Here is a 72,089-nt window from a genome sequence, read left to right as displayed (position 1 = left end):
CACACAGCAGAAGATTCTGTCAAAATATATTGAATACCACAGAGGTTGTGCAATGTGGGGGCCTTTTCCTCTGATGCTTCTTATTACTGTAATAAAGAAAAAAGAAACTTGATGCATGTGCTGTCGGACTGTCCAACGGTAAGGCAGCTGTGGAAAGAGGTGGACATGAGTGAAAATAGACCTTGGCTTCTGCAACTAAATCTCTGCTGAAAATTATATTCTAGGTTATATAGCTACTATGCTGAGTTTAACCCCACTACAAAGACTTTGGTGCTTGAAGGCTGCAATGATTATGAAGCACACAATGTTACAAAAATGGAGGAGTAGGCTTATGGCCAGAATAGAGCAGTGGCATTTGGAACTGTCCGAGTTATCGGCAAAAGAAAGAATAGCTTATTGATATAGAAAACAATTATATGAATTTGAAGAAATTTGGACCCTGTTTCTTGATATATTTGGATAAAGAATGCTGAGATAGCTCAAATAAGCCAGATTTCCATTCCTCCTGACCACTCTGCTTTCCTCCCCCAAACCGGTCCCCTCATTCCCCCCATCCTTTTTTGCCTATTTGCCTATTTTTTATTCTTATTCTTATTATTAACCCCCTCCCCCACTCTAACATGTTATATCTGTGTAATGTTGTCTGATCTTGTATTGCCTGATCTTGCAGCTTTGAAAGATTGTCAAGATGTGTAAATGCATAATTTCATTGGCTATCCTGTGAAATGTGTGGCATCGGGTAACATATACAAGAAGTAAGATATTTACCTTGTGGATTTTATATTATTTGTTTATTTATGAAAATTAATCACAACCCCTCCCGCAAAATACCTTCCTATATTTATGTCAATGCTATTAGCAGACCTAGTTTTTATGTCAGCTTCCTGCCCATTTCATGTTCTGTCCCCTTTTGTATTTTCTGTTAAAGTTCTTGCTAAGACATTGTCTCCTCTATTGCCAACTCTTTACAATAGCTGCCAGCGTCCTATGCTGAATTGTGGCTGATATGGCCCGATCCACAAGCTATATCCTATCTCACTTCATTTGCTCTCAGTTTTCTGTTAAACAGCAAGTCAGCATCCACTGTTCCTGGAAGTATTTCCTTTTTTAAGAAAGCTAAAAAATACTTTGGGCCAGGAGCTTCGTTCCACAGGAGAGGGAAGTTAAAGACAGTGGAAAAGGGGTGGGGCCAGCAACTCTGTGGAACACTTTCCTCTCACTCTCAAGGCCTGCAGAGTGGTGTTGTGGGTAGGTGCTCTGAGGCTCAGGAATGGGACAGGTTGTCTGCATGGTGGGGTGGAGTCAGTTATTCACAGTGAGTCCCCTGTTATGCTGGCAGGTATCCAAACAGCAATCCACTTGGGAGTTAATGCTACTCCAGTCAGCCTTACCTTCCCCTTCTGAGGGGAAGAACAGTGCAGGTGTTGGGGAGAAGCCTGATTTCTTCACGGGGAGAGGGGGATCCAGGAAGCCTTAAGCAGGAACTGGAACTGACTGTTGCAAAGCCAGGGTTCACAAGGCTTCAGCCTGGTTTCCCAGTAGAGGCTCCTGCAGACTTTTTTCCTCCCTTGGCTTTTTCCTGCAGAAAAGGATCATCAGTTCCTTTATTCCCTAAGGTTTTAATGTCTATAAATATAACTGCAGGCTTCGTTTTCAGGTGCAACTCCCAATTTTGTGCATTAAGATGGAGAAAATTTGGTATAACACAATTTCCCTAATCTGCTTGCTAGTCTTATACAATTTACCTACATTCATCCTTCATTTCAAAATATTATCTGCATAGACTGCATTCCCCCATTACACTTTGAGTGGTTGCTTTTTTGAAGATGCATAAGCATACAATTTTATTCAAATCCTTCCATGATTATTCATCTATAGTGCTTTTAAGGAGGTTACTACTGCCTTTATAATGTATCATAAAATGACATTTACATTAAAATAGAATTTTAAATTTTGTTTTAAACACTTTAAATGTGGCAAGTTCTGAAAGGAAAACTTACCCTTTGAATGCAGCACACCATGAAGTTCATCTATGCAAGTCTGCTGGGGCATATAGGGATGGAGGCAAATGCTTTTACACTGGGGAGCAGCAACTTACTCAATGGGACTACTTGTGTGAATAACTGATGTCCAGTTAACTCCTGAAAAAGGAGGGCCACAGGACACAGTCAAAGCATCAAGGGCTTGTTGTATCCCTTCCAGCTCAGAGCTGGTGGATTCACCTCTTAGGGAGTGAGATGGCAAACAGGATATCAATTTTTGTCAAAGCTTTAGGCACCAGGTGAGCATTGCCAAATTCGTTGCTTGACACCAATCTGCTTTCCCCGTGTGTTAGTGTGGCTAAGATCGGTATTGAACTTATAACAATGTGTTTACAGTTCAGACTTTATGAAATGCTTGTAAGTTTCTGCATGCATTAATATCACTTACAATATTTTTATCACATGCTAGAAGGCAATATTTAAGTTTTTGTTTTAGACTGTAAAAAATGTTTGCTCTGAACCTATGAGCACAGTCAGGAGGGGTTGTCTCCTAACCTTCATCAACGCAATCAAAATGAAATGTGCCATTGTGGGACATCACAATACAAAGAATGTGTTAATTGCCCTTTCACATACATGTAGAAGCTATGTGCACAAGGGCATGTCCTATCAGCTTGAATTCTGGAAGAAGGAAATAAAGATAGGGGACAAGAATATTTTTCATCTCTTTTGCTGTTTGCCTCTCACAGGTCTGGAGCTATGAAACATAAGCAGAGATCCCCAGGGTCAACCTAGGTTAGATCTAAAAGACATTCAGTGCTGCAACACTTCTGTCACCTTTTGGAACCACAGACTGTAACTCATTTGTGTATATATGTTTGCCGGCTTTAACCTGTAAATAACTCTCTCATTTATTTTTCCTAGTTAATAAATCTTGAGTTAGTTTGCTTTTGGATTGGCTACAAGCATTGTCTTTGGTGGGAGGGATATCTCAGTGGTTTGATTATTGGCCTGCTAAACCCAGGGTTGTGAGTTCAATCCTTGAGGGGGCCATTTAGGGATCTGGAGCAAAAATTGGGGGATTGGTCCTGCTTTGAGCAGGGGGTTGGACTAGATGACCTCTTGAGGTCCCTTCCAACCCTGATATTCTATGATTAAGATATGAGGTACAAATTTCCCTAGGGTATGTAACTGAGCTCTTAGGACTGGAAGCAGCCTAAATCTTTTGTGGTCTCTGGTGAATAGCAACCATCACTTTGTCCATCTTGCCTGGCTGGCAAGATAGATTGGAATGCTCAAGGCGACTATCTGTGACTCCATGGTAAGACTGTTGCAGTGATCCAGGAGTTCACATTCATTACTGGGTTGGTGAAATCTAATTATAGAACATACAACAGTTTGGGGTGTCTGCCCTCCTTTTTGACAGTCTGCCCTGAGGTTGGCACTCATGGTCATGAACTACTCCAGATAGTGTGACAGGGAGATCAGGCAGTATTTACATTGCTTCCCACCCTCAAGAGTGGTATCAGAGAGGGCAAATTTAAATTGCAATGGGGCTCAATAGGAGCCATGATGGCAGAGTGCTGGGAGTTTGGGGTGGAGGTGGTATATGTATCTAATTAACACATCCTTTGTCTGTTCTGGGGACTTGGTGGGTCAGTTGGAAGCCTCCCTCAGCATTCGGGCTTGACTTCACTACCGGGGTAAGTTGACCTAAGTTACACTACTTCAGCTACATGGGCACTATTTCCCATGATTATCATTGCTGTTCTTCTTTTCTTCAATGCAAGTGGTCTATTTTCCTTCTTGCATCCATGTAAGTCTCATTGACATTGATGGGTTGTAACATATGAGGACAATGAATAAGCCTGCTATTGTTAGCTTAGATATTAAGTGTAAAAAGCTAGACAGACAGCAGTGAGATCGGGAGGTTCATGCATCATACTGTCTACGTAGTCAGTAGGAGGGTCATTTTTTAACTGATACCCAATATAAATGTCTAACTCTGTACATGAATATAAATATCTATGTGGATAGGAATATCTCTTTGGCCAGCTGCAGCCTCACTATTTCTTAGGCTCTCTCTATACTTCAAACGCTTGTTGCAACTGTACCTCTTTAGCACTTCAGTGTAGACACTCACTACAGTGACGGAAGGGGTTCTCCTATTGCTGCAGTTAATCCACTTTCCCGGGAGGCAGTAGCTACGTTGACAGAAGAATTTTTCCATTGATGTAGTGTGGTCTATACTGGGGGTTAGGTCGGCTTAATTACATTGGTCAGGGATGTGCATTTTTTACACCCCGGAGCGACGTAGCTGGGTCAACCTATCTTTTTAATGTCGACCTGACCTTAGAAAATTGCCTTGAGTTGTCATCTCTCTCTTCCCCACATGTAACTGAGGCAGAAGTGCAATTCTACTGATGTGAATGAGATGAACAAAATAAATTTCAAGTAAAGAAAGAAAAATAAGTGAATGAGTCTGTTTATGAGGGTTGAGAAAATCCCCTGCAATTTTGCTACAACATTTTTTCCCTATTGACGTGCATTTTAAATCATCACTGGAAGTAATTCTTTCTTGGGTTGCACATAAATGATGATTTATAACTCACTGCTTCAAGTCAATTCATGTGATGTATAGATTTATATGTATCAATATTTGTGCAGCTACATCCACTATAGATGACATATGGGTTATTTATTAAAAGCAGACCCTCATTTTAACCATCTTTTAAAACCTGCCATGCTGCTTCATTCATCTCCTGTTGCTCCGTCCAGTTTTTTCCATTTAACAAGTTATTTTATTAAAAGGAGAACATGTTTTGCAAACATTCCATAGATTTTTGTTAAATGATTAATAGACAGTCATAGATTAATGTATTTTTATATCACATCAATGTCAATATCAGGAATGCAATTCAGTAAGTTATGCATATTATAAAGTGAGAAACAAATTTGTCAGGGGTTTTTAACTTGGAAATGACTTACACAAATAAATCAGCCCCGTGAGAAATAGTTATATTGTCTTCTGGAATATACCATATATCCTGTATTTAGGGTTATACAAAATTTGCACACCAACCTCCCTTGCAATGCCTCATGGCAAATTCTGGAAGATACGAGTGAGTAGATTCACCCTCTAAACCAGTGGCTCTCAACCTTTTCTGTACCTGAGTCTGATTTGTCTTGTGTAGCCCCGAGTTTAACCTCACTTAAAAACTACTGCTTACAAAATCAGACATAAAAATACCAAAGTGTCACTGTACACTATCACTAAAAAATTGCTTACTTTCTCATGTTTACCATATCATTATAAAAGAAATCAATTGGAATATAAACATTGTACTTATATTTCAGTGTATAGTATATAGAGCAGTATAAACAAATCATTGTCTGGATGAAATTTTAGTTTGCACTGACTTCACTAGTGCTTTTTATGTAGCCTGTTGTAAAACTAGGCAAATATCTAGGTGAGTTGATGTACCCCCTGGAAGACCTCTGCATACCCCCGAGGGTACACGTACCACTGGTTGAGAACTACTGCTCTAGACCACCATAGAGAAGACAGGTACTCGAAGGGTACCTGTCAGCTGGTTCGATTATCTCTATTGTGGCAGGTAGAGCCTGTGGTCAGAAAAACTTGGCCTGAACCATTTTCCATTGGAAAATAAAATTCTGTCAAAATCAGAATGCTTTGGGAAATCATGTTGATATCACAAAAAAATTGTTTCGGAGAAAAGCCAAAAAAACAGTTGTGGCAATGTTGAAACATTATCTTTAGACATTTTTGGAAAGAAACATTTTGATTTTATATCTTCAAATGATTTTTCATTTGTAATGTTTGAAATTTTGTATGATATATAAAGAATAATATAAAACAATCAAAATAGCATATTTTGATTTTCTTGCAATGAAATGTTTCCCAAATTATTTTTTGTCCCCAGAATTTTCCTCCACAGAGAATTTCAGTATCTTCATGTTTTGCTCCAATTCAAAATGAAGCCAGATTTTAAAATCCCCCAATCCTTAGTGAAACATCTGCTGCACAGCAGTTCATGAATTTGTGTGTTATCCTTGTGCAGGCTAGGTTCCTAGGTTAGTGTTTTGTTGTGTGGTGTGTGGTTGCTGGTGAGTATTTGCTTCAGGCTGGGGGGCTGTCTGTAAGCAAGGACTGGCCTGTCTCCCAAGATCTGTGAGAGTGATGGGTCGTCACCAGCAACCATACACCACAGAACAAAAACACTAACCCAGGAACCTATCCTTGCAACAAAGCCCGTTGCCAACTGTGTCCACATATCAATTCAGAGGACACCATCATAGGGCCTAATCACATCAGCTATACTATCAGAGCCTTGTTCACCTGCACATCTACCAATGTGATATATGCCATCATGTGCCAGCAATGCCCCTCTGCCATGTACATTGGCCAAACCAGACAGTCTCTACTTAAAAGAATAAATGGACACAAATCAGATGTCAAGAATTATAACATTCAAAAACCACTCGGAGAACAATTCAATCTCTTTGGTCGCTCGATTACAGACCTAAAAGTGGCAATTCTTCAACAAAAAAACTTCAAAAACAGACTCCAAGGAGAGACTGCTGAATTGGAATTAATTTGCAAACTGAACACAATTAATTTAGGCTTGAATAAAGACTGGGACTGGATGTGTCATTACACAAAGTAAAACTATTTCCCCATGTTTATTCCCCCCTGCCCCCGCCCCGTTCCTCACACATTTTTGTCAACTGCTGGAAATGGTCCACCTTGATTATCACTACAAAAGGTTTTTTAATTTTTTCTCCCCCCTCCACCATCTCCTGCTGGTAATAGCTCACCTTACCTGATCACTCTCCTTACAGTGTGTATGGTAACACCCATTGTTTCATGTTCTCTGTGTATATAAAATCTCCCCACTGTATTTTCCATTGCATGCATCCGATGAAGTGAGCTGTAGCTCACGAAAGCTTATGCTCAAATAAATTTGTTAGTCTCTAAGGAGCCACAAATCCTCCTTTTCTTTTTGCGGATACAGACTAACAAGGCTGCTACTCTGAAACAGATTTAGTAGTTTCTTTCTATTGTAAGTATAGGGAATGCTGTAAATGCTGCAGTTCTGTAAATGTCCTTGTTTTAATGGCTCTCTTCATACTGGGGCCATACTGGGCAATCTGCTGAGTCGTCAGTTAAGGCTATTTGAGATGGTTTAAGAGATGGCTGAAACTTTTACTGCCTAAATTAACCAAGTGCTTTATTTTACAGCCTCACAGTGCAGTGTTTATGCCATTAGCCATATATAAGGATAAGATTTGGTCACGGATTCCCTGACTTTAATGAACCTCCATGACTTCTTTGGCTTCAACTGCTGTGGCTGCAGTGGAAGCAGAAGCTGTCAGCACCCGTGGCGGGGGTGGGGCACAGAGCTGTCTACTGTCACAGATGTGGCAGGGGCTGAAGCTCCTCCTGGCAGCGAGGCTTGGACTGTCAGTCCCATCCCCCCTGAGCCTCCACCAGTGCCTCAACAAACACCCACACAGCAATTTTTAGCACACTAGCATCAGCCACGCTAACAGGTTTGCACCCAGCTGCAGTATAGCCATACCCTAAATTGCTTATGCATGTCCATCTCACTGTGGGAACTCTAGTTTGCAGAGTAACCCCTTGTTGATCACATGGGAAGTAATCAAAGAATGAAGGCTTTGCACAAGAGTTTTATAAAGACAATAACTTTTGCCTTCAAAGCTCACAAGAGTTATAGCCCTTTAGGAAAAACAACAAAAGCCGAGACATGAGAGAGAGCGTATATGCTCATCTCTCTTCTTGTGATTCCTAAGCTAGTCGGGGTGTCAGGTAGGTAGGCGTCTCCTGTCCTCTGCCTCCCGCAATCCGATGATTGTCTCTCAATGGTCAGCCAGTGAGAAAAATGGAGCTTAGAACAGATCCGACCCTTAAATAAGATTTCTACACCTTCTGTTGGGTGACCAACTGATCAGCTGCAAAACACAAGTCAGCTGGTTACCTGGGAAGTTCCAGCTTCATGGAGTACAAACTGGGAACACTAGTTTCCTACAGCTTGGCTTTTCTTTGTAGCATGCCCATTGTGCTAGGGGGTCGGTCCCAGTGATTGGAAAACAATCAAAACTGATGACTCTTCTGTTGGCCCTTTAGGAAGGTGTCAGGCACTACAATAAACTGACCTGGGTCTGTCCTTGACAGCTTAATCCATCACAGAGATTAATTGTTCTTGTTACAGATAGTTGTGTTTGTAATTGATAATGATTGTTTGGAGAATATACAGTGGAAACATTTGTTAATGGGTTAGGAAAGCTTTCAAGTCTAAATGACCAGTTTTAATTAAGTCAAGGTAATTAGTGGTTGAATATTGTTACCATATAATGGCAGTTTATCAGCCTGTAGGAAATGAGTTTATTGGCCCCAGCATCACACAACCCCTTGCGACAAATGCAAAAAGCAGTCTCAGCCAACAGACTAAGAATTCAGTTTGTGTGGGGAATAAACAACTCTCTCAACTCTACCTATAGCCCCTCCAGGTTTATGGTTTATTGGTAGGGCAGCTTGCACAGCCACTATCCATAGTGTCTATATTCTGTGGAGAAAGTTTAACAAAACTTACTTGAACCTAAAAGAGGATTTGGTGCAGGTTCAGTATGAGGTTTAGGGGAGGGAACACATAGAGCTTGTTCTTGTTTTCTTTTATCCCTCATATATTGTGGGGAATGTGAATTGAAGTAGTTATTAAATGCATTTGAATAATGAACAGTTCATTTCTGTGCTATTGTAATCCGTAGTAGCAACATGTGGGACTTTGTCCCCGTCTAGTGGCTGGACCACAAAAGAGAATAAGAAGCTACTAGAGCTATCAGTTTAAGAGTTCCTTCTTTAATACCAGGTTTCAGAGTAGGAACCGTGTTAGTCTGTATCCGCAAAAAGAAAAGGAGTACTTGTGGCACCTTAGAGACTAACAAATCAAATTTATACAGAGAATATGAAACAATGGGTGTTACCATACACACTGTAACGAGAGTGATCAGGTAAGGTGAGCTATTACCAGCAGGAGAGTGGAGCGGGGGGAACCTTTTGTAGTGATAATCCAAGTGAGCCATTTCCAGCAGTTGACAAGAACATGTGAGGAAGTCTCCCCACTGTATTTTCCACTGAATGCATCTGATGAAGTGAGCTGTAGCTCACAAAAGCTTATGCTCAAATAAATTTGTTAGTCTCTAAGGTGCCACAAGTACTCCTTTTCTTTAAGAATGTTTATATCATACCATAGAAGAGAGGAGATGGTGGCTTCCATAGGGAATTATTTGCAGACACTCTAAGGCCCCAGTTATTTATTTAAATAAGACAACCCTCTTTGATCTTACTAACAAACTTGACTAAATGAATCAGGTGGTCACCAGGTTGACTCATCCACAATAAACTTTAAACCACCTTTCACTGGCTTTTACTACAAAACAAAATCACAGAACACTATAGCGAGCAGATGCTTTATTGCTCTGACTTGTATGATTGCCATTACTGTCTGCTGTTTTTCCTTCCCAACAACTACTTGTTAGTTTCACCAGCTGCTCAATAAGCCCCCTGAGTCTGTCTTTGCTCCCTACAGCTCTGCACTTGCACATTTGGAAGAATCTTCCCTGTAAACAGAGCCTATTTTATCTTTGGTGTAAGTATGCACAACTCCATAACTTCATTGCTGTCAATGGCATTGCACCTGCTTACAGATGGGGTGAATTTGGCTGTTGGAATTGTAGGAGTCAGCTACATAGACATTGGTTACTGTTAAAAATGTGATATTTGAGATTATCATAATACTCCCTGTCATAAATATAAAGGGAAGGGTAACCACCTTTCTGTATACAGTGCTATAAAATCCCTCTTGGCCAGAGGCAAAACCCTTTCACCTGTAAAGGTTAAGAAGCTAAGGTAACCTCGCTTGCACCTGACCCAAAATGACCAATGAGGGGACAAGATACTTTCAAATCTGGAGCGGGGTGGGGTGGGAGAAAGGGTTTTGTCTGTCTGTGTGATGCTTTTGCCAGGAACAGATCAGAAATGCAACCATTCCAACTCCTAATAAATTAGTAAATAACCTAGCTACAAAATGCGTTAGATTTTCTTTTGTTTAATGGTGAAATAAGCTATGCTGGAGGGAATGTATATTCCTGGTTTTGTGCCTTTTTGTAACTTAAGGTTTTGCCTAGAGGGATTCTTTATGTTTTGAATCTGATTACCCTGTAAGGTATTTACCATCCTGATTTTACAGAGGAGATTCTTTTACCTTTTCTTTAATTAAAATTCTTCTTTTAAGAACCTGAATGATTTTTCATTGTTCTTAAGATCCAAGGGTTTGGGTCTGTGTTCACCTGTACCAATTGGTGAGGATTATTATCAAGCCTTCCCCAGGAAAGGGGGTGTAGGGGTTGGGGGCATATTTTGGGGGAAGACGTCTCCAAGTGGGCTCTTTCCCTGTTCTTTGTTAACACGCTTGGTGGTGGCAGCATACTGTTCAAGGACAAGGCAAAGTTTGTACCTTGGGGAAGTTTTTAATCTAAACTAGTAAAAATAAGTTTAGGGGGTTCATTCAGGTCCCCACATCTGTACCCTAAAGTTCAAAGTGGAGAAGAAACCTTGATACTCCTCTACACGTAGGCTTGGAGATGCCTGTAGGTAACTATGTGATAGCAGGTGGCCTGATTACTACTCTAGGTCATTCATAAAGGGCCTGCATGCAAAAACCTGAAGTATGTAGAGATGGCCTGCAGCTGGAATATAGACCTGCTCATTGCCAATAAAGACAAATATGTTGTAGTTTTCTGTTATCATATCACAAGAGCTCCTGTAGCAAATAACATGGGTAGTCTTAGAAACCAAACAAATGGCTAGAAATCATGCAATAACAGGAACAAAACAGTTGGGCACTTCTCCTCCACATGCCCACCCACAACTGTAAAGTAAACAGCAACAACAACATGCTGGGAGCCACTCACCAGCCCCTCCTAGGACAAAACTTCACTTTTCATAGATTCATAGTTCAGTCCAGAAGGGACAGCTAGGTTATCTAGTTTGACCCCCTATATATCACAGGCCATTATATTTCACACATTTTCCCCTGTGTTGAACCCAATAACTTGTGTTTGAATGCCTTTCTGGGAGACCTGCTTTAGCCAGTCTTGATCTGAAGACGTCAAAAGGTCCAAATCCACCACGACCCTTGGGAGTTTCCTCCAGAGGTTTGTCTCCCTCACTGTTAAAATTTTGCTTAAACTTCCAGTTCCAGACATTAATTCTTACTATGTCTTTCTTCACCAGATGAAAGATCCCTTTAGTACCCATTAATTTCTGCCTGTGTAGGTACTTATACACTTATCAAGCCACATCTCAGGTTACATCTACACTGCGAGCTAGGCATATGATTCCCAGCTTGCATACAGATCCTCACATTAGCTTCATCAAGCTAGCCCAAGTATGTGTACTCAAACTGGGAATTACCCCCTGAGCTTGTAGATGTACTGTAGATGTAGCCTCACTCATCAGTATTCAGAGTAGCAGCCGTGTGTGTAAGGGTAGTAGAATCAGTTACTGAATATGAAAGAAACATAGGTGCCCTCACCTATCTTTTACTTTTGCTTCTATGTTGCTTTGTCAGATTTGGAATTACATTCCTTTATCTCTATCCACTGTCTTTGTTTATTCTTTATTTGCATGCTTAAAAGTCCTAGCTAAAATTCCTTCAGTCCCCAAATTTTGGTCAACTAGGGTTAACATTTTAGTGTTATTTCTAGAGCTGGTTGAAATTTTCTACTGAAATTTTTTTTTCATTTCATTTCATTCAAAAAAAAAAATTGAATAGTTCCCTCTCTCTCCCCCCCCCCCACATTGCACTGGCATGCTTAACTGAAATTTTTATCAACATTTTTATTAAAAAATTTGAAATGGTTACAGGAAATTTTCACCTACTAAAAACCAAATTTTCAACAAACACCACATTTTCATTTATTGAAAACTGGGGTTTTGGTAAATTAAAATTCTCAATAACCATTCTGATAATTTTTTTTTGAAAAAATTAGACACACTTTAAAAATATTTCATAAAAATGAAAAAAATGAGTCTTTTTTTAAAGTCTCACCATTTTCAATAATTTTGATTATCCTATAATGTGTGCCAGGTTAGTTTACTGTGTGATCAAGTGATTTCTGTCACAAACTCTGAGCATTGAAAACTGTTGATCAGCTTTATTTTCACTCAAGACATCCCTAAGATGTATGTAAACATAATTAATTCTTTAAAACTCTTTCATATGTTAACATGTTCCTTGCATGAATAATGGAATAACAGGCCTTTATGTATTATTAATTATTGTTATTCATCACACTTTTTATGTTAGTGGTTAAGGGCCAACCAAGAATAGGGCCTGTTGTGCCAGGCACTGAACAAGCCCGGAATAGCAGCCATTCCCTGCCCTGAAGAGCCTACCATTTAAATAGACAAATCAGACACAGGGTAGGGGAAGGGGTGTAACACAGAAGCAGAGTGATCAATGTGACAGCAGCAAATATCACATTAGTTTCACAGTTTTATTTTTTAGGTAGGTGTACTTAGGAGGTGTACTTATATAAGCTCAATGAAAGTGAAGGGGCTGAGAGGAGCAATGCAGTGGAGAAGAGGGTAAGAGAGGCGGATGTGAAGTGAACTTGAGGTGACAGAGTGGAAGGTGTAGGGTTGGAGCAAACAGCCAGTCAACAAAGGGTAGAAAGTCCAGTCAAACTTTAGAAGGTTCTCTGAATATCCAGAGGTACCTGCTTTGGCTGCTTCTGCTCCTACCAGTTGGACTCCATGTCTGGTTCCTCTCTCTGAAGTTTTCCCCCCCAAGGCCACTTGGCAAGAGGGTGGAGGGAGTAAAGGGGGATGAGGCACCACCTGGCTCCTCAGAATGAGAGAGGAGTCTCCCCTGCACAGTTCTGTGGGGTACTGAGGGGAGCAGTGGCCTCAGCTGGGCCACATTTTACCCCCTCTCCCTCCAGTGTAACAGTTCCTACTTTGGCTGCTTCTGCTGCTCTCAGACGGAGTATCTGGCTAAGATCCAAGAATACAATTGATTAGGCTATGGCTAGACGGGGACAATAAAGTAAGGAACAAAATCACACTTGGAAGAACGGATTTCAGTTTATGACTGAAGAGGTTCCTAAAAGGCAAGGGCTGAGAATTATTCCCCTCCCACAGGTTCCAAATGGCTTTATCATCATCATTTTAAAAAGCTCAGATGTTGTGTCATCTACTTGCATGATATTGTAGCTATTCCTTACTTCAGGGAAACCTACTGACTAGCTTTTAGCAGCTGTGTTTTCAGGCTCTTACATGTTATCTGTTTTTTTTTTCTTGAGAATGAAATGGATAGTTTAACCTTTAGAACACTGGCATTTTATAGACTGACAGCCAAAGGAGTTTCTAAAAGCAGAGGTTTCAAACCACTACTACACAGTGTGCTGTTATTTGGGTTTCTCCTTACCTTAACCTCACCTCGCTAAGGATGTGTCTATTCATCCTTAGTGTTCTGCTCTGAAGTCCTGAAAATAATACTACTGAGAAACCAAAAACAGTCTCTTGATATTGCACTGAGGTACTGAACACTTCAGCACTTACTCTCCTCGTTGTTCTTGCCAGCTGGAATCCCATTCCCTGTCAATTCCTGCTCCTTCCATACAGCAACCAAGACCTTTCCACGTGCATATCTCTTCCATACTATCCCATCCTGCATTACAAAAATTTGTAATTGTTCCTGTCCAATGGGTCTCCAGATTTAAGCTTCCTGATTTTCTGTCCCAGACATCAATGCCTCCTCTCCATTCTCCATCATTGCTGGCTGGCTCCATTTCAGTTCCTCCATTTAGGTCCCCAATCAAGGCAACCTGCCTCCCTATTGCAGGTTTCCCTCCAAGGAGAGAGCACCAATGGGCACCAAGAATGGGTGCTTCATGTTGGGACTGCAGGCTGAGGAAGAGGAGAAAGTTCCTGGCAGAAAGGAGGCAGTGAAGGGTGGGACTTGCTTTTCTGAAGACTGGTGACCTTCCCTTTCTCTCTGTCACCAGAAAACCTCCTTTCTTCCTGGCACTCTACTTGTCCTGCCCTTCCTAAATAGCAACCACAAACCCCTGGAAATCATAGAACATCTATCTAATTTGGAGAGGATGAATGAGGAGTATCAAGCTGTGCCATCATGATCCTCTTCTCATTTATTTGTGCGTGGTCAAGCCTGCAATGGAACCTGAGCTCCCCAAAGTCAACCCAGGCTCCATTGCAGATTAGAACAAAGAGCTGCATGGGAGGTGCAAGTGCTGACTAGTACAAATAATTATTTTGATTCACCAGCTCAGGGCAAAGGTGGTGGTGAAATTTGTCCCACTCTGCACCTAGATCATCTGCACAATGGCAACGGGCAGGCACTAGTACAATACTGCCTTAATTTTCCAGGGTATTCTCATAATGGGGCTCTTGCAGGCCTACCTCTATTCTGAGCTCAATTGCTGGAAAGTGGGTGAAAGTTCATAAAATGTTACAATAACCCGTAACAGTGAATGTTGATAGAAAAGACACAAAATAGACCCAGACTATGTTGGTACAAACAAAAATGGCTGCTGATATAACCAAATGACCGAGTTGAGGCTGTAACTTTTAAACAACAGGAAAATAGAACCGGGAAATAATGGGGCAGAAATGGGGCAAATTGGGCCTAATTTGACAGAATAATGAGGGATGGCCTATACTGTAAATCATCTGATTCTGTAGTCCTTAACGCACATTTTATTCAAAGAATAAAATGGTGTAACAGACTCCTGGGGGATTCCCTCAGGAAAGGCTGACAGACTTCTGCTTCACTCCTGAAACTTGTTGTTCCACTGGTGAGCCTTGAAGATCACTGTGACACTCAGCCCACAGGCCACCAGTGAGCATGTGGACCATCATGCCGGGGCCCAGACAGAATCCTGGGTTAATGCATGTGAGATTCTGCTTTTTCTTCCCTTCTTTTGTGTTTCCCCTTTCTGTTTCCCACTATCTTCCTTCTAATCTCTCTCTTTCTCTTAGCTTTCAACCTGATCCTGAGACCAACTGCATTGCATGGCACCAGCACAGTGAGATGAGATGGCCCATTGGTTCTGCCCAGCCTAAGGAGGACCAGTGAAAAACAAATATCTGCCCAGACAGGGAAGTGAGTCAGGATCTAGAACAACTGTGGTCATAGCCAGGCTGACATCTTAGAACATTGATCTGTGACTAACCAGCTGCCTTGATATCTGAGAATTTCAGCAAAAAAACATATTTTCCCCACCTTTACTCTTCTTTCTCCTCTCCCTCATTTTGTCTGTCTTGTCAAAGGCAGGAAAAGTGACCAGAAAACTTGCAGATGGATTAAAATTCAACAACAGAACTAGCTTTTTTTCCCCACTAAGCAGGATTGCTTGACAGAATCAGAGATTCTAACTAAAATCCTCTTTCTGAAAAAGGGATGTTGATAAGCTTAGGCTCTGGTCCCACTAGCAGAGTAAGGGTTGTAGGCAGCTTGCGCATCCCCATTAAGGCCATGGTTGCTGGTGAAGGCAGCCAGCAGCCTGGGCTCCTCAGTCAGAACCCAGAGAATGTATCAAGCCAAAAGTCTGAGCCAGGCTAATCAGTGATCCACTGCTTAAGGGGATGAGAGGATTCTGTCTTCAAAGGGTTAAGAGCCTCTGATTTGATGGCCTGATTTCCAGTTGTCTGTACCTCTGAAAAGCGGGCTATGATCCTTTATCTTTTTCCTTTTTTCTTTTTTTTTAATGCGTATCAGAACAGGAGCTAAGATACAGCGGAGCAGATATAAAGAATGATTCTCTAACTGCTGATAAGATTTGTATTGTCATTATGCACGGAACAGAATGCACTGTACTAGAATTCATTTTTCTTACAAAATGAGCCTTCGGTGATGAACAAACACAGGTCTTAAAAAAATTACATCTGCCTCAGTAGAGCTAGATGTAACAGTACTACAAATATCATACACTGCAGGCTGTTGAAGAGATTTTTCATTGAAACTGGCAGTCATATTGGGAACCAGCTGTTGACTGTAGGTAGATCATTTTAAAGTAGTTCAAAAAAATCTAAAGGATAATTCTAAGTTTCTATAACACAGCCAGGAAAATTCCCTGAGTATTTTAACCAAGAAAATTGCACAATTTCTTGATATAGTATTACCAGATGTGATGCAGTTTTTCTGTGATCCATTTTTTTATAGAATGAAAGGAAATGCTATGAATTTTGAGCTTGGTTACTGCAATCTATTCAGTCTGTGGAAGATGGGAAGGGAAAATACTGTTTTAGGATATTCCATGCTTGGTTATAAAAGTCTCTGGAAGTAGAAGAATCTCTCTATTTTATGGCTGTCTAAGAAGGTATCTGATTCCAGCTGCCATACCTATGCTAAAGTATGTTCTGTTTGACCTTGGGCAAGTCCTCTCAGTGGCTTGAACAAACCTCTTTGTGCCTCTGTTTTATCTAAAATGGATGCAATTGTATTTATCTACTGAATAGGGCTGTTGTGAGGGTCATAAAGTGCTTTGAGCTTACCACATGAAAGGCATTATTGATTAAGTCCAAAATATTGCTATGTAGTAGTAGGCTGTGATGGGGAAGACTTCACTTTTCATGTTCTTGAGTAGTATTAGGTAAATGACCGAGGTGAGTGACACACTCTGTGGGGTGATGTACGTGTCCCTGTTAAGCAATATAGTATATGAACTAAAGACTTTAAGGCTTGATCCAGCAAGACGCTGACTTAAATGGGAGCTGAGGCTGCTCATCACCTTTGAGGACAAGGCCAATGGGCAGAGTACAGAGTACTTCATGGAAAAAGTTACTGCTTACTTTATATCCCCAACCTGATAGAAATATGGCATCAGTAGAGCTGTACCCGATGTCTATTCCGCTGAATGGTTGAAACTAAATTAGATGCTGAATACTGGGGTAGAGAAATAAACAGAGCAGCTACATATATTATATTTGGTCATTTATTAAAATCGGATAGCAGCAGCGTGGCTAAACTAGTATTATTTGGTTTTTAATTAGGATTTTATTATAGTATAATTATATATTATTATTTAATCACACTAAGCACCTACGTTGTATAGGGGTGAGATGCTTTAGAACTAAAAATATTGTTAATATTATTAATAAAACTTATTAACAATCATTAGCCAGCCTCAGTCCCTCATAAAAGAAAACATACCTTTCAGATGTTTTTCTTATTATGTGTCACAGTCTGATACCTTACTCATACGGAGTAACATGTCCTTCCTACTTGTGTGCTATGATCAGCAGTGGAATAGTTAACAAGGTTGCCATTTATATTGTCATAATGAAGCTTCAGAGTAAACACCAAATTGATCTGAATACAGATGGTTTACACCTCTCTCTATTTTCAGGCAGTCTGCAGACTCTGGTAGATGGCACTTTATCAGTTTATATTCAGTTCACATTTTGAAGATTTACCTTTGCTATTATTTTGTTAAACAAAAGCTTAAATTCTGGAGCACAAGAAAAATACCCACTTCAGTCCTGTTTTCTGTGACTTGCCATCACTACTACATTCATAAGGCACTCTGGGAAGCAGTATCTTATGGAAGGTAAACAAGGTACAAAGCCACAATTACACACAGATACAGGGTAAATATAAAATGGTGAAGTTGCAGCAGTCTGCTCTCTACTCTAATAGGCCATCACTTGGCTGACTTCCACCAGTCTAGGATTCTCAGGCTACCACAGTCTGGGAGCCTTAAAGGACAGATAATTACACTGTTGCTGATGGAGCCCAACGTGAGGGCTTTTTAGCGGTTCCTTGGCTCTGGAATTTCCTCCTACCAGAATCAGAACGACCCTAGAGCTCTCATAACCTTGCGAGGAAAATATCAGAGCCATCTTCTCAAAAAAGCCTTCGGACATTGGCTATACCTAAAGAATACCCTAGCCACACTTTAATAAAGATAAACGCCAGAAACAATCCTATATCCCCTCCACTCCACACATGCACACACTGAATTATAAAGCAGGGGAGGAGAATGCAGTTCTTCAGACTGAAAGGAACTTTACCTGATTTTGTTGACACTCGAATACCGCAGTGTTAGAAATACCATGATGGGTCTTTTTACATGACTCTTAAATTTGCCCCTCCAAGTCTATAAAGCAAAACACTGACCTTTTTCTCATGTGTCTTCCAGAATCAATTCCAATGCACTGTCCTTGATGCTCAGAAAGATAGGCATCCTTTTACAGTACTTAAATGGCTTTCAAGGAATGAGGAAAAATGAGCTATACAATTTTTTATTAAAGTTCCAGGAGTCAAAGAGCTTTTTTATTTCAGAAGGAGATAGCCTTAAATAACCATTAAAAAATGCCAGTATCACTGTGGGGGCTGACTTTACCGCCTGTTCTGAGTTACTGGATGACCGATAAGTCAAGGCATGTCATAGAGATTTTAAGGTTGGGACTTTTTTTATGTGGATCATTTCCGTGACCGCTGGGCTTGTTTCCTCCCTGGTGCTAACACACCTCTGCACTTGCTGTCATCGTTCTGGGCAGCTGCAGCTTTATTTCTCCTCGGTGGTTTAGCCAGGGCACCAGTCTTAAGCATCCAGCTTCCCAGCTGTTGCCTTTCTTGGGTGCAGATGTGCCTCTTAGTCCCATCCCATGGGAGTATTCTCAGACTGCACAGTTCTCTGCCTCCACCATGTTATTCCCAGCAGAGACAGGCTGCCCAAACACACCTGCTTATTTCTGTTTAGAGTCTGACAACAGCGTGATTGTCAACAGGTAGAAGTTACCACGCAGTTCTCTTTATACAAGCCTATTTCTTTTTTGGGTAAATCTCTTCCAGAGATTGCATTAGTCAGTATCCTAGTGAAGGTACATATATGCAATTCCACAAGAAAACACAAACAATTGGATTTTTGATATAATGGACCCCAAAGGTTTTGAAACTAATTCAGTAAGGTTTAACTTTAAGCAATAACATTCATTCAGGATATTGTCAGGCTGACATACTTGCAAATAATGCCCATGGTACAATTCAGTTTCTTAACTTAAGCTTTATTAGTTGATTTTATTTTTCTCGGCAAGTAATTGATTGGGTTCATTCCTCAGTACCACTAAGCTGATATTTTGGGAACTAACAGCTACCTTTGGTTACTTATTGGCAGGAGCAGCTGTTTCAGAAAGTACTAATTTACTCTTATTCAGCAGCCAGTGAACTCTCAGCATTGGGCTAGGAAGAAGACAATTGCTTTTTGCCTCTCTAGTGGTACTGAGGCCTCAATAAGGGCTGTTGAATTCCATTCACAGGGTCCTACACAAATTCACATGGACAAGCAACATTAGCTCCTTCGCTATCCTCACTACAAGACTCTGTGCTTGAAATCTCCTAGTTCTGTTAAAACTAGCATGCCAGAAATTACTACAACTGAAATTAACAGCCACAAATGTGTATCTTGCAGCATAGGAAATGGAAGTATGAGAGGCTGGCTGGTTGCAAGTTGTCAAAATAGGCCAACTGAATTGTATGTAGAATAGTCACAACTTAATCATCATTCCCTTTAATTTTTCTTATCAGACAAAAGAAAATAGGTAATATCCCGTATTTAGATCAGGGTTAGACCCACAAAATTGTCAATTGAAAATTAATTTGTCCAGGTTCTCAGTCTCTGATGTGACCTATCTCTGAAACAGAGCAGGCTACCCAAACTTGAGACCAACTATGTTTTACTCTTTATCTGTGACTAGGTCATTTCATTACATTGTTGACCCAAGAAGATTCTTTCATTGCTGGACTACCACAGAGCTCCACCTCCTACCTGACCTGGAGGAGTATTCCTCCATTCCTGGCCGCTGGGACAATAATTTGGGGAAAAGAAATTTCCCTTACTCTAGGAAAAACAACCATAATAGAAGAAACTCCCTTGTTCCTTCTATATTTTAAGTTAAGAAGGCTATGTATCTAAGGGCTTTGTAGAATTCATACCAATCACAGAATGAGTGATGCTCTGGTCTATTTGATATGCCATCTCAGGAATTGTACTGTAAGTAAACGATATTTCAGTTGGTCCACCTCTTATTCTCATGTTGCACACACCTGCAAGGTGTGTTGGAGATTGATACAAAGGAAGACAGACTGTTGGGTAGTCTTTGAGGATGGCGAGAGTTGGCATACAGGGAGATAAGTGACCATGGCAGCATTTTTGTTTTTCAATTGTCTTTTTTGTGATTGTTGTTGTTGTTCTGCATTTTATGTTCTGACATAAATTGGCCTAAAAGTATGTTGTCTAAACTTTTTTAATTCCATTGATAGTCTTGTTGTAGGTCTGAGATCAAGAGTTTTCTATATTGTGCTACATTTTTAAAAATTGGTAGTCAAAAGTGATGTGTTTCATGTACAAGAGAAAATTGAGAAATAAGTATCTTCTATCTATGTTTACTGTGAGGTGTTCGTAGCTTTGTAAAAGTAGGGGTGATGCTAAGATTTTGTTTTCTGTTGCTGATTCCTTAAATGCAAAAGTATCCCTTCAAAAGAGTTTGCCACAGACTGATATCTGATAGCTTTTGTGTTCTCTCTCATGGAGGCTTATATTTGTTTGGTTTTTTATATATTGATTATCTTAATTTGAAATAAAAGACTTCCAGACTAAACATACATGTACTGAAAAAACAGTTACTGAGTTTGAGTGTGGAGAAGTAAATGCTAAAATACATCATTCATGTTACAGTCTTGCATTCTCCTGGTAATTGCTATCTCTGTGTAACTATCATTTGATGGTTTCTGAGCATAATTGGCTTCCTGTCTTTAGAAATCTAATACACTTTTCTTTTTTTAAAATAAAATGTGGAATGAAGAGTCCCTGTCCACCCAGGTCTCAGAGTTTCTGCTAGAAAGCTCACAGCATTTTGTTAATATTGCTTTACAACTTCCTGCAATAACCAATATTATTCAGTTGAGATTCACAGTCAGGAGCCATTGTACCAAACCCAGAAAAATCAGAAATTACGAGTAAATGAACTCAAAGTCTTTTAATATGATATTTCACAATTTCAGTTCCCCCCTCCCTTTATTAGTCCTTTACCCACAGTTCTCTGCCATCCTGACAACTAGGATCGTTAGGACAGAGGGTGCGTTATGGTACCATTCTACCCTTACACATCTGATTAATGCAGGGATTGGCAATGTTTGGCCCATGGCCCGCCAGGGTAAGTCCCCTGGCGAGTGGGTTTTTTTACCTGCTGCGTCCGCAGGTTTGGCTGATTGTAGCTCCCACTGGCCGCGGTTCGCTGTTTCAGGCCAATGGGGGCTGCGGGAAGTGGCATGGGCCGAGGGATGTGCTGGTCAGGCTGATTTCAACACAATCACCTGAGAAGTACAGTGCTACTCAATGTGTCTAAGGGTGGCAGAATCTGGCCCATAGAGACGCTTTCCTAATCTCCACCTTAGCCTTCACTCCACAAGTTCAAAATAGAGTAGCAACCTGCTTTGAGGACCTGCTTTGCAAACCTTTAGAACAGTAGTTTGGAGGGGATTCAGAGGAGTTGAATTTTTTCCCCATCCTACAGATTCAAGAGTCCAGTCAAATATAAAGTGGAAAGGTTGTCACCATACCAGATAGTTAGGGGATACTTTATGTGTGGCACTAGCGGTACAATAGATTCTGAGCCAATACTATGTTTTTAAAGAATCCTTTGTATGTAGAGTTCCTCCTGGATCAGCTACTTGACTGGCACAATACTTATTTCAGCTTGTGTGCAGGAATCAAAATACCTAGTCTGCCAGCTAGTAGACAATCAGTCATGCTCAGAACTATGAGATCTTTCAACAGATTTAACTAAAGGCCAAATCCTGCAGACTTTACTAAGTCCTGACTCCAGAAAATTTCCCCTTGACTTCAAGAGAAGTTTTGTCTGAATGTGAACTGAAAAAGGACTTCACGGTTTTCTACCCATTAGAATCATGCACCTAGGTATTTTAGGACTTATTGTTTTAAAAATAGTTGAAGCAAACATGTTGTTTAGTAGTATTTTAGTTCTAATGAAATACAATAGCCTATAGTTTGTATATTCCTAAAACACAGTTTTCTAGATACTTATTCTAAAGATGGATGCTTGTTGTAGAGGAATAAATTAGGAACTACAGTATTGTGTAATAAAAGTAGTCTTCATTTGCATGTACTAATTAATTTCTAAATTATACTATCAGCATTTGGGACTGTTGGCCTTATTAGCTGAAACAAATTTGCTCATAATCTGAAAATAAAGACTGAACAAACTCAGTGAAGGTTACAAATTTTTCTTTAAGTTATCAAGGTTAATTATAAAATTAATTAGGCCCATTTGTAACTTTCATTAGGAGAATATACTTTCTTTCAGGTTTGACATAGAAACTGGATATGCAATTGAAGGGGTTTTTCTTCTCCAGTATACCCAATAGTTTTATAAGTTCTTATTAAAACTATTTCAGGTTATTCCAAATCTTAAATGATGTAACATTATTTAACCTAAAGAATAATAATGCATATATAACTTTATTTATTTTTTTCCTGTTGTTACTATAGACTTTTGGTTGTCCTAACTTAATCATGAAATTGGATTTTCTAGGAATTGTTTTTCATGTTAAACAGGAAATTAAAATAAAAGTTTTGGATGTCTCATGTTCTTTTCATGTAATGTCAGTGGATGAATTATAATACAGAATATCTAATATACAGTAGATCTTTATACATATTGATCTTGCTAGAATATTACTTTTATTTCCTAACACCAGAGATATCAAAGCTTTTTCACAATTGCCATAAGTTAACTAAGGAGGAAATGGAGACTTTTGTTCTGCTTTCATTATCAGCTACTGCTCAGCAGGTACTAGGAAATGTTATTAACTGTTAGCATTCTGGTTTTACTGAGAGGCCCCACCTGAGATCAGCACCCCATCATACTAGAGGCTATATAGAATAAGACATAGTGTCTTAGTATTAAGTCAGCTATTAAGTTATTTGCCCAAGGTCACAGAGGAAGTCCATGGCTGGGCCAGGAACGAGCTCATGTTCTCTGAGTCTTAGTCTAGTGCCTTAACAAGACCATTACTTATTTCAGCACTAATCTGTCACTTCATAGTTTGAAAGCACTGCAGAAGCATTAACTAATTAACTCTCATAACATTGCGTCTCTGAGCCTTAAACAATAAGGGCCCATTCTGCAGGTGCTGAGCTCTTGCTGGGAGGCAATGAGCACTCTCAACTCCAATTGACAGGACAGGAATTGAGAGAATTCCATTTATTGCAACATGGAACCCCTTTTTAGGGATTATATCTGTTCTCTAGATGCAGAAACTTAAGCAAAGAGATTAAATAACTTGTGCAAGGTCCCACAGACAATGGTTGGCATTTAGTGTGCTCTGACTGCTGTTTACTATATCATTTTATAATCAGCTCACTGTAACCTTGTGCTTCTCACATCTCTGTGTTGTATCAGCCTGTTGTCTCTGATCTTATACTTAGATTGTAATTTCTTTGGGGTAGGGAGTGTCATTTCATTATGTGTAAGTGCAGTGCCTACTATCTGATGCCCAGCTAGGGGTTCTAGGCATCACCCTAATACAAATAATAAATAATGATAATAAAGTCAGTGGCAGAGCTGCCCTAGGGTTCTGAATCCCAATTCCATGCTTTTCCCTCTAATTCCTGCTGTCTCTGTATACAACCTGTCGCTTCTTGGCCTGAGCAGTAAGCCAGTATTCAGGAGCTTGCTGGGATGTTTCTACTAGGAGGAGAAATTAATGACGGAGTCAAGTATTTCTTTAGTGCAATACTGTTTATTTACAAAGAATGTACACAAAGTCCTGTTTTCCTGAACACAGTGGGAACAAGCAACAACTTTCTTGCTCACAGTTTCCAAACCCGCCATTCCAGCCAGCACTCTGCCCAAAAGAAGCACTCTTTCTTTTAGTTTCCTCCTAGGGTTATGGTACCAATACGTCTCTCTCTGTCTGCTCACTTTCTGGTTCCTTTCACTTTTGATTCACCTGACACATACAACTCCACCAATCAGTGCCCCAGCCTTTCAGTTGGTCCCAGGGAAACCCCTGAGGCTACATGGTTCAGCTTCTACTCAGGCCTTGCCATACTGGTCCATGCCTTGTACAGTGGCTTCTCTTGCTTCAGCTATCTTATACCATATCTGAGCTTAATTGCTTCTTCCATTTAGCTAGCATGCCATCAGCCTCAACAAGGGCTGTGATTGTCTATAGATCAGAGCCCCCTTTGATGGCAGCCATTAACCTTTCCAGCACAACTAACCCACAATAATATTTACAATTTTGTGTTGCAGCTAGGGAAACCAGTCTGGCTGGTATCACCAGTCTCTTCAGGGCCATTTGAAGAATTTAAAATAGACCCAAGTCAATCCAATAGTTATGTTCTCTACCTGTGTGGGGGGCGGGGTGGGCAGCAGGGAGGGGGGAAAGCTAAAACAAATCCTATTTACAGCTATTCTACAACAGCTAACATAAATCCTAAACTGCCTCCCTTATCACTTCTATGCCTCATGAAGCTTCATTTCTCCTTCTATTAAACCATTGGGCTTGTTTTAGGGTCTTCTTTTCCTGTCCTTACTAAAAGAATTCAGTATTATTCATTGCTATTACTTAACATCTATGAATAACGCCACTGAGGTGCAGTATGCTTTGCAGAGTGCACAAAAGCACTAGTCCCAAAGAGTTCACCTATCAGTACAATCAATACAGAACATTCTGTGTAATCAGTACAGAGAGGTGAACAAGTATCTTCTTTTAGAAGAGTCAACTTGCTTGTTTCTAAATTTTGCTAGTTCTCACTTGAGAAATAGACCCAAACCACATATGCCCATTGGTAAGGTAACTTCTTGAGCCCCAAACTGCAAATGCTCCATTGTAACCAATGCAAGCTCCGTGTGTGTGTGGCAAATTGGCAGGATTGAGTCTGACATGGTAAGAAATGAGTTATTTGTGGGGGGATACTACATTTTATTTAGGGTCAGGCTAAAGAGGGGAAAAGTGTAAATGGGTTTTGATAATTTATAGAAATGGGCCACCCTGATTCAGAAATATGCCCATAACTTGGGAAATTTGACCTATTTTGTAAACCTAATATCTGCCAAACTTCCAGGGAAATGAATGACCTTATTTTTTTTTATGCAAGGAGGGGGAGACTTGCTTAACCTTTAATGAGGGTTTTAGTGCATTTATATGTATGTGTTTTACAATGCTCACTTGATCTTGTCACAGCATTTCGCCAGTGAGAGGAGTGTTGTAGAAGGTTTTGAATACTCATGAATGGAGGGACAGCTTTCTGATATCTGTTACATTCGTGTAAAGCTGAATTAAATCCATAACTCCCGTTGAGTGAACGGAGTTACCCCAGAGCTGTACCATTGGAAGGGAGACTGGAATCTACTCCTGTAAGAGCTGAGAGCTCTAATGAAGGTTACTAAGGTGTGCTCGCTCCCTTAGCTAGGCCTCATGGGTTTCAGTGATAATTTAGTAAGAATTAACTCCCTTTGCCTTTATTCTGCTCTCACACTGTATCACGCAAATTTAATTCCATTTGTTTCAGTGGCATTTCTCTTGATTTATACCATTGTTGTGACTATAGAATCATCCCCTTTACCAGCACTTTTCAGGTACAAGGTGAGTCAAATAAATTACTGGTATAGGTGCTAGCTATTTCAGTCTGAGCCTTTTCAGTTGGTGGTACAGAGTGAATAAGGATTGTAAATGCTTATTACCAACTACTCTCTGAGATCTCCTGCTGAAAAACCAGGAACTGTTCTTTATTCTTTAAAAGCAAAGCTGAGGACTCATTTGTTTTCTACTTTGCTTACCTTCTTTGGTAAAGTGCCTTCAGAGGTAACAGGTGCTATCTGAGTGAAAGTTTTTTTTAATTAAAAATGTGCTTTATATAAACCTAAAACAAAAAATGTTTAAAACAGAACTCTTGAACTTTCCTTTCCCCCACTTCTTTCCTCACATACTTTTGTGACACATGGAGCCTTTTTGTAATTAGAGTCTTGTCAAAGTCATTCTTCCCCATTTGTTGAATCAAGGTATCTTTGCTAGTTCTAGCAATTTAATGATCTGTTTTTCTCCATCTGGTGGCATGCTTCATCTCATTATTTACTGCTTTCATGTCACTACCTCTATAGGTGCACTCATTTGCTCTTTCCTGTGGTTTTCTCAGCCAAACATCATCCTTTCAGTATATTAAAATCCAGACATATGCTCAATTTCTTTTGTTAGAATGATAAAGAAATACACAAAATGACAAATTGTTTTTAAACAGTTAATATTAGAAATGGGGTGGAATTAAGATATCTATATCCAGTGCAGATACTCCTGTGATAGGGACCATATAGATACATGTTTCATTACCTGTGATTAAGTGTAGGAAGAGGCTGATAAAAGAGGCTGCTTTCCTTTTTTTTTTTTTAATTATTTGCAATGACCAAATTGGCATGAGCAACCTTTCCTGGGTCAGAATAACAAACTAAGGTAACAAGTACTCACCCTCATGTTTGTAGTGAATTACTAGGCCAACTAAACTCTCAGCCATACCTTTCTTTATATTTTTGGTTCACCTCATATTCCAATATCTGTACCTAAAACTCAAATAAGCTGCAGATGTCTACTGAGGAACTTGAACTGTAAAGATTGCTTACCCTTTTGGTCCTAATTGTTCTATCTATTTCCTTTGAGTTTAGGATTCAATGGGATGTGCTCAAAGGGGTCTGTCTGTGCAGAACAAGTTGCAGGATCTAGGGTTAGGTTTCTCTTCCTTTCAATAAGTTAGAATTGTTTCAACATGCATGCTCATAGCTTGCCTGCTTCCTGCTGCTGTAACTAGGCTCTTTTACCTTGCACTGTTATTGGTTGTGTCCTGAAGGTCACTGGTTCCATGCAGGGCAATGTTCTAAGTTTTGCATGGCAGAATGGGAGTCATATGGCTAAATTGTTATGCAGCATGTAAAATACCCTGAGGTGTACAACTAATAATAATGTCAATAGTTGCTTCATCACCACCAGACAATTAGTGATGATTTGGACATTTAGAAGTCCTCCTGTCTTGCTGGAATACTCCCTCCTCTCTTGTTGATCTCAAAATATTAGTAAACGAAGAATGAAAACTGGCTAAGGAAGCATTCCAAAAAAGAAAAGAAAAAGCCTATTTACTGCTGTTTGTATTCATGAAATATCCCATAAGCCTATGGGGCAAATTCTACTTCCCCATCAGCAGCTGTGGAAAGCCATGAATGGAGCAAAATTTTTATGCATCTGCTACATGGGCATTGGCAAGATGCGGGGAGCCTGCACCATCAATTTACACTGAAGAAGGGTTGTTTGAGGTGTGTGACTGGGCCATAGTGGGGTCAGGAGATCTGTAGTTATGCACATCCATCCATCACTCAGTCAGTCAGGATCTAGCCCTATAGCATTGGTCACTATGGAACTGATGCAAATCCCATTAAAGACAACTGGAATCTTTACAGTTATGTTCAATTAATACATACACCAGTGCTGAATTTATTATGTAAGTGTATAAGCTTCCACAAACAGCTGGAATTCATTTATATAATGAATTAATAATTATCTATTAATGAACAGCAATTATAAATGAATGAGTATGCTCAAATATGAATGTCATCTACTTATATCAACTACCTCACCTTTATTTTATGGTTCACCAGGCTGTAGTGCTCAAGAAAAGATGGGCATATATTAAGTGGCACATGCCATAGCTCTGAAAGTGTTACTACTTTGCAGAAGGAATGTTTCTTTTTATAGACAGTCAAGGTAGCTTCCCCTGCAGACCAGAAATTGCCCTGCAGATGAGTCACATTTTTAGGCAACCTGGTCAGAGTTAATGTCCTTGCTCATTTATGATAAATTATAGGATGTTATGGCATGTCATGCAAGAATACCTCTGAAGCCAACAGAGTGACTCTTGCATGAACCATGGTATGTGTGCCTGGGGTAAATTAGAGCAGCATTCAATTTATACCAGCTGTCAATGGTCTCAAAGAGCAGCCCATAATACTCTTTTCCCCCTGGTTATATGTCTGTGCCAGGAGTGAAGTAGCATAGGAACTGTCACTGGTGATTCTGGGTCACCCAAGGAATCCTCTATGCTGGTTAAACCAGCTTTTGGGCAGCTTTGTGCTGTTTGTCAGAGAGAGATGCAACCCAGAACTGCTAAAGTTTAAGCTCACATATCATTCTCACACAATGTAAGAGCCATTTCATGTAATCACCTTTACACAGAGCTGCCCATTGATTTCAGTGAGGAGTATCATTCATGTGTTGATGACAGAATATGGTAAAATTATACTTCCACAAAGGCTTGCCCACTGTACAGTGAATATTTGCCAGTTTCTCTCCCACCTTCACCCACGTTTTAAAATTATTAGGAAATTTTAAAAAGTTTAGGCTAAACTGTTTAACATATATTAAAACCTGCTGCTAATCCACTTTCCATATTCAGCATATTTTGCTAACCATAGATATTTGCATGGCATTCTATGTCTTATTTCTTTTCTTCCCTTGGCTGACTGCCTGCAGAAACCAGCTTTGCTTTTAATTATTACTAGCTGAATGTTAGACCTTTCATCACTTCAGCCCCAATTTAAAACTTCTTGTTCTTGGCTCACAGTAATTATGTCAAAATCACATTTCATCTATTTGTATCTTGAACTTGAGCCTCAGTTTTGCATTTTGTCTACTTTAACTTTGCTTTTCACTAAAGGCAGGGGGTGGAAACAAAATGAAATAAAGTATAACAAACTCCAGAGTCATAGAGTTTAAGGCCAGAAGGGACCACCAGATCATCTAGTCTGACCTCTTGTATATCACAGGCCACCAACACCATCCAGCACCACACACTAAACTCATTAACCAAAATTAGATCAAAGTATTACAGCCCACAGGGGACTAGACTGTTATGTGCCACAGGCACATCACCTGTGGCTTTGCAAACAAGGTTTAAGGAAGCTGCACATAGTGAATAAACTGACTTTCCTTATCATACGGTTATTATTTATTTGTATTATGATTACCTCAAGAGGCCCCAACCAAGATCAAGATCCCATGGCACTAGGCATTGTACATATATATAGTAAAAGACAGTGCTGCTTAAAGAGATAGCATTCTAAATTGAAAAGACAGACAAAGAGTGGGACAAAGGAATCTTCAATGGTTCCATTTTACAGATGGGAAATTGAGGCACAGAGAAATTCAATGACTTACCCAAAGTATTGATGAGAGTCTATGGCTGATCCAGGAACTGAACCCAGAGTCCTAGTCTAGATACATTGGTCAATAGATGTCCAACTGGTATGACCAATCTTAAAAACATTTTACTCCTGACATCTACAGACCGTGAGCTTTCAGTTGGTGAATATGACAACCAGAACCATTTGACAGTAAAAAAGATGAACAACCCAAGACATAAGAATTATAAGGATATCCAGCCAGCCCATTATATGTAGCAAAGAATCTATAATCTGAACCAGAATGTGGAACATTTTGTGATACTTTCTTATAAGGAAAATGCCATAAAAAACAGATTGAACAATTTGTAATTGTGTGAGCTTTCTTTATGTGCAGCTCAGAGATATCTTAAAGTACTGTGACAGCTTGCTAATGTACCGCTGTATTTGAATACATACCAGAAGAAAATAAGTTTATGAAACCTGTATAAATTACCAGGTGGGTAAGGCACTATTATGAAAGTGAAGAAACTTATTTACTTTTTTCTTTATACAAGCTGTTCTCAACATGATTCATAGGTGACATAGATATGGAGAGTTAAGCCAGACATGTAGTTTCAAGGAAAAGGTTGCAGTCACATTTCATATAGTGGATTCACTTGTGTAGCATCAGAAGATTGGACCAAATACCTCCAAGTACATAAACTTTACTTACAGTGCAATTTATACTAACTATCACTGAGTTAACTACTGACATCACAGTGTTCTTTATGAGGTCATTTGGAGTTTATGTGGAATCTAAGCATAATTTGGGTTCCGCTGCTAAGTGTGAACACCAGCTAATGACAGACAGTAAGATCCAATCTTACATAGTTACATATTTAAACAGTATCCCAGCTCACTACAGGAATATTATTTTTTATAATTAAAACAGCACAATAAAGCCAGTGCTAATTACTATAGTAGGCTGATTCCATCTCTCCGCAGTAGCAGGATGTGCAGGAACATGGCTGCTGTGGTGCCTTGCTTTCCACCCCATCCCATCAAATTGGCTATGAATTAGGGAAAGACACTTCATCCTTTCTCTATTTCTCTCTCACTCTGGCCAAGAAATCAGTAAGCCTCATCTCAGATTTCTCAAGAGCTGGTAACTGTCTACAATTTTACTTGAAAAAGTTCTCATTATATTTGTAAACCACCACCCTCTTTTCCCCCTATTGCGGTAGCTTACAAAAGAAGGGTGTTTTTCAACGTGTGTGCCAGGAGTTAGGCATCTAAATCTAGGTCTAGTGGCACACTGAGCTGGCTTTATCAATGCTGCTTTGTGGATTGACTGATAGGAGTAATGCAGTTCTGGTTTTTTCCCTTGCGCCTCCAGAACGAATGTGTCACCTTCATGGTCCCTATCAGCAGAAATGTCAAAGCCCTGGCATTCTAAATCTGGGACATCAGTGCAATATGAGGCAGAATGTTTTTTTTTCCTTTCCCTGAGGCTGTTTTCTTTCCCATATCTAAGCAGCCGTTCATACCCCTTCTATTTCTACAACATTTTGGACTCAAAACACTTTATTCTTCAGTGTTTGTATGTCATATGTGATTGTGGCACTATTGACACTCTCAATAGAGCAAGGGCCTATAAGCATACATATGATATCTGGGAAACAGCTGGAAAATGTATCATATGTTTCTTCAAGGAAAAGTGCAATGTAGTGTTCCTGCAAAGTCCTATTTAGACACATTCACTTTTGACATCATGAAGCCCATAGCAGAGCTATTCATTAGAAGCTGGAATAAATTCCTCTATTGAGCTGAATAGTCTAATGTTGAGAATTTAAAGTCATGTAGCGCCCCAAAGGTGAAATGTGTAGTGTAAAAATCACTGCAGCAGATTTTCTGCTACTGTCAATAATATTCATCTGTTAAAAAAGTGCAATATTTTGCAATTTAACACCTACTTTCCACCCCTGCTATATATGTTACACTAAAATGTCCCTACATTTTCAGTTTCAGCAAAAAATCTGTCTCTCATGACTAATTGTGCATGGACCTTTCACACCCATAGCTCAGCTTACCGTGTGTAGTGGCTCATTTGTGTGCAGGTGTTAAAATTAGTGATTGGCTAACCTCAAAAGATTCTGATAAACATCCAAAAGTTCAGATGCTGAGCCAAAGATTATCCTAACTCATCTTAACCTCCTCAGGCAAAAAATGATCACATTTACGATCAAGATTTAAATTCGTCCTGGTTTCAGGTGGGCCATAAAACCGGCAGGGTTGATGATCCTGTCATTTTCCTTAAGAGGCTTTCTATGACAACTAATTATTCTCACTCATATTGGCACTTAAATTTTTTGTAGGAAATTTCTTTTTTATGTGGATGGGATATTTAGAACTAGTCTTTCTTTCGAGTCATGGAGCCAAAATCTAGACTGATTTACATAAACATGTCTCCCAGCTTGGGTCATCAGCAGGGATAAGACCCATGAGCTTTTAGCACCAGCCCCTACCATTTGAGCTATAGGAATAATTACTTTAGCTGTGACTAGATATTGGGTTATTGGGATGCATCCGATGAAGTGAGCTGTAGCTCACGAAAGCTTATGCTCTAATAAATTTGTTAGTCTCTAAGGTGCCACAAGTACTCCTTTTCTTTTTGCGAATACAGACTAACACGGCTGCTACTCTGAAACCTAGATATTGGGTTGTTATCCTCTCATTGGGGCACATATATACAGATGTTGGGTCAGTTTCTGTAGTGCATTCCAGCTCCTTCTGTGCCCTCTGGCAGTGCAGAGGGGGCAGAAAGAAGCAACATCTGGCTGCTGAGAATTTCCTGGATATTGGGTTGCTCAGAGCCAGGATATTTAACTCATTGTGCTATTGCTATTCTTAGCTGGCATGCAGCCCCAAGACCTCTCTCATCTGTGCCAAGACCATGGATAATGTAGACCCAACCTGAAAATCAGGGGGTCATAATAAGATCACTAATACCCATCCCTGGACCATTTAGCCAGCATATTACATGGACAGCCCATGACCTCTCATTAGGAGAAAAGATGTCAGTCAGTGAAGCATTTGACTGTCACATTTAAATACATGAACACTCCTTCCTTTTATATTTTCCCTGAGCTCTGGAATTCTATTATATCACTATCAGAGTGCTCATAGAAAGTTTAACCTGCAAAACTATGCACTATAAATGGCAACCATTTTCCTCTTGTGGTAAAGAAATATTTGAGAGAGAGTGGCCCAGTTTCCATGGCAACCCAATGAAATGTATATGCCATGGGGAAATGTCATGTTCCAAAGAGACATAACTTCATGGACAAGTGGTACAGCACACCAGAAGCGGGAATTGCAATTTTAAAATGAAACTCTCCTTTGCATTTATGAGTTTTGAGTTTCATTTTCTAGTTGCAAGATCCAATTGTTCACAGTTTAGCAGAGAAAATTATATTCAACATTTCTGATGAATAATATACTTCAGGATCAAATTTGGTTAGCAGAAGATCATTTTGACAAATTCGGGTTTAAGATATGCACTGGTGGCCGGATTTTGGTTTAGTTACACTGATGTAAAATGAAGTATAATTCCACTGGCAACAGTGGAGCTAGTTCACATTTACACCCATATCACAGAAGCTGAGAGGGCAGAATTTGTCTCTAAATGTTGAGATTCATGACACGGCTTGCAAATTCAGCATGTAAAGTTTTACCTTATAGATTCCATGTTACCTTTCATACCATCAATCACCATCCATTGTAATCCACATTGCATAGGAGAGCATTTTATGATGAGCATTATCGTTGTAGTATAGCAAAGAGCATTGTTAATGAAGCATGGAAAAGGAATAAATTCAGCTAATGGGTATATGTGTCAAATTTCAATTAGGGATATGTTGGAAAGTGAAAAAGAGAGATGAGCATACAAATTAAACCTTTGACCTTCAGAGGAAAGAAAAAAGAAGAAGAAGAAAAAACCTGACAGGATTTCCTAACTCAATGCTGCTTTTGAGACAGGTTTTTCTAACTAAATGCTGCAATGTCCAATGTAGGAACTGTGGTGTGTTTTTTATTTGTTTGTTTGTTTGTTTGTTTTTTAATTATCACTACACTCATACACAAGCATTGACTCAAAAACAATAGCCACTCCAAGCTGTTCACTGATGGAAATATTACTATATGCACTATTTACTGCATTGGAGATGTGCAAAGACAGCAGACATTTTATATTAACATAAAACAAAATCTTTCCTTTTATAAAGTATAACTAGAGGGGGTTAAAACTCTAATTTAATATGGTATTGAAGGGTATCCCCCACCTCCCCATGCCCTCAACATAAACTTTATTAATGCAATAGTTGCATCAATATGCAATATGGTGATCACACATTAAAATGAAAACAGACACAAGAGGGGGAGTTGAAATAGAAGGACGGGATGTAAGAAGGGATCAATACAGTCAATGTTAAGCTGAGTCAGCTGGGAATTGATATTATACATCCTTATGCTGGAGTTACCTTTGTGATGCTCCAGCTATGCAGGAGTGGTGTAGACTTGAATTGTTGCACCTCTGTGTCCAGCTGATTGGACATCATGTACCCTATTATATTTTAAGAGTATGTGATTTTCTAGTGCTGCAGGGTCAAATTCAGCTGTGGTATAAAAGAGCAAAATGTTCGTGGAAGTCATGTGGCCAGCACTGAATTTGACCCCAGTATGTTGAACGCATTTGTCTATGTAGAGAAGTAAGATCCGGATTTAAAGCTCACTGTGGTCAATGTGAGACTCCCATTGATTTCAGTGGGCATTGGGTCAGGCCTCAAGTTCATAGTCAGTTTGAACGTTTAAAAAAGAAACTGGTTTTAAGTTATCAATCCACAAAACCAAAATAGCTGATATTTTTCTTAATTGTTGAGACGTTGTCCCTATCCAGGCTCAGATAAACAAAAGGGGACATAAGGGGCGTTATGGGAGTACAGTGGTCCACCTACATAGCTCTAGTTACAAAATCAAGATCTTCACTTGTAACCATAACCATGGTGCCACCATTGAAACACTGTAATACTGGGGATAATGATTTTATACCTCAGGTCTAATTTTCCCCTCTTATTCATGACATGTTACTTCCAGTGAAGCTTTCCAGTGCATATCTGGCAGCAACCCCTGGCCCTGCTAGAGACGTATTTATGTGTGTATAGTCAGATTCAAAGATGATATTTTTTTCTTAATGGCAAAGGGAAATAAATCTATGAATATTACTCATTTTAATTAGTTTGTTTTTTTTTACTTAATTGATTGATATCAATGGAATGCCAATAACATCTGGCCACTTGACCCCAAGACCAGTATCAGTTAGAATTCCCTCTGGAGATCCCAAGGTGTACCTACTATTGTGGAGTTCTCACTGGTTTTCATTCTTCATATAGCACTGTGGGAAATACTGAGGATCAGATGTTTTAGAAATGTGTACCAAATAGTGGAAAAGAGCAGAACAAGAGGCGGGGCTGCGGGTAACAAGGGATAAAGGACAAGGCCAGAAAACTTTGGCTGAACTGAGGACTGATGATCTAAGCAGTGTCTGAGAGTCTTCACTACAACAAGATAATGGAACCCAAAGATAAGAACGTTGGGAACATTGGGTGATAAACAACAGAAAAGGAATAAACAAGTGCTGTATATATATGGCTGTGAGAAGGGAAATAAAGTGCTTTTTACCAGCAACTGTTTCAGTTGTCCTGTAAGCCAGCCTGCTAGCAGCAACATAGCACTTCATCATGAATCTCCCTTGTCTTTGGTGTCCCCACTCTGATCATAAAGACACCTTGCGTTTCTTGATGATGTAATTCATTCCTCGCCTTTCCAAATACCCCGCATCTTCCTCTTTTCACTCCACAGATGTTGCCCACTCTATGAGTCTGTTCAGCCAATATCAATATACCAAGCATGCTATGAAGTTTTTTTAAAATGAGGCATTAAACATTACACAGTACACTATTCTGAGCTACAAGGGAAAACAGGACTCTATTGTTATTCACTGTGTACTAAAATCTTTTATAGAGACTGAGAAAATCTCTACAACTCTTTTAAAGTTTGCTAAGGTACCTCTGCAAAATCCTAGTGTGCAGAACAAACCACACCATATTTAAACAGGAAAAAATATTGAGATGATGTTAAATTACAGAACCAGCTGGTCTAAGGTGTATGTGCATGCATGTGTGCATTTTTTATTTAATGTCAGTGGTTTTCGTATGCATTCCAATTGGTGGGCAAAATTTCATACAAGAATTAAAAGATCCATGACACCCTTAGTGGGCTTATTAAACAGCCATCATGCTGCCCTCATTAGCAATAGCCCCACAGAAGAACCACAATATCCTATTTCATAAACTCACTCCTTTGGATCAAAGCTTACAAAAGCCTGAATTTTGTATGGTAGCCACCTGCAGCCTTATAACAGGCCAGGTGCATTTAAACATTTCTGTGAACCTGTTCTGAGCATTGGGTTGGCAAGATGTACCTTTGAATGAATAATTCATAACAAATAACTTATTTAAGTTTCCCCAGTTTCCTGTTGTTCAAATGCTCATGATAAGATTGCAAAGTCATTGAATTTATTCATTATTCAAAAGTACTCAAGAATTTCTTCATGATTTCTCCCCTAAACAAGTAGCTCAAGAACACTGTTGTGAAAAAATACTGTTATGATTATAACTAGGGCCCTACCAAATTCATGGTCCATTTTGGTACATTTCATGATCAATACCATACCATGCCATCCCCACTTCTGTGCTGCTTCTGGCAGTGGCGCTGCCTTCAGAGCTGGGTTCCCAGCCAGCAGCTGTGGAGCTTCCTGCAACTGGGGGGAAGTTCCCAGAGGTGGGTCTGACCTGGGCCCGGGGAATGGCCTGTGCAGGGGAAGAGAAAGTCCCGGCCCTCTCCAGCCCAGCCAGGACTAACAGCTGGAGCCCAGTGCAAGGTAGCAGCCCCCAGTGGGGGTGCCCCCAGCCCTGCCCTTCCCTGGCTGTGGGCCCAGCACTTGGGGGTTAAAGGAGCCTTGGGCTGGCTGTGTATGTGACCATCGTGCCCCCCTGACCACAGCACCCTGGGAAGTCGCTCATTTGTAGGCTGGCAGTGCTGCTGCTGGCGGTGGCATTACCTTCAGAGCTGGGCACCTGGCCGGCAGCTGATGTGCTCCACTCTCTGGCCACTCAGTTCTGAAGGCAGCAAAGAAGTAAGGGTGGCAATACTGTGACCCCCCTACAATAGACAGATTTTATGGTCCGTAATGCATTTTTCACGGCTGTGAATTTGGAAGTTCACAGCTCACTTCATCAAAAGCTTATGCTCAAATAAATTTGTTAGCCTCTAAGGTGCCACAAGTACTCCTTTTCTTTTTGCGGATACAGACTGTTACTCTGTACTACACGGCTGCTACTCTGAAACATAGCTACATATAAATTTCCAGTAGTTTTGATTATATACAGATCACTTCTCATAGTTTCTGGATAAGTTTAACTCTTTAGAATGACATTCATGGTGCTTACTCTCTCATTTACATGTTTAAAATCCACCTTCTGTGAATATTCTCCAATATTACTTTAAAGTTTTCCGTTTAATTGAACATTCACTCAGTAACTTGTCACTAGGATATTTATGGAAAGGTCTCACAAAAGGGTTATGAAAACAGTGAATCAAATTACGTTTTCCATTTTAATGAATATCTAGAGAAAATTATTTGAGGAATTCACCAAGCCCTACTTCAAATCATGAAGGGCTTGATCCTGTCAGATCCTTAGCACCCTGACTTGCTGCTGAAGCATGTGGAATTTGAGAGTGTTCAGCTTTTTCGGGATGGAGCACCAACATTGTAGTAATTTGTGAACAGTAATAGCTAAATTACCTTATTGCTGTCTTCTGAATATATAATCAGTATTGTCAACCCCAAATATTCAAAAACGTAAGTCAAGCTGAAATCATTATTTTAGTTTACAAATCATGAGATTAAATAAATGATACTACATTGTAGGTTCTTTTTATTTGCTTTCTAGGTTTTGAGCCTTTAGGGTCCACTCAGGTTATATTTTCAAGTTTTTCTCCACAACTTTGAGAAAAAGTTGAGAGTCTTGCATAATCATATAACTCCAAAGGCTGGGCTTTCAAGTAAAATGTCAAATATTATAACACTTTTGATAAAATCACAAGAGTTGGCAGCACGGCTCAACCCTAAATGGTCAGCAGTGTTGATGCTGTTTATTTTTTGCTGCCAGGAATGAAATGATAAGAATCTGGGCACTGGACCTTAGACGTGTGGCTGCTTTCTGCTAAACTACCAATACAAAGTAGCTCCAAAACTTCCACAGTCAGAAATGTAAAGATCCTTAGAAAAGAGGGATTCCCCAGTGCCATGATATAGCATAATGGCTAAAGGTCCCAAAAACTGCACTTTTTTTGGTCCCTTATGAGCCTAATCTTGTGTCTATTGTAGCCTGTGTAGGTATTGCCATTGACATCAGTGACAGCTGGATGGGGCCCTACCATATTCCTAATTTATAGAATGGGTATTTAAGATAATTTAAACAAGCAAAGATATGAACTATTATGAACTTACTCCTATCTCTTATAGTATAAATTAGATTTTTCTATATTTTTTTTCTGTTTTGGGCATTCTGAATTTCTATGAGGCATTGTTAGGAGAGTGCCATTAAATATAGATTAATGTTTGCATTTTCATGCTTTGATGTGTCATTTAATGAAGTGTATGCTCTTTCATATTTGACATCAAAAAGACATCTGCTAGAATTCTTAACATACACATCAAATGGTTTTTTGCATTAATAGGTATAATAATCTGAGCAACAGAATATCTGCTTTTTTACAATAACCGCTATACATTAAATCACTGATTTAATCACTTACTGCAATTTAATATGCTATAAACTGAGGTGGGGCGATTTTAGTGTTAACATTACAGCTTATAAGTACATGTGAGCAAACCAGTTAGATAAAATAAGAAGTTATATGGAGTTTCACCTCAAACCTGAACCAGAACCTGTGTTTTATTCATGGCAGTTTGGTTAATTTTTTAATTTTAATTTTAAATACATTTCTGCATCTGGTTACAGCAAGAGGTAGATGCAAAGGGCTGAAAGATTGTTTTCACAAAATTCCTAGCCCAATGCAATGGAGTTTGAATACGTTCAGATTAGTCTCTGAACTTTTAGATGATGGTCTGAACCAAATGAAATGGGAGTCTAAACCTTCTGAGATGTGGATATCAGTGCTATAAACTAGGAAGTGCAAAAGTTTGGCAATAGAGTTATTATTAATCATTGCCAGGCATAGCCCCACTAGTACCCAATGATATCTTAAATTATTGTACATTTCTGGCTGAGAACTCTACTATGTTCTTTAAAAGAAAAGTTTTATATTCAGAAAAGATCTGAAATGCACCATTTGTATAGAAAGGGCCTAGTTTTCCACTGCTTTGATTTCAGTGAAGTTATGAAAGTGTAAAACGGATGTAAGCCAGTGGAGAATTAGGCTACGTATTGTTAATCTGATTTGTGTAGAGATGAGGACTAATACACTTGATTCACTCTGAAGGCAACACAGAAGCATATTGAAATGAAAGAGTTACTAATTTGTTATAATGCAAAAATACATGGGAAATGTTTCTGGGCACTTCCACTCTGTCTTCACTGTCTTTAGGTGCGTCAGCAACATTACTTCACTGCCACGGAATACACCCTGATCCTTGTCAGGTGAAAGAAAAAGCCACTCTGTTCATTCTTGTAGAAGTACTAGCAGTTAGAATCACTTAGATGCCATATGATTGATGCTAAGAAAAATTCTAGGAAAACACTTGATTCTGCAACACTTATTTATGCTTAGTATCGTATTCTGACAATTGGGCCATGAGGAAGGGTGACGGAATAAGGCCCACAAGACATGAGACTGAATACTGTGTTGAAAAAGGCTTTCTGACCCAGCACTGCCATTATGATGGAAAAGGAAATGGATCTTCCAATTTACTACTTAACTACGGACGAGACTGGGATTGAGTCTTTCTGGGTACATCTGCACAGGATTAAATGACATGTGGCGTGGCTGTGGTTAGTCCAGGTAGACTGGCTCAGGCTCGCTGGGTTGGGGCTGCTGGGTTAAATATCACTGTGTAGACATTCCAGTTTGTGCTGGAGCTCGAGCTCTGGGACCCTCCCACCTCGTAAGGTCCCAGAGCTCTAGCTCTAGCCTCAGCCTGAATATCTACACAGTGATTTTTCAGCCCTGGAAACTCAACCCCACAAGCCAGAGCCAGCTAACGCAGCCCAGCCATGGGTTTTTTTTATCCCTGTGTAGACGTAGCCTTATCCACTGCTCTGCCAGAACAAGGATACTAGGTGTTCACTGGCTCCCAGAGGTCCTGAATAATGCAGCGGAGGACTGCTGCTATATTACTTAGGAAGCTACCGCATGCATCCCCCTTTTGCAGCTTACCCGATGCTGACCTGATCAGTCCTTCCTTCCCCATTCTGCTTTCTCACCTGAGCACAGACTGAAATTATGTCCCGTCCCTTTGTGGGGCAGGATAAGGGAAGTATCCTGTATGCCCACACAGGGGCAGGGCACTATCTGATTCTGAGTTAACAGATTTGCTATTTGAGGATTAGCTAAAACATGCAGTGATTCTTGTACAATATTTGGTTATTCTTCCATAATCTGGCTCTCATTTTTTTCTTTTTCTTTTTTTAGAATATGAACAGCTTTTCTTTTTTTGGTAATCACCGTCTGGAGCTGTGCAGAGAGCATCATTGCTGGGGAATATGGACAGAAATTGAAATACTTGCTATTTGCTAGTACTTGGCATGCTTGCTCTTCAGAATGCGCATATGATGAATGGATAGGTACAAAATAAAACAATACAGGAACAGTATTCCTATCTGTGCCACAATCATCATCACAACTAACAGTGTCAGTTCTTCAAATGATACCAATGTATACTGCCTGTTGTGTAGATAATTAATGACCACTAGGTCCTTGGTCTTCTTAAAGCAGGTACACACCCATTTTTGAACATGCCCAACACATATTTGCTGACCAAAATCTCCATTTTAATCAGTGTCCCTGTGTTTTGAGTAGTTCAGCGGTTCTCAAACTGTGGGTTGGGACCCCAAAGTGGGTCATGATCCCATTTTAATAAGGTCACCAAAGCTGGTTTAGATTTGTTTGGGCCCAGAGCCAAAGCCAAAGCACGAGCCTCACCACCTGGGGCTGAAACCCAAGTCCCACTGCTGAAGCCAATGTCCGAGGGCTTCAGCCCTGCATGGTGGGGCTCAGGTTACAGGTCCTCAGACTGGGGCTGAAGGCCTTGGGCTTCTGCTTTGAGCCCCCTTCCTGGGGCAGTGGGGCTCAGGCTTTGGCTTTGGCCCCACTACCCCAGGCAGTAGGGCTCAGGAGGGCTCAGGCTTCAGTCCCCGCTCCTGGATCGTGTAGTAATTTTTGTTGTCAGAAAGGGGTCACGGTGCAATGAAGTTTGAGAACCCCTGAAGCAGCCTATTTTCAATTATTCTAGCTTTCATGATTTGTGCCTATAAAATTTTTCAGAATTTGAATGCGATTACTATGAAAGCACTTACCAGAGAGCTTTTTCAAGTGGAATTTTGAGAAACTGTTCAGCCTTTCAGAATAGTTGGTGTGCTCCTGCATAATCTTTAAATAATAATCATATTGCAGCTCTGTTGAATGAGTTTTGACTTATTGAACAAAATTTCCTTCTGGACAGAATGGTGTCCTATCTGGCACTGGTACTAAAAGTGTCTCACTTCACTTTAGCTAGGCAGATGACCAGATTCATAGAGCAATCTGACTTTTGTCATGGATGAATCCCAGACACGATCATGACCTGATATTGTTGTTGGAGAAAAACATTTGCTCAAAAATCTTAGCTCCCACTGTCTGTCAAGCAGCATTCTTGACCCCTCATCAACTACATGTGCAGTGTTACTGAGCATTCCTTTCCCCATACAATTCAATAGCGTCCATTCAGGTGTGTGAGATGTTTATCATCTGGACACTGTCTCTGACTTATTACTTATTTGATGAGCTTGCAGACATGGATGTATTATTCTCTCTGTCATTTCAGCAGGCTTCAGCTATGTTTGAGCCAATGTACCAATCATATAGCAGCATTGCGTAAATGATGTGAATATATACTAAGAAAACTTCTTTGTATTTTCAACAATTCATACGATATCTGAAGACTATTCATTCAGATACAATGTGGACAAATTGCAGGATGTCTCACAAAAAATATTCAGGTTTCAGAGTAGGAGCCATGTTAGTCTATATTCTCAAAAAGAAAAGGAGTACTTGTGGCACCTTAGAGACTAACAAATTTATTAGAACATAAGCTTTCGTGAGCTACAGCTCACATCCGATGAAGTGAGCTGTAGCTCACAAAAGCTTATGCTCTAATAAATTTGTTAGTCTCTAAGGTGCCACAAGTACTCCTTTTCTTTTTTAAAAAATATTCAGTAACACATATGGATTTCAGCATCCATTATTGCACATTTACATGTTTTATTGACCTGTTCTTGTCCAAGAAGCACAGTAATTAGCCCTTACAGTCTGGAAAAACTTGTGGAATAATTTTCCTTTAAAAATAATAAATTAAGAAGGAAAAGAAAAATTTTGTTTTACAAAAATAAAACTGGCCCAACATTAGGGGTTCTGGATTCAGAGGTGAATACCAATCCTGTTTAAGTGATTGTGTGTGCTAAAAGCACTCTTCTTTTTGCCCAACAGTAGAAGCAGCTGGAGTCCTTTGCTAGTATAAGAGAGCTGCACATAAAAGAAAAGGAGTACTTGTGGCACCTTAGAGACTAACAAATTTATTAGAGCATAAGCTTTCGTGAGCTACAGCTCACTTCATCGGATGCATTTAGCTGTAGCTCACGAAAGCTTATGCTCTAATAAATTTGTTAGTCTCTAAGGTGCCACAAGTACTCCTTTTCTTTTTGCGAATATAGACTAACACGGCTGCTACTCTGAAGCACATAAAAGAGAAATCTGGAAGACCAGGGAGTCCAGAGGAAGAATGTGCAGCTAATGGGATTTCTTATGTTTCAAACTCTTAGGGTTGAGCAGCAGGACATTGACTCTGGTGTGCTCCCTGGAAAGAATCAGTCTGTGTTTGGCTGTGAGTCTGTGTGAATTCCTGGGGAAAAGCAGAAGCTCAGTATAGCTGCTTCCAGGGGAAGGTGGTGGTTGCTGACCTCGGATTCCTGCAGAATGTTACTGCTGGCATGCTGTCTGTCCCTACTGCTGTTCCAAGAAACATGACATGGGTATATTTTATAAATAAACAGATTAGAGTAAGAAAATACCTGACTCTGTGTCACCAATTTCCCATTAAAACAGAAACCATTGTCCCAAATCTGGTTACCACTCAACAAAGTGGTAACAGCAGGGGAGAGAGTGTCCAAATAGTGCAGCAGGAAAATCTGAACAGAGCTGTTTTTGCTTCATGAAACCCATTTATTCACCCAGTCTATCTGTAGGACCTGTATGTTTTTAGATAAGGGCAGATTAGGATAATTTATTATTTTAGTATTTTTGCCCCTTTTCAACCTGAGAGGCTAGCTAAAGATTGAGGCCCGGTGGGTGCTCCAGTTGGGAACAGAAATTGTTAATAGTCAGGTATTTCTTTGATGCAGTAAATAAACGAAAGTCCCATGTCTCTGAATGCAGAAGGAATCACATAGCAGCAAACAGCTTCTTTTGCTCATGGCACCGAGAGCAGACTTTTCAGCCAAAAAACCTCTCCCCTGGTTTCTTCCAGGATCAGCCACTTATTCAGCTGCTCCTTCAGGCTGTCTCTCACACTCATTCGGTTCTGAGTTTGTGTGTATTCTCTCTCCCCTCCATCTGCTTTCCTCCACACCAAGTCAAATACCCAGATTCTGGCCAGAATTTGTTAGGCTTTGTTTCAGGTGTGGCCCTTCAATGTCTTTTACAACTGACTTAAATGGGGGACTTGTTCACGCTGCTAAAGAGGTTTTAACTCACTCCTTAACAAGATTTCATTGAGCTCATAACACTACCTGTGATCCACTCATTCTCTCTTAGTGAATTTAGATCCAGCAAAGATTCAAGAGGTGGGTTATTTTTCTTCTAAGCACTTCTCACCATAACAGTACAATTGTAGTTTTGATCTCAGTCACATACAACTACTCACTTGTGGCTGCTCTTCTTTCTGTCACGCCACACAAAAGTTTTGTGGCCCTCTCAAATATACAAATATCAGGAATTGTTCCACTTGTTGCCATATTATACTTATAGATAATAACGGCTTTGTATATTAGAAAAGGTCCCAGCACACTGGATTCCTAGAAGGTCTTGCTTTCTCTGAAATTAGCCCCACTAAAGTTTTCCCAAATTTGTTGCCCAGAAAACTCCCCAAAATCCTTTAGCAAATTGTAAGTGAGATTTCCATAAACACTAAGTAAGAAAACAAAATGAAATAATCAGTATTGAGAACTGTACATTCCCCACTATGCTGTGTACTCCTGATCTCTGCCCACTTCCATTTTAAAATGTGATTTTTGAGGAAAATATGTTAGTATTTTTCCCATTAGCTATTACTGTTTAATTTCGGATTGAAGTCATTCGGCATTAGCACAATGCAATCTTAAATACTAGATTGACTCTTTAAGGCACAGCCCTTGAGTATGTAAAAGGACCTATGTTTTAGTGCACAAACCAAGAGGAGCAGGTTCCAGGAAGCACACGCAGTGTGCATGTGGTCCCCCTTTATGCTCCTGTCAGCTCTGCTGGCCCGGGCAAAAGAGCAGCCTGATCCAGAGCCTCTTGAAAGTCTCTCATTAACTTTAATGGGATTTGTTCCGTAATCCATACACAATACCTTCCCAACCCCTCAAAAAAAAAAGCCTATGTGGGGATGGCAAAATGAAATGCTATGCAGAACACAACTGTCAGTCACAGCATGCAGAGCCTTTGATCTTGATGTCCATTCTGTCCCTGGACCTTGGTCTTTCAGGAGGCTTTGCAGAATGTTTTAAATAAATCTTTGGGGATTTGAAAATAGTTCTTCTACCAGAAGGCAAATATACAGTAGCTTCTACTGTGACGCTTATCTTTCAATTGCCAATAGGTTTTGTATGGCTCAGGGATTTTTGATCCAGTTTGGCCTATTTATTGTGTTATACCTGAATGGATTGCTTTAATATACTATTGAGATGAGCTCTCACTCTGGAAAATCATTATATGGTAATGAATTATCATCCTTTCTTATCCCATATAATGGAACACAGTTTTCTCAGTCCAGGGCTTCAGTGAAAGGTCACCTGGGAGAGTATTTTAGATGCTATGGCAGTAATCTGTGAGGCACAAGTAGCCAGTGGACCTTTCCTTTTATCAGCAGAGCAGGTATCGGCTGTGAGATTTCTATATCTCTATCAACAGTAGACTTTAAACCATATATCTCTATCTCCTGATTTCATACTGCTATCTTAATATAAAAATGATATTAAAAGCATCACACTCTTGATATCTTTGGTTTGAGATTGATTTTTTCTTTTGAAAACAACCCCTTCATACTTCTCCTTGACTCTGGGAGAAAGTAAGCTTGACAGAGAAGGAAACTATTTTCACTGCTTGTTTTTACCAACAATATTGACAAAAATACACCATCATTATCCGTTGCACAGTGGGAGTATAATTGGAAGATCACACCAGGTAGCATCAACATATAGAAATATAGTGGTGTCTCATAAAAAGTCAAGAGTAATCATGTTTATTTCCTCTACTATCCATAGAGAAGGGTAAACCTGAAATTTATATCTGGTCTGATCCAAAGCCCATTAAAGTGCCCAATAGCAGCTTTTCCACTGATTTCAATGGACTTTGGAACAGGCCTGTAGTGCATTGGTGAGTCAAAACTGGTAGTACACAATACACCTAAGTAACTGCATTCTAGCATGATCAAATGAAGATTCAGACTCATCTAGTAGGAAATGTCCAGTAAGTGTCCATAAATGAACAGAGTCTTAGAGGTGGATTTTATGAGAATTAGTTCATCTTCAGAACTTTTATGTAACAATGAAGCTTCCATAAATAACTCAATATACCTGCCAAATAATCCAAAACTCACTGATCAAGTGATGGAATACTTAACTCCCTAGTGAAAGAATAATTCTACTCTATCAATTGATTCCATTACTATATGCACATCAGAAAACTCTGTTCCTTATCACTTAAAGATAATGTTTTGTATGGTTTCCATTTTGAATTCTTGTTTGACTTTCATTATCATTCTTCTCTTGTATTGTATGGGGTGGCAATCCCAGGGGTCAGGTGAAGTCAAGAAATTTAAACACTCAGAATCAATCTTCCTTTTCTTTTATATAGCAATAAGGTTTCTATGCCTATCCTGAACATACTACTGTATGGAAATCCCTCTATCTGAGACCTTAACAATCCTCCAGTTGGTTCACAGGCTATGGATTTTAAAGGTGAGGCAAAAGGAAGCTTCCTTGGATGAGCCAGATATGGACTATAAAATCTGAGGTTGATCCAGGCTGCAGAAGCAGTGGCAAAGCTATAATCCACCAGGTTTAAATTAAGCAACTATATTTGATTCAGGAAATAAACTGGAGAAAAATATGCTGGGTTCATTTAGGTGTCACCTATAAATATAACTAATTTTATACAGGTTAAAAATGGTTGTAAACTGCCAGTGAGGTATATGATGCATAATACAGGCCTTCCAGAAAATAATTCTAGTAAATTGTACTTTTGCTTATAATGAAGCTATATATAAACTACACAATGAGGTAAGTTGTGCCCATGGGGAACTGTTTTCTAGCACACCAAACCTGCTATTATTATTACCTCATTATTCTTGATTCCTTTCTTTCCTACACAATTCCTTTGTTCATGGTTATGAAAAAGTATTTTATTTTCTTCATAAACGCTTTTCTGAAAGGGGAAGGTCAAGAGATGCATTGCTCACACTCACTACTGTATATCAACTGGTATGCTTATATGGTCCTTCTTGACATATGGAATAGTAGGGAAATCAGATGATAAAGATTCACAGCACATTTCTCATGATTATTGAATGTTGAGCCAAAAGTATTGATAATGAAAAAACTATGGTCATTGCCACCGCATTCAAGAGGATGGGAGGTTTCAGGCAGTGAATAGAAGCATTTACTAATCCTCAACTTGGGGTTTCTCTTTATTGGTGCTCACAACTTCCATTCTGTTCTCTGGTAGTCAGTAGTGGAGTGAAACCAGTGTATGAAGTCACAGTAAGACGTGGCCTCTGATGTTCCAGAATTGCAACCCATACATAGGGTTGCAATTATTCCCAATATAAACATGATTCCATCCCCCCCCCCAGCTTTCCATAAAATCCATAAATAAATAAATATAAATACATTATTCTCAAAATTTTAAGTGAGATCTATGGCCCCTGAAGAGAAGTCAAAGATTTGCAGGGGGTTTGTATTGGAGGAGTCCCACAAATCTCTTAACATTTTTGGAAAGGAGTGTTGGGGTTCCCCCAAAACCTGTTCCACTCTGTTTCCCAATAACTCAGTTTGACTTTAATCTCATCACTCACATAGCAGAACTACATTGAGTTGATCAGACTCAGTGGTGGGGGTGGCTATAGGGGGTACCACACAGCGATAATTATACAGCAACACTTTTCCTTATATGCTTTTATACTGATAATACATGCATTTATACATTTATACATGAATACTAATAACATGGTAGCTTGCAACTAAACTGGGAAATTATGAAGATGAATGACCATTTAATGGCTGTCTGAATACATGCAAAAGAGTGTGAGTTGTTTGTGGTATTGGTATATATCACACAACAAAGTTGGCCTGAGGAAGTATTGAGCATTCAATTCTCTTATTGATGAGATGTCAGATAACCAGGCTCAATCAGTTTATTAATCAAAGATAGATCAGTATAATACAGAAACCTTAATAAATTACTGCTCTGGAGAATAATCTTGCATCTGTTGCAGTGTTACTCCAAATTATGAGCTCAATTTTACTTATATTTATATCCCACTTGCTTATGATAGATAGAAAATTCCACAGATTCCACCACCTTTTCTTACCTAGGTTTTGTACATAACATTTCATATGTCAGTAGACCTTAGAGACATCACTAACTGTACCTAGCACATAATTCATATTTGACAAATCTCAACAGAACATCCATCTTTTTTCTCACATACCCTATGTGTACAACAATAAAACTTAGTGTGAGTACAAGACATTCTAGGAGTACATTTTGTAGTTAGACAACTTAGCGTAAATGCAAAGCATTCTGGACTTAGCTATCAGGAAGAAAAGGAAGAGGTGAAGCAGAATCTGCAGAATTTAGCAGATATGGCTGGTCAGAGGAATTACTGCTCATCCTGGGAAATTTCAGTGCTCATACGGACTCAAGTTGATCAGGCTATGAGCAGATACTGTGGCAGTATGCGCTGATATTACAGAATGCAGAGGGTGCTGCACTGCTTGTCATGTGTTTAAGCAATCAGTGAGTATTTGCCAACATTTGATTTAAGAAAAGAGAAAATCATCTTTACACATACCGTACTGGTGAAATAAGTAACCCAAATGAATGAAAGGAAGATGGTTAAGGATTGTAAGATTATCCGAAGTGAAATGGTTGCACTCCAATGCAAGCCATTGGTGGCTACAATTGCAATTGGCAAATGGATCTGGCATGAGCTTTGCTTCAATTAGACATGCATCAGGATGTGTAGCCTGCTCAGTGTGACTGCAGGTAAGTGTAGGGAGACAGTTGTGAGATTTGAGCCAAGTGATACACAAATTGGAGCAGCAGAAGAGGAGTAGTGTATCTTCAAGAATGGATTGATCCAAGAAGCTGAGATGCTATGTGGACATGCTAAGCTGGGTAGACCAAATCTGAAGAATGGTGGTGGAATGAGTAGGTGTAGCAAGCCATAAAAAAGAAGGCAAAAAGGTTGCTGCTTATAGTGCCTCTAAGAGAGAAGCAAAGCAAGCAATCAGAAAGGTGAGAAACCTAGCTTTAGCTGAGTTCTATAATGAATTGAACAACTACCCTCAACTTGCCAAAAAGAAAATATATGCAATCATGCAGGTAAAAAACAAGGGAAAGGAAGACAGAGTGAACACACCATTCAAATAGATGCTGGGGGCAGACTGCTTGTGACAGGAGACAAGGTACTAAACCATGGCAAGAATACTATGAGGGTCTACTTAATGAGAACTCTTTATATACTACCATCATCTGAACCAATACATACAGATATCAATGACCTGTGAGAGGTAAAAATGTGATATATGTGACTGTTCACAGTACTGAGGAATTAGACTGCTGTCCCACTATAGGAAACAGTTAGAAAGAATCATGGGTAGCCGCGTTCTTCAAAGAGTGGAGCCCATTTTAGGAAAGAAGCTCCTTAGTTTTAGAAAAGGAAAAGGGATGACTGATGATATGCTCATCACTAGACAGTTGATGGAAAAGAAGCTGGAGGGAAACCTCGAGCAAGCTTGGACTTTCCATGCTTTGGAGAAAGCATTCAACAAAGCACCCAAGTGACTGCTGGTGCCTCTCTTGTGATTACATGCTGTATCTCTGTATCCAGGGATGTCATTCAGATAATGGTATCAGAAATGGAGACACTGACAGAGAACTGACAATAAAGCTTCTGAGGGTGGGGTAAGTCTGGTACTGGATAAATGGAGTGATTTATGATAAATGGATACCCAGACTACTTAAGGGACAACATACAAAACCATGGCAAGACCAGCTCTTCTGCATGGATCAGAGACATGGGCGACCAAAGAGAGGCACTTGAGAAAATCTGAAGTCATTGAAAGGAGATGTTTGAAGGCAGTGAGAGGGTGGCATTGCTGGAGCACATGCAGAATGGTGTCATCAGGAATGAAACCAGGTCTGGGATATCAGAGAGATGGAGTAAGAGAAGAGGCTCAGATGGTATGGGCATGTACAAAGGATGGATGAAGGGCATCCTGATAGGGAGGCATTTGAGACTAGGTTCGCAGGTGGAGCACAAGAAGATGGTGGATAGACTGTGTATGGGAGGATGGAGTGGATATGGAAGCAAGCCTGGAAAAGACTGATCTGTTGACCTAACCCCAGCTAGCTGGGATAAAGGAAAGAAAAAGAAGATGAGTAATAACAAAGCTTGTGATCACTGGAGCAGGGAAGGATGAGTGGATGAAAGCAAATCACTTGGGACAGCATATCTGTGGGGTAAAATCAGAGTGTGTGCATGCAAGAGTGAGGTCAAGAGATCCCTTGAGAGAGTTTCATATTGTAAAGAGGGAAACCCATGAAAAACTGTTTTTCTTTGCTTTAAGATGACTTATAGTTTCTACTCATTCCTGGAATGTTCCTGGCTGAATAACTCGTTTTCATTAAGATGTTTTAATTGTTAAAATTTAGCACCTCATCTTCTTTTCTAAAGCAAATCCTTATCTCATGGTCCAAATCTATTCTATCAAACATACTAATAGAGTTACATAGGTGTAAAAGCAGAATAAAGCAGGGGTAAATAAGGCCCCCAAATTCTTTACAGATGATGGGTCTCTTCTGGGCAAGGCTCAAAAACCATTGTGGATCTACTTGGATTAGTGCTGAACTGGGTTAATTGAGAAGGAAAATGAACTTTGAACTTAATAGAAAATTATCTGCCAACACATGAACTCTTATATTCAAAAGGGAAGTTTATTGAATTCATTTGTTTTAGACAGGGAGGATGACACAACTGCCTCAACTGCAGAACTTGTCCCTCCTCTCTACCTCCCCTAATCCATTATCAGGGCGAGGTCACCGAGGGGTGGTTTGGGGATGATAACACAAGAAGCAAAGAAACACAATGTTACTTGAGACAGTTTTTGTGAGAGAATTTTAACCCAGAACAGACTATGTTTTGGTCCAGCACAAGCCTTGCAAGATTTTAAATGGATCTGAAAGTGGAACTACTCCATATAAATTGTGCTGTTTTATACAGCCTTAATATAAAAACATTAATATGAACTGTGTGCATACCTGAATTAAAAAGAGACTAGGAAATAACATCCTGGATCTGTGTCCACTTATTTTTTGCCCAGATAACCTGCTCCAGGGTTATTCTTTCTTGACAATACAAAAGCCAAAACATACCGTCTTTTCACAGCTATTTTGTTCATTGTAAGGTTAAAACATTGCACTGCAGGGACATTTTGTTTTCTCTTTCATTATTGCAGTTTCTAAAATTCTATTTAGCACCATCCAAAATAAGCTAAACAAAGAAACAAAAACAAGGGGGAAAAACAAAAAACGAAAAAACCACCAAACCCAAAGGCAGTAATACAGCAAGAAAAAAATCCGTAACACTATTCTGTTCTATCATCTTGAATAATTTATATTTCATATACAGCTCAGATTTTTCTAATTACCTTCTGAATTTTTTTTCTGGGGCTAGACATAGCTGAAAGCAATTAGAAACATAGGAATTGCCATACCAGATCAGACTAGTAGTCCACCTAGTAATAGTGAGGAAGAACGGTCCAGCAGAGAAGAAGGCTGGTTCACAGAGTGGGGTGTGAGCCTGGGATTTGGGAGACCCTAGTTTATTTGCCTGCCCCAATACAGACTTCCTCTGTGACCTTGGACCGGTCATGTAGGCCCAGATCCTCAAAGATACTTAGGCATGTATATCTTTAGGCCTGCAACTAAGTCCACCATTAAGATGCTACTGATCTATTCATAACCACCACTGAGCTGCCACCTAACCCCTACGTGTTTAAATTCTTTAGGCATCTAAGTTGCAGTCAGTTGGCATTCGCAAAGTTGCCTAAGCCCTGATACTGTAGCTAACAAGCAGGTCAGAGACGGCACAGGACTCTCAAACTAGAAGAGGAAGGTCTATCTTGCCAGGAGGGCCTAGTCCTGTAGGCATACTCTGAAAATGCCTAAGACAAGATTCCTGTCAAACTCTGGAGTAGGAGGCCCAGATACATGTCACCCGTGGAGGTGGGCCGTACAGCAGCCGCATGAAAGATAGCCGGGGGCACAAGGAAACATAGGGTGAGTGTAGGAGGGGTATTAAATGTGAGCAGAAGATAGAATTAGAGTGAGAGATGGTTCCAGATGCTAGGGCATGAGGTACATAAGCAGCTGACCTGGCTTAGGCACCTAGCTCCAATAAAGGATTTTGTGGCTGAGGATCCTGAGTGGAGGGAGGCACCTATCTCTTGTCTATTAGCCAGGTCCATCAGGTCAGCTCTGTTCTTTTCCTCAGCATTTCACACCCAGCTAGCTTAGGTGGCTCCCTGCTCAATTTGCTGGCTTCTTAGGATCCATTTCTTAGGATTTCTAACTCTACCCATATATTGTCTGGGGAGCCTGGGTGCCTAGTTTAGGGCTGCATATTCCACTCCATGGGAGGCTCCAGGAGTGAGGCTTGGCTGTGCTGAGTTGAGCAATGCCTAAATACCTTTGTGAATTGGGGCACTAGTCTCTCTGTTCTTCATCTGTAACATGGGGATAATAGAATTGCCCTACCTCACAGAGGTGTTCTGTGGAAAAATAAATTAAATATTGTGTAATCAGGACCATATAAGCACCGAAGATGTAGAGAAAAGTGACCAGTTTCATCTGCTTAAGAGGAAAGTGCAAGAAATCCTGTAGTAGGCACCTATCTCTTGTCTATTAGCCAGGTCCATCAGATCAGCTCTGCTCTTTTCCTCAGCATTTCACACCCAGCTAGCTTAGGTGGCTCCCTGCTCAATTTGCTGGCTTTTTAGGATCCATTTCTTAGGATTTCTAACTCTACCCATATATTGTCTGGGGAGCCTGGGTGCCTAGTTTAGGGCTGCATATTCCACTCCACAGGCTCCAGGAGTGAGGCTTGGCAGTGCTGAGTTGAGCAATGCCTAAGTACCTTTGTGAACTGGGGCACTAGTCTCTTTGTTCTTCATCTGTTACATGGGGATAATAGAATTGCCCTACCTCACAGAGGTGTTGTGTGGATAAATAAATTAAATATTGTGTAATCAGGACCATATAAGCACCGAAGATGTAGAGAAAAGTGACCAGTTTCATCTGCTTAAGAGGAAAGTGCAAAAAATCCTGCAGTAGGCAGTTCAGAGATTGCCCACTTGCCCACCAGCTTCTTTCTAACTACCGTCAATTGGTAAAAATGAATAAATCCATCATTTAGATTAATTTCTGAATATTCTCACAAGTGTCATGCGTGAATATCTGTGAAACACAAATTTTGAAGCCACTTTCCAACCCCTTTAAAAGCCTTTTGATTTTTGAAAGCTGCATATTAAAGGAAATAATGGCATCTTTCCCAGGTGATGTTTTCATGTAATGGAGAGCCTCAGCAGAGAGCAGTCATTGCAGTACGCAGTATCATTATATTGTGTTAGTAAAAGTAAAGAAGTGATGCACTTACATTAATCTCTGATGGCATGATTCTCATCTCACATACACTACTGCAGATGAGAAATAATTCCACTGATGTTAGCAGTGTTCTACCAAAATAAACTAGTGCAACTGTGAACAGAATCGGACCCAGAGACTGCATAGCATATTGATGAAAAGGCTAAGCATAATTCTGTATATTTGGTCTATCGTTAAATTATATATATCCGTCAATGCCTCTTCTTGTCTTCCAATGCACAGTATGTATTTACATTATTCATATCTAAATCCAAATCCAAATGTGTCTCATTTGTATAAACCTTAAGTTAGAACTTCAGCCTTTTGCTGCTAGGAATGACATTAGTGAGATATGCAAATTAAAAATCAGATGGCAGGAATACTAAACAAGGCAATGGCAAAATATGTATGTCTAGAAGACCATATGTGAAGAAAATAATTTACAACAACACTGTACTGAAATACAGTAGTTCCTTATACATATTAAATGTGGTGTGATAGGAAGCAGAAGAATGTGGTTGGCATAAATCCAAAGTGCCAAAGGCCAGAACTGAATGCTTTTCTTCCTTTATTCGCATTGAAAATAAAAAGAAAAGGAGTACTTGTGGCACCTTAGAGACTAACAAATTTATTAGAGCATAAGCTTTATTTGTTATTCTCTAAGGTGCCACAAGTACTCCTTTTCTTTTTGCGAATACAGACTAACACGGCTGCTACTCTGAAACCTGTCATATTGAAAATAAACTGATCCTTACATTCTCATTATGTAATTTACAATTATAGGGGTACAATATGCTTCCTAACCTTATATTTAAATAACTGGTCTGAAACTCAGGATGATCGATTGCTTATGTATTTTTCTTGGCTTGCTTTTAATGTATTAATTACACATTTTCTAAACTGCAAACTATGGAAATATTTGGTTGCTTAGCCTCATAGGCTCTAACAATTCCTAAAATAATTGAAGTCCCAAACTACTAGCCATCCAATTAATTGTGTTTCAGTACTAATCAGATGCTTCACAGATTTCTAACCAGAATCTGTTTCCAGAAATGAGGATTCTTAAACAGATTTCTATGACTGTAACCAGTCCCTAAGAAATTAATCTCAGAGGGGACTGATCAAGTGAATAAAAGTGTATTCTAAAATTCCTGCATGTTAAAAAGTTGATTTTTAGTAGGTGTCTTATCTGTCCCACATTTTTATTAGCTAAAAGGCTCCCCCCCATATTAATTCCTCTGACTTCAACAAATGCCCCTCGTGAGGTCCCTGTCCAATATGCCACTAACAGGGTCCCACCCACCATTTTTACTCCTTTTCTGGCAAATTGTAATATTGACTAGATCAGGGTACAATTTTTAATGCAAATAATTTTTTTCACCAAAATCAATTTTCAAATTCAAATGGGTTTCATCAAATTGTTTAAGTTGAAGTTAAAAAATTGGAAATATTGAAATGATTCATTTTGGCATTTCCAAAATAAAATGTTTTGACTTCTCATTTTGGAAAGGTGTTTTGTTGTAGAAGCTGACTCAGTTTTATTATATTTTTAAAAAGCCCTCAAAATGAAACAAAACCGAAGAATTTGGTTTTGATATTTTAATTTGTCTGGAAAAAATGAAAATTGTTCTCGTTTCAGGGCGACCCAAACCTGTTATCTCAAATAGCGTTTCCCAAAGACTTCAATTGCAACACTCTGGTTTAGATGTCACATTATTATTCTATTAATAAAATCACAGACTTGTATTGTCCAGGAGAGAGTTGAGCAGTAGAAGACATACATTTCTGGGGAAAGTCTGGGACTTGGAGTTTGCTGGTATCAGTCTGCAGTGTAATTCAAGAGTGGCTGGCTATAGTACTCATACACTGTAATTGGGAGTAACTTACATGCTGGATGCAGACCAGAAGTGGTAGCTCTCACAGCAAAGCAGTGTAAAAGGCACCCCAGATTGGAGAACTGAGGGGACACAGCAGTTCATCAGTCCAGATTGTACCCTCGGTATGTCACACATAGACAAATTCTGGTCCCATTAGAGTCTGTGGGAGTTTTCTCTCAGATTTCAGTTGGACTAGAATTTGCCCAATGTTTTTATTATTGTTGTGGCAAAGGGTGCCAATGGCTTGCAGAGTGACACTCTCCATAGACAGGGTTAAAGATGCCATGGTGTCACCTCACCCACAGACTTGTTAATAGTATTGCCTGGATGAAGCTGCTTTTCATGGTCTGGGCTATTAGTGGTTCCTTTGTATTGCAAAGCAACTCCACAAAAAATGCCCAAACACACCTTTCTAGGCCCTGTAGTTTCCATGAGCTACTTTGGACTAGGGGTTTCCTGGGTGAAAAGTGCAGGTCTGAGGGAGGGAAAGAGTCACAGCGTTTGTCCTGTGAGGACCTGGAGAGAGAGAGCAGTGCAGGAGAGCTGATTAGGGGGTCAGGGCGGAGGTGCTTTCCCTGATTTCTGTGCAGAGGAGTTGCTTGTGTGCTGTTTGCTACCACCCTTGTTCAAGGGAACAGGACATGTGAACATTTTGTAAAGAAAACAATTACACTACAAAAAACCCTGTCACTGATTTCTGAGCCACGTGGTAAACTGAATGGCAAGAACCCAAATTCTGCTACTGCTTGGCCAAAGGCCAACATCATTTTAAAAATGAATAAACAAATACCAAGGGCATCATTATAAGTGATCAGACATGCATTGGCATTCCAACATTCTGTAGTAATTTTTTTTGGTGACTGCTCACGTAAGGTTCTGAATCAGCAGCCCTCGGCTGTGATCACCAAAACAGGGATGACATTGGCAGGTGCAGAGACAGCATCTCCCTTGTGCTCCAACAGCATGCCTCCACCCTGCCCCCAAAGGACACTCTGACAAGGCACTGTTGGAGGCTCTCTAAGCCACTGAGAAGCAAGTGTTGGTCAGGTTCCAAACCCAGTCCGTTGCTGGCTTCTCTACTGAGGCTACCAATAATAGTGCTACATTTGGAATGTTTTTATGCCTTGGATGCATGTCCACTACATGCATGTTCTAAACCAAAATGTCCCCAGACCTCGAGGAAACTCAGTATATGCTGACTGCAGATACATGTGCCTCCTCTCCAACCTGTCTGCCTCTCCCTGAGTGCCTACTGAGCATTACACCTACCGCTGGGGCTGAAGGAGAATCTGTTAGCTGTTAAGAGCAGAGAGTTTATGACCCACAAATTTACCTGTGCTGATTCCATCCATTAGATGGAGTGGTACACATGCACATAGCTCTTTCATTACAATATATCCTGGCAATTAACCCCGGTACCATGGCAACCAGTTTCCTTCAGACACACAGAGTTACTTATTTGAAACTTCAGCTAGGGAAGTGGCTGCCTAGTATGCCAATTATGAGGTGATAGACCTATTGTTGTGGTTTGGAGCTTGACACCTTCACATACCACAGTGTTCTTTGAGTAGAACTCCTCTGGGGAAACTGGACTATAGATTCCCAGAAGTCTTTGGAAACATTTAAAACCTGATACAGCTGAGATGAATGCAAAGAAAAAAAAACACTTAGAGAACAGATTTCAAGCAACACATTTCAAATGGATATAGATAAAAAAAGCACCCTTAAAGATATCCACTGCCACATCAGCTAAGGGCTTTGCAACAGTAAACGTATGCAAATATAAATATGTTCAGTTGTGTTTTTGTTTTTTTTTGCAAAGGCTGTATGGACTCAGCAGTCCTAAATTGTTTGTCAGGGACTTCTGTGACTTGGGTGCAGACTAAATAAAGACCCTTGTACCATGTCTGCTGAATTCAATTACACAGGAATGACTACAACTACCAGACTAGGTCCCCAGTTGAACAAAATAGAACAAACTCACAGAAATGGGCTGAAATATAGCTCTCTTATGGAATTTCTCAGCTGGTTGGGCAATATTGACTATCCATTGGGGCACACTCCACTGGTGAAGGGGAAAAACAGCAGCAAAATCTCATGGACTGTCTTTGGGCTAACTGAAAATAAGAGATGGAGACTAGAAGACTACTTGGAGTAAGACGAGAGGAAGGATAGTCCAGTGTCTAGGGCCTTACTTGGGATTTGGAAGACCCAGATCCAATTACCTGAGTCACCACAGATGTCATATGGCTGGGGACAAGTCTCTCTGTGCTTCTTCATCTGTAAAATGGGGATAATAGCATTTCCCTAGCTCACAAGGATGTTGTGAGAATAAATACATTAAAGATCGTGAGGTGCTTAGACTCTGCCATGATGGGGGACATAAGAGAAATACCTAGATAGGAAGGAGAAACATTAATGACTGATATCTTTGTACAGAACCAGTGAGAAGTACTGGATGGAGAAAGACGACTGGGGATGAAATTCACCTTTGAGCTTTCACCGAAAGCTTACAAGTGGGATTTAAATATGTGAAAGCCTCTGCTGGTCCTCTGTTCAGGTGTGAAATTTACCCTAGATAATTCAGAATTAGACTGATTAAGAGAGGAGGAACTAGAATTAGTTGTTTTTGAAATATCAATATAGGGATAAATATCACTTGTCAAAAAGCTAGATATAATGTGAATAAATGCAGCAATATTTTACTTGAAATATACATAAAAAGACAAAATCTGTGCTTGCAATCAGGATTATTGTACAATATTCAGATAAATCATTTTTGTGCAAGATAATATTTAAGCACAGATTCAGAGATCATATTTTTAATATAGTATTGTTATTATAAATTGTGTTCCAGGAAGTATTTGGTCACTGTATATATATATACATGCTGCAATCATTGCTTAGTTAATAATCAGTTTGTGATAGTATAATAATAATTATAATAATATTTTAGTATATTTGAGTGTATTTAGTAGTAATTCAAATATACACACACACTGACCAAATATATATAAATTACTGTCACAAACTGATTATTAACTAAGCAATGATTGCAGCATGCATTTACAATAAGGCACTGTATTACCTCATAACTATACACAGCTCACCCTCACTGTAATGTGGCTAGTTAAATGCTAGTCAAAACTCAGTTAGCCTAGACATGTATTGGCTTTTTTGGGCTGCAGCCATAGAGGCAGCAAAGAGATTAACATGCTTTTTAGTCTTCCCACCCCTCCAAAATAAAACAGTTTTCTTCAGTAGAAATTTATTCTATGCTTCAAGAAGAAGAGTAACAAAGAGACGGGATATTTTCCCATCTTCATTGCTAGATTGTGTTAGCATTACGAGCAGAAACAACTATCGCTTTTTGTTGTTGTGATGGGTGTATTGCTCCACTTCCAGCCTCTTGCTACAGCTGGTATGCCCTCCTGTCCCTCCTTGTTTATTGGTGCAGTGCTGACCTGCAGAATGTGCCTTTTATATTCTGCTTCTACAGGGAATTGATCTGGGAAATAAACTTGTTAAGGGAAGACTGAGTATACCTCATGATAACTAGCCAGATGATGGGAAAAATTCCATTGAATTTAATAGCAAAAATCCAACTGCCTTCAATGGAGTCAGGATTTCACCTGTAATCTTTATAGGAGACTTATGGTAGAGCATTTTTCAAAAACAGCAGAATTATAACTAGCTGACATGATGTGCTGTATGTATTCCAATATGCTTCTGACAATCTGCAGGTTTACAGTAACTACAAAGCATTTCTACTGGGAGTAACAATAGGAAAACAATGCTTTTGTTTCCAAGACATAGTTTTAGAGACATCTAACAATGTGAAAGCTGCCTGCACTAGGCAAATACAATGTGCTATGAATGTACAGTACAACCAGCGACATTGCATAGCCACCGTCGCTCTAAAGCGATTACCCGACGCTGTACTCTTGAGGTGGTCAGCTAAATTAGAGTAGGCTTAACAGAAAATGTCACTGCAGATTAAACAAAGCAGCCCGCTTCTTCACACTGTGCTGCAATGATGGAACTACTGGTTTAAAGATGAATAATGCAGAGGTGAGAAAACGACAATTAGGGAAGTCCCCCAACAAGTGGCTAGATTTTGCAGCAGCTACAGACATTCTATTTACTAAGTTTTCAGGCTGGGAATGCAAGAGCGGGGCTGGGGTGAGAGGATGGAAGGGATAAAGCTTGCTCAGAAGCTGCAACTTTCTCATTCATTTGGGAAGGAGGCAGGTTAGAGGCTTAGGATAGTTAGAGGTGGACTATTATAATTATTATTACTGGTGGGGGAATACTACATAATGCTTAGAAGAGATTACAGTGAAAGATAGGTGCTTAATAAAAGAGTGCAGCACATACTCCTCTTAGTACAGGCCAACAAGAGCTATCCGTCTGTAACATGAGGATAATAGGATCTCCTCTCCCTGCCCTTTATCTATTTGGCCTATTTAGGCTGCAATTCAGCTAAATATTTCATCATCTACTTGAATCTATCCTTTTTCAGTAAAGCACTGAGCCTGTGCTTAACTTTAAGCGTGCACTGGGACCCATTGATTTAAGCATGTTTTTAAGTCCCATTAAAGGTAAGCATGCACTTAAGCACCTTTCCTGAATGGGGATGTTTTCCTAAATCACAACCTTCAATTGTAAATTCTTCAGGGTAAGGGTGTCTCATACTTTGTACAGTCCCTAGCACAATGTAGCTCTGCTCTTGGTAATGCCCTCGAGGTGCTACTGTAAGAAAAATAACAACATCAGGAGTCACCAAAAGAGGACCAGAGCAGTCTAACCACAGAGCAAGAAAAATACAATAATGTGTATTGGCCGGGGAGAATAATTCAGTACTTTGAAGGAGAGAGGGATTGCCAATAAATCAGTTGCTCAACTTTCCAAGGAGGATTATGCAGTTTCATGCAAGAACCAGTGAACAGAAAAAAGCTAAACAACTCAGAGAAGCTAAGTTAATACTTTGCTACAGCTCTGGTTAAGGTTTAATATGGAAAATTTTACAGTTGAATTATAACCCTCTGAAAATAAGGGCTGATAATGAAATGTTGTCTTCTTACATTGGGTGTTTTTAATTGATGCTTTACACACAAACAATTTAGAGAAACAAAGAGCAGGTTTTCCATAATAATTGCTACATTTTATTTATGGTTGTTCCATTTGGAAAAAATCAATGTTGATGAAAGCACAGGATGTAAGTGGCAGATGGTCACTGAATGATCACACAAAGTCATAATGTCAGAGAACCTGGACAGAGTATTAGTCCTGGGAACTAGTAACACAGTATTATTTCCAAAACCTAACTAGTTTCTTTTGAAAAATAACTTTATCATCACTCTGAAGTATTTTTAAAACTCTTAAATATTATGCCTAGGGGAGGAAGCTATTTTTTGCATTGGCAGAGATTTCAGGAATGAATTTTTGGCAAACTCAGCTGAGTTCACTCATTGCACAGTACATGATAATGTTCATTATGATTATATTGAAAATGATCCATTCTGCACAGTATTAAATTTGATTTCATTCTGAAATGAATTCAAACTCCGTAAAACTCATGTGTGTATGAGGAAGCAGGTTTTATTATTATTATTGGTAATTATTCTGGAATTCTTTCATGGTTAATTCTTATTCTGATGTGTTGTTGGATTTGGTTGTATTGTTTGCGGAATGAAAATGTTTATGACTGTGACAAGTGGTGCTTTTCTTTTTTTTGTGGAAGGCCAAGAAACAACAATGATGGACAAAAGAGACCCCAGAGATCACTTAGAAAACCCATCCTGCTTCTTCCAGAAATAACAACTATCTCAGAGGCTGAAACTTTAGAGATTTTTGAATGCTAAGAGTTTCTAATATTTTATTCTGCCTTACTTAGTATGTGATACATATTCATGAAGTTCATTATAGCAGCACCTAGTTGTGTGGCTATAGTTTAGAGCAGTGATACTCAACCTTTAACAGCTAAAGTCACTGAAGAGAGTTTCAGAGAAGCACCGGAGTATTGAACATTCAGGTACTTAGAATAAAGCAATTTTCTTAAAGCTAAAACATCAAAGCAAAAGTTTTCACTTACATTGGTTACCAGTGGAAACAGGGGTTTAACCTATTCATCTCTATGTCTATAGATTTAAAATAACATTTTGTCTTGAGGCAACTCTGTCAGAGCACTGCATAATGCATTTCTCAAACTGGAATAGAGAGATATGGCTGACCATGAAGATCTATGGGTGCTTTGAGAGCCACATGCTAATGATCATTGGTTCAGAGTAGTAAGAACATAAGAATGGCCATACTGGGTCAGACCAGTGGTCCATCTAGCCCAGTATCCTGTCCTCCGACAATGGCCAATGCCAGGTACTTCAGAGGGAGTGAACAGAACAGGTTATTGAGTGCCCCTCAATATGCCCCTGTCATCCAGTTCCAGCTTCTAGTAGTCAGATGTTTAGGGATACCCAGAGCATAGGGTTGTGTCCCAGAGTGTCTTCACTAATAGCCATTGATGGACCTGTCCTCCACAAATTTATCTAATTCTTTTTTGAACCCAGTTGTTCTTTTGGCCCTCACAACATCCCCTGGCAACAAGTTCCGCAAGCTGACTGTGTGTTGTATGAAGAAGTACTTCCTTATGTTTGTTTAAACCTGCTGCCTATTAATGTCATTGGGTGACCCTGGGTTTGTAAGTTATGTGAAGAGGTAAATAATACTTCCTTATTCACTTTCTTCAAACCATTCATGATTTTATAGATTCTATCATATCTCCCCTCAGTTGTCTCCTTTCCAAAATGAACAGTCCCAATCCTTTTAATGTCTCCTCCTATGGACACTGTTCCATACCCCTAATCATTTTTGTTGGCCTTCTCTGTACTTTCCCAATACAAATATATTTTTCTTGAGATACTGACCAGAACTGCATGCAGCATTCAAGGTGTGGGCATACCATGGATAGAGAAATTATTATATGTTCTGTCTTATAACCTATCCCTTTCCTAATGGTTCCTAAGATTGTTCACTTTTTTGAATGGTGCTGCACACGGAGCAGATGTTTTCAGAGAAATATCCACAATGTCTCCAAGATCTCTCTCGGCAGCTAATTTAGATCTCATCATTTTATATGTATAGTTGGGATTATGTTTGCCAGTGTGCATTACTTTGCATTTATCAACATTAAATTTCATCGGCCCCATTTTGTTGCCCAGTTACCCAATTTTATGAGATCCCTTTGTAATTTTTCGTAGTCAATTTTGGATTTAACTTTCTTAAGTAATTTAGTATCTGCAAACTCTGTTGCTGCACTGTTTACCCCTTTTTCCATGAACTCTTTCCATTCCAAAAAAATAAGTGGGTTGATGAGGCAGTGAGTGGTCTAGATCTGCATTAGATTTAACCTAAACTGCAGATTGCATTTGAGATTGATTCAGAAATAGGATTTGGATTTGGTGAAATTGAAATACCACAAGTTGCTGACGTCAGTTAAATCAAATTGGTAAAAAGGCGACTTCCAGTTTGGATTTGACCCAGAACCAAAACAGTAGGAGCAGGTTCAGATCCAGAAATTTCAATCACATCATGAGTCAAAAAAAAATCATACCTCCTTCAAAGTTCTGAGTTCTGGCCAAGATTTTAAAAAATGACTGGCAATTCTATGTGTCTCAATTTCTGGTGCCCAGTCTGAAAATCGTTACAGTGGCTGAATTTCAGAGAGTGCATTCGTTATTACTTTCTGAGAAGCTGTCTCAAGTTAGGAACCCAACAACTGAGGTACCTAAAGTCACCAGTGCTGCCCAGACTACCCCAACTCTTTCTGTTTGGGGATTACACCGTTATGGTAAGAATGCTATTGTAACGCTGACGGACCCCGGTCACCAGCGGGCGGGATTGAACCTGGGACCTCTGGAGCTTAGTGCATGAGCCTTTACTGCATGAGCTAAAAAACAACTGCCTGTTAACTAAGGCTGTAGAGCAGACTCATTAATCTTTCTCTCGAAGTGGTCTTGGTGCCACTAGATGGGCCAGAACACCACACCCACAAGGTGTGTGGGTTACACTATCTACAGTGAAATTTACCATATAGGATCTGGGACATGAAGGTGGTGGTTTTAAAAAAGAAACCAAAACAAATATTCCCCAAATAGCTGACATTTTAATTCAGAGTTGAAAATTAATTGTTGCACGTATCAGCGATAATATTTTTCAGTATGTGTGTGCATATAAAATGTTAACACTATTGCTGTACAACAGAAGCTCATATATGTTCTGAAATGCAGTATCTTGCCATGTTATTGTGATTCACTGGATCCAAACAGCTACCATATGTACAAACAAGCAATGAGTAACATAGTAACACTAGAAAAGCAAGGCAGCCATATGTCCCATCCGGGTCTAGACACCTGTCTAGCATTTGTAGGCTAGTATTTTCCCCTCTCACTGTTTGTGCACTTCTCTAACATACTGGTTGTTTCAGACCCTATCATTATTTTTAGCAACCATCCCCCATGCTAATTACCTTCTCTGTAAAGACTTTTCTCTGAAACGTGCATCTGTCCCAGCAGGGGGATAGTGGCCAAAAACAGTTTACAGTCTGATGGTGTGCTGCACAAAGAGGCAAGGCATGGGGGATTATGAGTCCCTCTGTGCAGCATTTTCTCAATTACTTTTCCTAACTGGCTTCAGAGCATGATGGAAATTGGACAGGTTAAAGAGAAAACAAGTGGTTTTTGCACACTGTGTGGATCCTCTGGGCAACAGAATTATGGAAGTTTTCAGAGTAGCAGCCGTGTTAGTCTGTATCCGCAAAAAGAAAAGGAGTATTGTGGCACTTTTGAGCTAACACATTTATTTGAGCATAAGCTTTCGTGAGCTACAGCTCACTTCATCGGATGTTTTATAATTTAATGGTGTCCAGTTTGCAAATTAATTCCAATTCAGCAGTCTCTCAAATTGGAATTAATTTGCAAACTGGACACCATTAAATTAGGCTTGAATAAAGACTGGGAGTGGCTGTGTCATTACACAAAGTAAAACTATTTCCCCATGTTTATTTTCCCCCCTACTGTTCCTCACACATTCTTGTCAACTGCTGGAAATGGCCCATCTTCATTATCACTACAAAAGGTGTCCCCCCCCTCCCGTTGGTAATAGTTCACCTTAACTAATCACTCTCAATATAGTGTGCATGGTAACACCCATTGTTTCATGTTCTCTGTGTATATAAAATCGTCCAACTGTATTTTCCACTGAATGCATCCGATGAATTGAGCTGTAGCCATGAAAGCTTATGCTCAAATAAATGTGTTAGTCTCTAAGGTGCCACAAGTACTCCTGTTATTTTTGAGAATGATGGAAGGGTGCCATGGGCCACAGCTGCTAGTCCCTGTGAACTGTTGTAGCTTCCAGGAAGAATCTGTCTCTTCTCAACCTCTTTGTGTACCCACAGGATTTGACCCTTTTCTTAGCAACAAGCTGAACCCTGCTAATTCTGAGCCTGATTATTTTGCTGTATCAATGATTTCCGTATTCCAGAACTGCATATACATCAGTCATGTCCCCACTTAATCTTTTTTTTATTAATACAAACCTACACACTCCTTATAGTTATAGCTACTGAAATCCTTTATCACTCTTGCTGTGCTCTTCTGCATCTTTTTACATTTCTCAATAGTCTGCCTGTCATATATTGCTGAAAATTGTACACAATACTCTACATGTGGTTTCATTAGCTCTTTGTTGTGTGCCATCGCTATCTCTTCTGATTTGTGCCCAGTTCTGTCTCTTGATACATCCCAAATATTTGGTTAGCTCAGGACAGGAGTAACAAACTTATTTTCTATAGCTTTCATTGGACTTTAGCCTATAATAGGTGGTCTCATGCCAGTCATTAATGGAGAATGTCCATGCCACAAAAACCACCATCACAACTGACAACCTTAATGATGAAAGAAGTAAATTCAGAAGAGATGTTTCAGAGTAGCCGCCGTGTTAGTCTGTATCCATAAAAAGAAAAGGAGTACTTGTGGCACCTTAGAGACTAACAAATTTATTAGAGCATAAGCTTTCGTGAGCTACCGCTCACTTCATCCGATGAAGTGAGCGGTAGCTCACGAAAGCTTATGAGCTGTAGCTCACGAAAGCTTATGCTCTAATAAATTTGTTAGCCTCTAAGGTGCCACAAGTACTCCTTTTATTCAGAAGAGAGCAATCCATAGTAAAAGGACTGGGTGGAAAATGATAATTAATTTCATGAAAAAATTTTGAGGTTATGCAATTTGTTTTTGTTTTGCATCAGGACAAAAATGATACCTCTCAAAAAGAGAGAGAAAGCAAATTACCCGAGTATTTAGGACACTCACTTGGGATGTGGGAGACACCAGTTCAGGTCCCTGCTCTGAATCATGCAATGTGCTCCCAGATGAGGGCCTTACTCACTGGGATATTGGTTGTTCTGGGGTGGGTTCCCTCTTTCTCTTCCTCTCATCCTGGACCCCAGGACATTTGCATTGAAACCAATATGTTATTCCAAAAAGCTTCAGTTTTGTTGACAAACTCCTGACTAGCACAGACCCTGAACTATTTTCATTCAGCTAGCAATGTTCCCTTTGGCCAAGTTGGAGTTACACTGGTGTGGCAGTCAGGTAATCTTACATTACTATTGTCAATGCTATTCTTATTTTATAGGATAGAGCATGCTATTCTTATTGTATAAAACAGAGTGGCCTCCACTTTCCAGTGTTGTAACATTGACACCTTCCTTTCACAAGTACCTTCTGGACAAGAAAGATTTGTCAAAGCTCTGGTAGTTTTGATCAGAGTTCTTTTAAACATTAAAATACAATGCCATTTACAAATAAAAGTTGTTACTAATTATTAACAAGAAATAATAGTGATACTGCTAGAGTTGTTTAAACTGAGGAATATATATCTTATTTATCTAAGCATATTGTTAACAGATTGGCTTGTTTTTTTCTGATCATATGGCTCAAATTTTTGATTCTCTCTCTCTCCCTTTACCCACCTTCTAAATCATTCTAGTGTTAGAGAATATCATTTATCACCTTATATAAAACTGGCCATGCATCACAGAGCCACATATGATCAGGAAATAATTTTCTATCTCAAACAGCCCCAGATGTGCAATCACCACCAGAAAATGGTGCAGAAGTCTATATTTGCCTCAGCGACACTTTCCAACCAATAATAAATGGAAAATAAAAGCATGCACTCAGTACATTTTCAAGGCAAACCAAGCAATCACCTATGATTATTTTCATATCAAATCTTTTAGAGAGGGTATAAACTTACTCTGTTCCAGTTGGTGCTTTTAAAAAGTATAGCTTTGCATTTAAAAAGACCATGACAGAAAGAAAAGTGCATGGAGAGGCAAATAGGATATATTTCAGGTTAAGAACCTCAGGCAGTAAGAACAGAAATATTTCCTTGAAGGCTGATAGCTTCAGAAGCTGAGCTTAGAGATGTATCCATACTTTGGATAGTGCCTCAAAACTTGGAAATATTTGGAAATCATAGAAATGAAGGACCTTTTTGTGGATAAAGCCTTGCATTGGGACTCAGGAGATCTGGATTCATTTTCTGTATCTTTGAGGTGTGAATTAGCCATTAAGAAAAAGGATGTTATTGTGGTTAAATTATGAAACTGCATCCTAAGACATTTGAATTCAGTTCCTAACTCTGCTGCTAATTTCCTGTGTGACCTCAGGCAAATCACTTAATAGCGCTGTGCTTCAGTTCCCCTCTCTAAAATGGGAATGGGAATGCTCCATCCTTTGTCTGTGTTGTCTATTTAGATCAGAATCACTTCTGGACAGCGACTGTCAATTACTATATGAATATATGGCACCTCGCCCACTGGAGCCCCAATCTCAGTTGGTGCTACTGGAATTGATAGAATGGGTGAACTGAGTCAGGAAATAAAATGCACCATTCCCCTCACTCATCATTGTCCAGGTTTTACAACAGAACCAAAACTAATCTTTTATGTATTCTGTAATGATGAGCTATCTTTTAGTCCTGGGATTTGTCATTTTTCTGCACTTCTGCTTTCATCCCTGGCCAGAAGAGCTGAAAGCACACTAAGAAAAAAACTATTCTTGAATTTACACTCTGACTAGGGAATAGAAGTGCCAGAAGCCCAAGAAAACCTATTCTCACAAGGTCATTATCTGAGTGTGGCAGATTTAACATGCTCATATCATTTTGATCAACCTAGTGATTGTGGGGTCTGAATACAAAGGGAAGCCCTGAGCCTGCAAATCTGCACATGTGGGTTCTTCACAAGCACATAGCCCCTTTCAAATCAGTGGCATTATGCATGGGTGTAAGTGTCCGCTCACATGGCTCTGACTGTCAGATCAGAGCCTGAATCAGAACTCTGAAACACTAGAAAATTTACATCAGACACTCAAGGTTAATCACCACTACCACTATACTACTCTGGGTTGGGGCCTATATAACTTCACTGATTTCAGTCACTTTGAGTATCTTCAGCGGAGTTACACTGGCATAGAACTGGACCAGAGCAAGTGGTGAATACAGCCACATTGTTGAAGGTGCATATGGTAGTGTGTATTGTTTTACATTACATAATCTCTTGTATCAAAAAATAATACATTGCAACACTTGTGCAAAGGTACCATCTAAGGGATAGTTGTGAACTGTTTAAAAATTCATTTTCATATTAGACAGAATGGACACTTGTATCTACACTTGCCTTTGCAAATTGTACGAAGGCATTCCTGCATCCATTCTGGTGACTTTTCTGAATCCAAAAGTACAGTATGGCTAGTAACAAACTATAAGAACTTCAGAAAAATTGTTTAAAGTTTATGAAATAATTTATTCCCCAAACCAGTGATAATATGGACTTAGAGTACAATTTGTTTGGATTTATTTAATAAAAGGTTACATTTTTTTTCTCTAACTGAAAGACAGTGTAAAGGAAGCTATTCTCCCCTGCACAATGGAAGGTAGGATTATAGAATAAACACGAGGGAGATAAGAAAGGTGAATCAATTTAAATGACCTTTATTCAAGCTCCATTGAAACAAATGAATAAAAAGATTTATCCCACAGAAAATAAAATGGAAATGGAAAAATAACAGCTGAATAGCAAACTGAATATATTTCTATCAAAGGAAGCATACAAAAGGCTAATAATATTGAAAGAGATTTGCTCAGGGTTTTTTATTTTAAAACTAACTATAACCAAACAATGTGTTAAAAGAGCTATAAATGAAAGCCTAGCAAACATAACAATGAAACATTTCTGGTGCTGGAGGTAGAGTACAGTACAGTGCTTTCAGTTGAGAAATGGCTTTGTCTGTTTGCACCATTAACCTTCTAAAACTCCAAGTGCTCCTACCTCTCGGATCAATTGTTTTAGAGATTGTTTCTCTAATCCTAAGAAATTCTGTTTTTATATCCCTTATATAGGAATCCTTACATAGGAATTACATATGTACAGGATCCTAAAGATTCAAACAACATCATTACAAAGGTGGGAAAATAGCAAATAGACTGTTTTTAGAAGATTTTCATGAATAATAGCTCTTAGTTTGGTTTGCTGTCATTCATACATTCGTGTTGTTCACAGGGTGACTGGCAAGACCCATCGACCCTGAACTCACTCACTAAATGGTCCAAAATAGTATGAATATGGTGATCATCAGAGTGTGCTATAAAAGTCAGCCTGTATAACAGGACTTCTTTGAAGGGTTCAGGACATGGGCTTTTAGGTGGAGTGAGATGGATATCAACTGCTTTAGTATCTATTGCAGATAGGCTCAGAAGCAATTTTTCTTATTGTATTAGGGTTCTCAATTATTGTGATTTAGTTATTGTTTGCCAGTCCAATGCATTCCTTTCTTGTTCCTCCGGTGTAGAGATCATTGTGGGGTGGGCTAGGGAAGAGAGAAGAAGTGGGGCTTGCAAATGGTATTCTCCAAAAGTCCTGGCCAGAAGATTGGCTCCTTGAGGGCTGTTATCCACACATGCAAATTAGAACAGCCCTGGGGCTGGTTTTCTTCTGCCGAAGACTAGTTCAAGCTCCCAGTATTAGAGAGCCAGAAATATTGTTATAAAGCCACTTATGCATCCCCACTCCCGGAAGCACAGAGTATTCTTTCGGGACACTTGGAGGTCCTGCCCATATGCTCTATTAGCCTGGTGGACCTCCTAAGACACTATAATTGTTTACCTATTTGGCTCTATGCATCTTGAGTTGTGAGTTTTCACATGATTTAAAACTTTTAATGAAATAACTAACTTTTTTTGTAAAAATTATTTGATTTTTATAATTTATCATGACAAACATTTGAATATTAATTAAATTTTGTGTGTCATGATTTTGTGTTTTAGCTAAAGTTTTGACATTTCCTATTTTGATACCATCAAAATTAACTAACCTTAACCATGATGTACATGGTGCTGATCAGCAGGTAAAGGCTGGCTTAAGAGCTTTAAGCAACGCAATGGAATTTGACAACTGTCCTTTACTGGCAAGTGTATGTAGGCTGCAACTGAACCCATTGATCCATTTAGAGTATAGTACAGTGTATAGTATGGTAGTAGAGTATAGTATAGATCCATTTAGGTAGCAGTTAGTTAAATTAATGGGAAATGAAGGATTGCAGCCTTAGGAAATTTACTACACTGATGGGACAGGATCTTACTGGAAGCTCTTTTCAATAAAAACAAACTTATCAGCCAAAGAGAAAATTGCTCCTTGATTTTAAAAAAGAAATAACAGCTCACTCTACAGGTATGGACTAATGCAACAGGATGTCACAAGCTTAAATTCTTGGTGACTGCAAAGTGTCTGAGCCCATGTTGCTTTGTAAACATCTTAGCGCAGAGTGCAAATGGGTTCATGGATTACTCCAGTCATCTCTTATTAATTATTCCCCCAGTATTGGGGGATCTTGGGCTGGTGCCAAGCTGGAGACAGTAGTTGCTGTAAGCGATATATGGCACAGGGAGAATCAGCCCATGAATAAAGAAAGCCACAAATCTGGCCCTGTCTTTTCCCCCAGTTTAGTTGTCCCCAGTAAGAGCTGGCTTCCGGTGATGAACAGTTGATCTTGAGAGGTGTGTTAAGATTGATACATAATGTAACTCTTCAGACTGATAACTAGTGCTGATCTGCCCAGGATTGCCTGTCAAGTTGCTCAAGCTGCACAAGACCACCTCACTCAGTAGGGTGCAAGGCATAGAACGCTCTGCCACTTGTGCCCCAAAAAGATGTTTGGCTGCACAAAGGAAAGTATGCTATATGCTTTAAAGACTATTACACATTACTCTTCCTCCAGCATATAGGCACATCCTGTGGAGATGTGACTCTGCACAGCCCCCACAATTCAGAGCAGTGGCAAAAAGCCAGTCTAGTCCCATGTGATTTGAGTAAATGAACAGAAGCTCTGCTTTTTGTCCATGATTCTTACTTGTTGCATGCACTGAGCTGTTTGCCGGCTGTTCCGTACATTTCTTATTCTCACAGATTTTAAACTTTTCAACAGTACCTGAGACTTCCAGGTAATCTGAGTAGTGCTGTGCATTGCCAGTGATAGGGACTGAATTTCAAATAAGAGATTCTTTGGTTTTTAATGTTATATATTCAATACGTTTTAACTGCAAAGGTGGGAAAGGAAACTGAATAATTGGAATGTAACATTAGGGTCTCCAAGCTGGGGCTCGATCCTGCTAGGCACAGACCTTCCTATCCCTTATCCAGTAATATAGGTTACATTAGTGCAGTGTACAGTTCATTTGATAGAGTATTAAACACACACTTAAGTACATGCTTATGGCACTTAAAGATAAGTAGATGTTTAAATGCTTTGTTGGATCAGAGTTAAAGAGATCCTTGTTGGATGGAGCTCTTGGACAGTTCTAACTAAAATGTTTAGATTTTCATGAAACAGCAGTTTTATGGAGGAATCAAATTAAGAAACTTGCTTCCTTTGGGCAAACAACTGCTCATTTTATACATCTCATTGTTGAATGTGTAAGCCCCCCTTTAGTAATAAGCAGGGTCTTCTTGGAGACAAAAATACCAGGCATAGTTTGAATGAGAGACTGATATTCTGCTTTCATTTACATCACACCAAAACCCAGAAATGCACAGCGCATAACTGACAGGAAAATAGGGTGCTTGGTGCTCTTACCCTTGAATCTGTATAAAGCTTCAGGTAAGATTTTTTAAAAACCCTTTGCTTTGTTCTCATTGTTGAGTGAGCTGACAAGTGCTAAAATGAAACTTCAGCTAAAGAATATGCTGCAAAAATACTGCTACCCCTAGCAACATTGTTACTATGCATAAACGATAGATATAGGGTTAGAAGATTTTATTTCTTTAAATAAAGATAAGGGGCTTGTAAATATTTCACATACCTCTAAATATATTGTACGTACAATTGAGGTAGAAATAGAATTCATAATATAAACACAATAAAAAGTTCAGTATTGAGACTGATAACTAAGACATATAGATAAAGATCTTTTTTGTGAAAAGCATATTCCACCATTATGTGCTGGAAGCAATAGTGTATTTGATTTTGATTCAGAAGAAATAGAAGTTTAGAGGACAATAGTATTCCACAAAGGATAGCTGCTATAGTAACAGGAGTGCAAAGTGAATGGAAAAAGTTGTGGTAGCCCAGTTATCTGCTAGAAAAGGCCTATACACAGCAAAGAGAGTTGTTTCACAAAAGAAAGCCCTGCAAGAAAGCAAAGTGAATAGAAAAGGTAAATGAATCTTTTCAGAGTCCAGATGAAGGGCACATTTAGAAGAATGTGGATCTGGAAATAAATCCATCTATTATCTGAGAAGCATATTTAGGAATCACAACTTACAAAATGTTAATGATGGCAGTGAATTAATGAACGCAGGATATATGTTGGAGCAATCGACAATTCATTTGACAGAAATATTGAATATTTTATAAGATTTTATATGCGGTTTCCTCTTGACAATAGTTCTCAAGGAAGAGTCCCATGATTAGAAATCTGAAAGCAAACTGCAGATGTTCAAAATAGACTGGATTTTAACTAATTTTATAGTTCAGTGTTTATTTTACCAAGCAATTCATCTCCTATTTTCTTAACTGATTAAATTACAACTTGTTTTGATAATGTCAATGATGGTGTTATGGCGATTATTTTAGTGGGACACCTTCCTGGATGTGTAGAAGCAGCACATTTTATTATATATAGTGGGGGATTTCTTTGTATTCAAGAAAAAAAACAGATTGAGTTGGGGGAATGTAACTGTGGGTCATCCAATCTATAGTCGCATACAACTGTCTCTCAGTTGAATCTTTTATTGTTAACATCATTTGGATGCTCAAGATGGTGGCATATGAGATATATTTATCTTACTGGCAC

Source organism: Dermochelys coriacea, chromosome 11, assembly GCF_009764565.3.
Source record: "Dermochelys coriacea isolate rDerCor1 chromosome 11, rDerCor1.pri.v4, whole genome shotgun sequence".
NCBI lineage: Eukaryota > Metazoa > Chordata > Testudines > Dermochelyidae > Dermochelys > Dermochelys coriacea.
The sequence above is the reverse complement of the archived record's forward strand: the minus strand, read 5'-3'. Positions refer to the sequence as shown.